The sequence below is a fragment of the Zingiber officinale genome, chromosome 3A (assembly GCF_018446385.1).
Source record: "Zingiber officinale cultivar Zhangliang chromosome 3A, Zo_v1.1, whole genome shotgun sequence".
Taxonomy (NCBI): Eukaryota; Viridiplantae; Streptophyta; class Magnoliopsida; order Zingiberales; family Zingiberaceae; genus Zingiber; species Zingiber officinale.
Genome location: NC_055990.1, coordinates 150336814 through 150408521, shown reverse-complemented (window position 1 = coordinate 150408521; position 71708 = coordinate 150336814). Strand labels below are relative to the sequence as shown.

At 39.2% G+C, this 71708-nt stretch overlaps 5 protein-coding genes across 8 annotated transcripts; 3 read left to right on the top strand and 2 right to left on the bottom strand.

The window, feature by feature from the left end:
• Positions 1 to 21319: 21319 nt before the first annotated feature.
• LOC122052802 (AAA-ATPase At2g46620-like) lies at positions 21320 to 23417 on the top strand. The gene has a single exon (XM_042614511.1). The coding sequence runs from the start codon at positions 21684 to 21686 to the stop codon at positions 23247 to 23249; it is 1566 nt and encodes a 521-aa protein (XP_042470445.1). The 5' UTR covers positions 21320 to 21683; the 3' UTR covers positions 23250 to 23417.
• Positions 23418 to 26145: 2728 nt separating this feature from the next.
• On the bottom strand, positions 26146 to 26640 carry LOC122050773 (pentatricopeptide repeat-containing protein At1g50270-like). The gene has a single exon (XM_042611652.1). It carries the CDS (start codon positions 26638 to 26640, stop codon positions 26146 to 26148), a length of 495 nt encoding a protein of 164 aa, XP_042467586.1.
• A 782-nt stretch (positions 26641 to 27422) lies between these two features.
• On the top strand, positions 27423 to 41728 carry LOC122052800 (bifunctional fucokinase/fucose pyrophosphorylase-like). 4 transcript variants are annotated; one of them, XM_042614510.1, is made up of 8 exons: positions 27442 to 27857; positions 28159 to 28272; positions 30195 to 30454; positions 32051 to 32418; positions 34526 to 34652; positions 38502 to 39518; positions 40450 to 41168; positions 41242 to 41728. In XM_042614510.1, the coding sequence occupies exons 3-8, from the start codon at positions 30400 to 30402 to the stop codon at positions 41635 to 41637; spliced, it is 2682 nt and encodes an 893-aa protein (XP_042470444.1). In that variant the 5' UTR covers positions 27442 to 27857; positions 28159 to 28272; positions 30195 to 30399; the 3' UTR covers positions 41638 to 41728. The 4 variants fall into 4 exon arrangements, with proteins under 4 accessions (XP_042470441.1, XP_042470444.1, XP_042470443.1 ...); XM_042614508.1 differs by having other exon boundaries at positions 27717 to 27857; positions 30195 to 30474; XM_042614507.1 differs by lacking the exon at positions 28159 to 28272 and having other exon boundaries at positions 27423 to 27857; positions 30195 to 30474.
• Positions 41729 to 43705: 1977 nt separating this feature from the next.
• Positions 43706 to 53768, top strand: LOC122052799 (E3 ubiquitin-protein ligase At1g12760-like). Its single transcript, XM_042614506.1, has 5 exons — positions 43706 to 44534; positions 48323 to 48442; positions 48529 to 48661; positions 52393 to 52554; positions 53513 to 53768. The coding sequence occupies exons 1-5, from the start codon at positions 44005 to 44007 to the stop codon at positions 53684 to 53686; spliced, it is 1119 nt and encodes a 372-aa protein (XP_042470440.1). The 5' UTR covers positions 43706 to 44004; the 3' UTR covers positions 53687 to 53768.
• An 8628-nt stretch (positions 53769 to 62396) lies between these two features.
• Positions 62397 to 65137, bottom strand: LOC122052798 (protein IQ-DOMAIN 22-like). The gene is made up of 4 exons (XM_042614505.1): positions 64486 to 65137; positions 63560 to 63754; positions 63406 to 63483; positions 62397 to 63325 (listed from the first exon to the last, which is right to left on the bottom strand). The coding sequence occupies exons 1-4, from the start codon at positions 64921 to 64923 to the stop codon at positions 62579 to 62581; spliced, it is 1458 nt and encodes a 485-aa protein (XP_042470439.1). The 5' UTR covers positions 64924 to 65137; the 3' UTR covers positions 62397 to 62578.
• Positions 65138 to 71708: the final 6571 nt, after the last annotated feature.

Genomic DNA, 71708 nt, shown 5'->3' with positions numbered 1-71708 from the left:
GTGGCAAAAAACAACTTTAGATGAGCAGTGTCCGAGGAGCCTCAGAGGTGCTCGGAGGCACCTCGGATCTGCATGGAAGGGGCCCTCACGTAGATAAACCTTGAGGATAAGGTTTTCACCGTGGGGAGGTACCTTGGAGCACATGGAAGGCGTCTTGGAGCATTGGAGGTGCCCTTAGAGCACTAGAAGGTGCCCTCGTGTGGATAGAAATCGCAGTCCGCACAACTTATCGCGACTGAGGCTTACCGGATGAAGTTTTGCAGCTGGAGGTGTCTTGGATGCAGCTGGAGGCGCCCTCAATTCTTAATAAAAGCCGCGTTCGAGTAACCACTTGTACAGAACTTGAATTCACTTTTTTGCTATAACTTCTTTTTTGCGCGCTACTCCCAAGATGACTCTACGAAGTTGTAATGCTACTCCGATAACTAAAAGCATGGCTATCTGAATTCTTAAATTGTCGGTATAACTTTTGTTTATTGCACTTAGACTATTAACTAATTGTACTTGCCTTTGTAGTTGTAATTTTTGAATTATTAGTGAATTACCTAACAAAAGTTATTATCGATCGCGAGCCTTGGAATAGAAGTCGTCACAGTCTCTAAACAAAGTAAAGTCAAACTATGTCAACTATTTCTTTTTTTTTTTTTAATCTTTCTTTTCCGCTACATTTACTCTGAGTTTTTACGGAAACGTGAAAAAACCACGAGCGTTATTCACTCCTCTAGCGCTTTTGATTCAACAATTAGTATCAGATCGGGGCCGCTCTGAATTAGTGCAACCATCAGAATCAGTGCTATCACCCCTTTCACTCAGAATTTTAATCGAGTTTTTCGTTTCTCAAAGTTTGTACAACACCACTCAAGTTTATTATTTTTTTTCATACTGCATTACTAATCCAAGACCAAGTCTTGAAACAAATTTTCCTTGTTTTTCTTTTTGTGAGACTTCAAATGACCTATTAAGAAGGCTACAATACTGCACGTCTACCATGTTGGGTTACAAAGTTGCAAACAAAATCCCATATTGAAAATATATTGAAAAGATCGTGTGTTTATAAGGGAAAGATATTTCCATTGATATGAGACATTCTGAGTAGAGCCCAAAAATAAAATCATGAGGGTTTAAGCCTAAAGTAGATAATATCATATCATTGTGGAGATATCTAAATTTCTTTTAGTCTTGACAATTGGTATCAGAACTCGGACTACCAGAAGGACTAATCGTCTATTATACACAAGAGTGATGGTCCAATAGAACCATGTGGGTGAAATATTGACCTCGAATGAAAGAAGTGGGGACTCTTATGTCCAGATCAAGAGGACCAGACACCAGACAGGAAGCCCTAGTTGTGGCTAGGCAAGGAAGTCCTAGCTGGTCAGGTGGACCGAGGGGCAAGAAGACCTAGTGGGTCGAGGAGATTATGGGTTTATAAGGGAAAGATATCTCTATTAATATAAGGCATTTTAGGTAAAGCCTAAAAATAAAACTTTGAGGGTTTAGACCCAAAGTGGGGAATATCATGTCATTGTGGAGATATCTAAATTTCTTTTGGTCCTAACACACCCCTCTTCTCCCACGAGGATTTCAGATACTGGAAAGGTCGGATGGAGTATTATCTGAAGACCCAAGTTGAAATGTGATCATCATCCAAATGAGCTTGTCACTACCACTCGACGACATTGGAAAACCGGTAACCTGCGATAACTGGTGATCCGGTGGTAAGAGCCCGGGACCCCCTAACGAGGGGTCAGTGCCACGTGGAGGTCAGAGGGCCAAGTGATCCGTCGGAGAAGGGTGAACCGACCGGACGTATGACAAAAGGGCAGGCCGGTCGGTCTGCCCATACAAGTCTAATAGTGAAAGACGCCCTGACAGGGGTCGGGGTTCCGACGCTCAATGAAGTAATAAATGGCCGAGCAGAAGGGCTAAGAGAGGGCAGGTCATAATGGGCGCGCCGCCCGGCTGGCGGTGGAAATTAGGGCCATCCGGACGACGCTATTCACGCTGGTCGGCCGGACGGACGTCCCGGCCGGGCGGTGGGTGAAGGGTAGGAACATCTTCTGACAGCCGTCAAGTCCTATGGCCCGGCCATACTCTAAGTCTGACAACAAGGTGTTCTGTTGTCCCATCGAAGACATGATTGAATTGTAGCAGTATGGTGTCAGGTAAGCTCTCTGACAGGTACATACCGAGGTATGGGCTGCGGACACGTATGCGCCCCGGGGGACGTGCATTAGTTCTTTCATCGCTCTATATAAAGAGCCTCTTTCTTTGCCAGAGGTACGCATTCTACAAGCTTGGGAGCCACCCTTTTGTTGTCCGTTTACCTGACTTGAGCGTCGGAGGGTTGCCGCCGGGAACCCCTTCCCGGCCCGACTTTTGTGCAGGTTCGCCGGAGATTCGTGCGACCAGACGGAGGCCTACACCATCTACTAGAAGTGCGCCACGTGCCCAGCGTCCTTTGGTTCGGCCATTCGGACAGGATCAATTTGGCGCCGTCTGTGGGAACGCTCCTGCATCCGAACGGGAACAATGGATGAGGCTGGACGACAACACATGGTGACGCTTTCGAACGAGGAATTCGACGCTCTGATCGAGATGAGGGCCGCCAAGCTAGTGGAGCAAAAACAAAAAGCCACAGCCGAGCGGCCGGAGCAACAAGCAACATCAGCGTCGGGTGGCCGAGCGGAAGCACCACCAGCGACAGTGCCATTCCATCGGGCTCTCTTCCGCACTCCTGAAGCTGTAGCAACTAATCGAGAGCGGGGATCATCTTCAGATGAAATACCAAGACGGGACAACAGAAAAGGGAAAGCCCCCCGAGCGGACGCATCTCCCGAGCAGATCAATCGCCAATTTTCGGAGGCCATTCTACAAGACCCTCTGCCCAAGACTACGTGCCTCCAACGATCGGCGAGTATAATGGGACGACCGACCCGGATGATCATCTGGGTAAATTCGATAACACAGCCACTCTCCATCAATACACAGATAGAGTAAAGTGCCGAGTTTTTCTCACCACTCTCTCGGGATCGGCTCAACGGTGGTTCCGGAGGCTGCCAGACGGATCCATCACAAGCTTCAAGGACTTCCGAACGGCCTTCCTCCATCATTTTACAAGCAGTCGGCGCTATCAAAAAGCGAGCGTGAGCCTGTTCGCCATCAAGCAAGAAGCCCGTGAATCGCTTCGAGCTTACATCCGGCGGTTCAACCAAGTGGCGATGGACATTCCAACGGCCACCTCGGAAACCATGATGAATGCCTTCACACAAGGCCTAGTGGATGGGGATTTCTTCCGATCGCTCATCCGAAAGCCGCCCCGAGACTATGATCACATGTTACACCGGGCGAACGAATACATTAACGTGGAAGAAGCACAAGCGGCAAGGAAAAAGGAAACTCCAACCGAGCGGGCTCCTCCAGCCGAGCGGAAACAGTAAGCCGCTCATCAGCCGCCTAGAGGACCAAGGGTCGAAGCTATCCGATCCCCCCACGCCAGGTCTCATGTGCAAGAGGTAGCTGCCGCCCGACCCAAGCCAAAGAAGAAATGGACTCCGATGTTCTGCTCCTTCCACAGGACGGATACGCACAACACAAGGGATTGCCGAAGTCTTCCCTTCGTGGCTCATCCCGTGCCCCGGAATGCCGGGCGACGGTCGCCTTCAGTCGATAGGCGACAGAGAACTCATGAAGCTGATCGGACGCGAGCTAATAGGCCCTAGCAACAGACTCCCGATCGGCATCGTTCCCCAAGGAAGGAGAATCGCCGAGCGTCCAAAGAACGATCTCGGCCATCCGCCCGGGAAGAGGAAAATAGAAGCAATACTTCCCGAGGTGAGATCAACGTTATTGCTGGCGGGCCGACCGGAGGAGACTCCAACCGAGCTAGGAAGGCGAGCGTCCGGCAGCTCCAGATTCACGCGGTCGGCTGTAGCCAAGAAAGAGCGGAAGGACCCGAAATTAGTTTCGGGCCCGGGGACTTGGAAGAAGTTGAAGTACCCCATGACGATGCTCTGCTCATCAAAGCGGTAATAGCCAATGATCCTGTCCGAACCAGGAGTCAACGAACGCTGGGGATGTGGCGCTCCCTGCTGGATCCTCCAGTGCTCCGGCGAACCTGCAACAAAACCGAGCCAGGGGGGGTATCCCGGCGACGGCCCTCCGACGCTCAAGTCAGGCGAGGAATAACAAAGAGGTGGCTTAGAAACAGAAGACTTGCGTACCTCCGGTGAAGAAATGGAGACCTTATATAGACCTCTTGAAGGAGCCTGGGCGCGCCAATCAAAGCAATCACCTGCTTTCGACCATGCCCAGGTATGGGTCTGTCAGAAGGGCATCCATAAGGCCATACCGCTACTGTATCAACCTCTCCATGATGTGACGGCAAGATCCTCTATCGTGAAATCTTGTGTACGGCATAATCATTAGACACGCCTCTGCTGACATCCCATATCCCGAGCCGAACGAATAGGCCGCTCGGCTAACCTTTGTATCCTCGCCCTTATCCTGGCCGAACGGACCACCCGCTCGGCCCTTCGGTTCCAGCCGGGCAGACACTCGCTCGACCCTTCGGTTCCAGCCGGGCAGACACCCGCCTGCCCTTCGGTTCCAGCCGGGCAGACACCTGCCTTGGCGTCGGAAACCCAAGCCGATGGCTGGGTTGTATCTGGCTCCGCTCGGACCTGCCCAACTGCTCGACGCGGCCCTTACCCGCTTAGTCAGCCCTCCATCCGTCCTCAGGCTGGGACCCTTCAGGAAGTGGGTCCCCCATTCTTACCGTCGGATCAGCCAATTATACAATTCACCGCGTATTTGTTGACAAAGGGAGCTCAGTCAACATCATATTCAAGATGGCGTTCGATCAGTTGCAAATTGATCGAGCCGAACTGCTACCCATGACAACTCCGCTCTATGGGTTCACTGGTAACGAAGTTCAGCCGGTCGGACAGATCCGGCTGGCCACCTCGCTGGGAGAAGAGTCGCTCAGGAGGACAAGAACAACAAACTTCGTGGTAGTCGACTCTCCCTCTTCTTATAATGTCATTTTGGGACGACCGGCGCTCAGCGAATTCCGAGCGGTCGTCTCAACCTTCCATCAGAAGATCAAGTTCCCAGTGGAGGACAAAGTGGGAGAAGTGCGGGGAGATCAGCTAGCAGCTCGGCGATGCTACATCGAGATGGTCCGAGCAGAAGCCAATTCTGCTCGGAAGGCGCCTCGGATTGAGGTAAACGCCATCACCGAAAAGCCACCCTCTTTAATTTATGAAAAAAAAGAGGAAGTGCAGATTCACTCGACCCGATCGGGTGCCACGACTTTTATTGCGTCCGATCTGGAGGAGAAACAGAAAGATGAGCTGATCCAATGCCTCCGAAGAAATCATGATGTCTTCATCTGGTCGGCACATGAGCTGCCCGGAATTTCGCCGAGCATAGCGCAACACGAGTTGCATGTCCGACCGGATGCTCGGCCAGTGAAGCAAAGAAAAAGGGACTTCAGCGCCGAGCAGAATGCCATCATCCGGGCGGAGGTGGAAAAGCTTCTGAAAGCCGGCCATATACGCGAGGTGCAGTTCCCGAGCTAGCTGGCTAACGTAGTATTAGTCTCCAAGCCATGCAACAAGTGGAGAGTGTGCATTGATTTTCGGGATCTCAACAAAGCTTGCCCGAAAGATTTTTATCCTCTGCCCCGGATAGATCAGCTGGTGGACTCTACGGCCGGCTGCGAATTAATCTGTATGCTCGACGCCTACCAAGGCTATCACCAAGTGCCGCTCGCCCGTGAAGATCAAGAAAAGGTTAGCTTCGTGACGGCCGACGACACTTATTGCTATAATGTAATGTCGTTCGGATTGAAGAATGCGGGGGCCACATATCAGCGTTTGATGAATAAAGTATTCAGAGAGCATATCGGGCGGAATCTAGAAGTTTATGTGGACGATATTCTCATTAAGTCCCACCGAGCGGACGATCTCTTCAAAGACATGGAGGAAACCTTCCGAACGCTGCGCAAATATGGAGTCAAGCTAAATCCCCAGAAGTGCTTGTTCGGAGCAAAAGGAGGGCACTTTCTGGGGTACATAGTGACCGAGCGGGGAATCGAAGCAAATCCCAGCAAGGTGAAAGCTCTACAAGATATGCCGTCTCCAAGAAATACAAGGGAAGTGCAGCGTTTGACCGGTCGGATCACCGCTCTGTCCAGGTTCATCTCCAAAACCGCCGACCGGAGCCTTCCTTTTTTCAAGATCTTATGCAAGGCTACAAAATTTTACTGGGACGAAGAATGCGACCGGGCGTTCGAAGATTTGAAAGCATTTCTGAACTCTCTCCCGATATTAGCCAAGCCGACTGCGGGTGAGCCACTTCATATGTACTTGTCTTCAACCGAGCATGCAATCGGCTCAGCTTTAGTGAGGTTGAGCGGAGAAGAGCATGTATATTTCCTTAGTCATATTTTAAAAGATGCCGAATCTCGCTATACTGGGCTCGAGAAGCTGGCTTTCGCTCTGGTCCTGGCCGCTCGGCGCCTTCGTCCATACTTCCTAGCGCATACGATCATTGTTAAAACCAATAGCCCGCTCGGACGTGTCCTACTAAATCCAGAAGCATCCGGACGGCTCATCAAATGGACGACGGAATTAAGTGAGTTCGATATCCAATACCAGCCCCGCTCGGCGATCAAAGCGCAATCCTTGGCCGATTTCATGACTGAGGTGCAAAGGCCGGAGCCGGAAGCTAGGTGGAGAATATATGTGGATAGGTCGTCCACTCGGCTCGGAAGCGGGATTGGAATATTGTTGCTCTCCCCTCAAGAAGAAAAGATGCACTTATCCGTCCGGCTGGATTATAAAGCTACCAACAATGAAGTAGAATATGAGACCCTCATAGCTGGCTTGCAGACTGCTCAGCATGTGGGAGCCGGTCGGGTAACGCTTCATTCGGATTCGCAGTTGGCCGCTCAGCAGCTCTCTGGTACCTTCGAGATTAATAATGCTCGCCTCCAGCTCTATGTTGAAGCCTTCGAAAAGCTCAAAGCCGATTTTAGAGAAGTTATTGTTCAGAAGATACCCAGAGCAGAAAATCAAGCGGCCGATGAGTTAGCCAAGCTTGCAAGCTCAATAACGCCGATCATCATTCAGCAGCCAATTGAAAAATTATTGTTGGTGGCGCATGTCGACCGGATGGCAGGCCTCACGATTCCGAGCGACTGGAGAACACCCATCATAGAGTTCCTCCGCTCGGGCGCCACACCATCCAATGAGTATGAAGCTCAGCTGCTAAGGAGAAGAGCCGATCGGTTCACACTCATCGGCGAGCAGCTTTACAAAAAGGCTTTCTCATGCCCATTGTTGAAATGCGTGAGCTCGGAGGACTCGGCTTACATCCTCCAAGAAGTACATCAAGGATCGTGCGGAGGACATCCGGGCGGACGATCGCTGGCTAAGAAGATCCTGTTGGCCGGGTACTTCTGGCCAACCTTACAAGCAGACGCCGCTCGGACCGTGTCGACGTGCCTTTCGTGCCAGAAGTACCATAACTTCTACCACCGACCGGCAGAGGAAATGAAGGCATCTACGGTCTCGTGTCCGTTCGACCAGTGGGGAATGGATATCGTGGATCCATTTCCTATGGCGACCGGACAGCGGAAATTTCTACTAGTGGCGGTAGATTATTTTTCCAAGTGGGTGGAGGCCGAGCCGCTGACAAAGATCACCGAGCAGATGGTCAAAAAATTCATCTGGCAACACATCATCTGTCGGTTCGGCATCCCTCGCCGATTGGTTTCCGATAATGGGCGGCAGTTCACAGGGAAGGTGCTAGAGGAGTGGTGCAAAAGCTACGACATCGAGCAACACTTCACATCCGTGGCTTATCCCCAGAGCAACGGTCAAGCCGAAGTAGCCAATCGGGAAATTCTTCGTATCCTGCGCGCTCGGCTCAACCATTTGGGAGGAAGTTGGCCTGATGAAGTGTCGGGCGTCTTGTGGGCCATCCGGACGACTCCGAAGGAAGGGACGGGTGTCACACCATTCCATTTGGTGTATGGTGGCGAGGCAGTTATCCCGGTTGAAGTCGGCGTCGAGTCCGTTCGGATTCAGAGTTATGATAATGGCAACGCCGAACGGAGGAACATGGAGCTGGATTTGGTCGACGAGGAGCGAGCCAAGGCGTCCGTTCGGCTGATGGCGTACCGGCAACGGATGAAGCAAAATTACAACCGCCGTGTAATCCCCAGATCATTCCAGGTCGGCGATCTTGTCTGGAAGAAAGTTAAGCCGGTCGGCGATGTTGGCAAGTTAGAAGCCCCCTGGGCAGGCCCCTTCAAGGTTATTGAGAAGCTCCGATCGGGAGCATATTATTTGGAGGATGAAGACGGGCGGCAGCTGGATCGACCGTGGAGTGTGAATCATCTCCAGCCTTATCGAGCGGGGTGAAAGGTGCACGAATGTAAATCATTTTTGTATATGTTAGTCGCCCGTGTCCTTGTAATGCAGGAATCAAAACTAATTCAAAGGATGGCCCATGGGTTCGCCGATCGGCAGTATTAAAATTAGCCTGGAAGGTCGTCGAGCTCCGACGTTAAATATCGAGAGACGAGCCGGCGTCTATAAACGTCCGAGCGGAAGGCCGTCGAGCTCCGACGTTAAATATCGAGAGACGAGCCGGCGTCTATAAACGTCCGAGCGGAAGGTCGTCGAGCTCCGACGTTAAATATCGAGAGACGAGCCGGCGTCTATAAACGTCCGAGCGGAAGGCCGTCGAGCTCCGACGTTAAATATCGAGAGACGAGCCGGCGTCTATAAACGTCCGGGCGTTGAGCTCCGACGTTAAATATCGAGACGAGCCGGCGTCTATAAACGTCCGAGCGGAAGGTCGTCGAGCTCCGACGTTAAATATCGAGAGACGAGCCGGCGTCTATAAACGTCCGAGCGGAAGGCCGTCGAGCTCCGACGTTAAATATCGAGAGACGAGCCGGCGTCTATAAACGTCCGAGCCGAAGGTCGTCGAGCTCCGACGTTAAATATCGAGAGACGAGCCGGCGTCTATAAACGTCCGAGCGGATAGCCAGTCACATGATACAATCAACGATAGCCTGGTTATACGGCTGAGCGGCTCGCTCATAAAAAATGTACGGAAAATCCCTTTGGGGTGAAAGCTAGGGATATTAGCATGTAAATGTCGAGCGGTTATGTTCAAAAGCTTAGCGGCTGCGCGGTCGCATGATAGATGTAATTAAGATGATCGAATTGAGCCGAGCGGAAAGGATATAAAGAACACTTTGGCGTGACGAGGGAAAAATGCCTTGCTAAAACAGAAGTGAAAGGAGCAGAAGGTCATCTATTACTCATTGGGTAAATCAAACAAGTCATAAGTTGGGCCGAACGGCGGGAATATAAAAAAGTTCATGAAAACGCTCCTCACGCATCAAAATCAAAAAGAGCGTCGGGGATGGAGTCCATCACGCTCGCGAGGTCCTCGGGGGGGATGGTCAGCTCGGCAGGCAGGTGGCCTTTGGTCTTCAGATAGCCCACCGCCGCCTTGATCGCCTCCTCGAAAGTGAGGGATATCTTGTCGGTAAACTTCTCTCCGAAGTCTTCCGAGCGGAGGAACGCCTTCCTCCCTTCTTCGGAGCGAGCCGACTCCCCCTCTTGATATTCTTTGAGCGCGGCGTGGGCAGCGTCGCTGGCGGCCTGAAGATCCTTCAAATCTCCATCAAATCTTTGGAGGTCGGCCGAGCGGCTCTGTTTCTCAGTGGCTAGCAGGGCGTCCAAATCTTTGATGCGTTGTTCCAGCCCCCTGATCTCCACCTTCATGCGGTCCATATCATTGATAGCCTGTTGCTTCCGAGTGGTCGCCGTTTTGATCTCCTTATCTCGTTGCTTGATCATTGTTTCAAGCCGAACGACCTTGCTCGTCAAATCGGAAGCCCTTTTCCGTTCGGCGTCCAGTAGTTTTTTGGCCTTCTCCAGAGCGGCCGTCGACTGCTCGGTACCCCCCGCAGCTTTTTGTTTCTTAAACTCGTCCTCCAGTTCGGCCAATCGATCGCTAATGGCGATCTGCTCCACCCAGTTCTGCTAGCAAATGTGGATAGGTTAGAAACATAATTTAAATACGCAAACAAAGAAACAGAGCATACTCCGGTGGCCTGTTGTAGATTGCTATCGCCGAGCTGCCCGGGAGTCAGCCTGGCTATTCGACGCCGAGCGTCCACCCAAGCTTGGGCCAGAGGGCCTGTCAAGGTAATCTGCTGCTCGGGGACCACAGGCCGATCAGCAGCAGCCATGTACGCCTCCGAAGGAAGGCGCAGAACGGTTTTAATTAAATTCTGGCCACTCGGCTCGCTCTTGGAAGCGTCGGCCTTACCGGACGGCCCACCGGTGGACGAGGAGGGAAGCTCGCCCAGGCGCCTGATACGGCGCAAAGTTCTTGAAGGGCTGGACGGCGGCACCTCAGAGCTGGCCCTCGGAGAACCATGAGGGGTCGGAGTACTCTCAAGGGAAACCGTCCCGAACAGCACCGGTGTATCCGCGCCTCGCTCGGGCTGTGACTCATCAAGTGTAGTGGAGGCAGATGCGGATTCCGGTCGTCGGCGCTTCCGAGTGCGTAGCGGCACATCATCAGCCGAACGACCCTCCACCTCGGCTTCGGTAGGAGGTTCTATGTCGCCCGCGGCCTCATCATGAGAGGCAGGGGCGTCTGAGGCTTCGGGGACAGTCGGTGTCCCCTCACCTTCTTCACCGGCCGGATCAGCTGGAGAAAGGCCCCGTTCGGCGCCCTCCTTGTTCGTCACCGTCTCGATCTGAGCGGTCTTCAATTTGAGCTTCTCGGTAGCTTTGGCGCGCCACATGATTTCAGCTGCAGAAGCAAAAAATAAATCAGTTAAAACAAAACAAACGGGAAGATAAGAGAACTTACTCATGCTGCAGGGCAGGTCGGCTGTGGTAGAGGACAAGCCGAATATGTGCATTACTCCCGGGAGGAGTAGCTTGTCAATATGATAGCGCTGGCCAACTAGCCGTTCGGCTGCATGAAGGTAGGCCGCGTCGCCTCTAAATTTGCCGAGCTCCGGTTGCGCCGACATCGCCGTCTGCCACTTGGTACGAAAAGTTGGCCGCTCGGGAAAACGTATATAGAAAAAGTGCTCCTTCCAATGTTTGTTGGAGCTCGGCATGCCATCGAAGAGGACGAAACCTATCCTAGATTGAAAAACAAAAGTTCCCCACTCGGCTTGCTTGGGATAGTAAAAGTAGTGGAAGATTTTTGGGTCTAAGGGGATGCCGTTCAGTTTAAACAAAACTATTACTCCGCTCAGCAGCCTAATAGAGTTGGGAACTACCTGGCCGAGCGGAATGCGGAAGTAATTGCAGACTTGCAGGAAAAATTCATGGGGTGGGAAACGTAGTCCGGCCAGAAATTGGTCTCGGAAAAAAAGAACTGTGCCGATCGGCGGTTCATGAGGCCGATCGGCCGGTGTGGCTAATACTATTTGGTGGTCGGAAGGAATGTCGTAAATCCGAGCGAGACGCAACGCGTCCTCCTCGTCAAAACAACTTTCCATGGTCGAGTACCATAGACCCGGAGCACCGCCGGTTGACTACGAAGTACTAGCCATGATCGAAAGACAGGAATGCGGGACAAAGGGGGAAGGTTCAAGCAAGGAATGGAGGAAAACCGAATGAAGGAAACGATTAACAGCAAGAAGAAAACGTTGGGAACGAGAAAGAGGGTCTTACGAGCAAGAAAGATGATCGACGGGGGCCTGGGATTGCCGAAAAGTTGAGGGGCGAGGTCGCCGGAGAAAAAAACGGGCAGAGGAGCGCCAGAGGAGGAGGAACCAACAATGCGGCGGAAAAAAAGTCGTGAGCTTTATATCGCCGCCTGGGAGCAACCTCCACCGTCCGATCCAGGTCGTTGATAACGAGGCCATCATCCAGCCGTTCATTTCAAACGGCGACTGTCCCATCGGAAGTGACGCCACCATCATACGCTGACAAACGCACGATCGCCACGTGTCAGCAGGATATTTGCCGTATTTAATGAACCCCCCTTACTGTGTGCAGCGCACGTGATGGGTAATGGGGGAGAGCATCGGACAAGGATGCCAAGAAAACAAAAGGCATGGATAAGATATAGCCGAACGGATGAGCATCCTTAAGCCTGGCCGATCGGCCCAATGCAGCAATCATTGCTCAGTCAGATCGGCAGTCCAGTCAGTCGGACTTCGCCTCCTTCGACTAGACTCGAGGGGGAGGCAAGTGATCCGGTGGTAAGAGCCCGGGACCCCCTAACGAGGGGTCAGTGTCACGTGGAGGTCAGAGGGCCAAGTGGTCCGTCGGAGAAGGGTGAACCGACCGGACGTATGACAAAAGGGCAAGCCGGTCGGCCTGCCCATACACGTCTGATAGTGAAAGACGCCCTGACAGGGGTCGGGGTTCCGACGCTTAATGAAGTAGTAAATGGCCGAGCAGAAGGGCTAAGAGAGGGCAGGTCATAATGGGCGCGCCGCCCGGCTGGCGCGGGAAATTAGGGCCATTCGGACGACGCTATTCACGCCGGTCGGCCGGGCGGTGGGTGAAGGGTAGGAACATCTTCTGACAGCCGTCAAGTCCTATGGCCCGGCCATACTCTAAGTCTGACAACAAGGTGTTCTGTTGTCCCATCGAAGACATGATTGAACTGTAGCAGTATGGTGTCAGGTAAGCTCTCTGACAGGTACATACCGAGGTATGGGCTGCGGACACGTATGCGCCCCGGGGGATGTGCATTAGTTCTTTCATCGCTCTATATAAAGAGCCTCTTTCTTTGTCAGAGGTACGCATTCTACAAGCTTGGGAGCCACCCTTTTGTTGTCCGTTTACCTGACTTGAGCGTCGGAGGGTCGCCGCCGGGAACCCCTTCCCGGCCCGACTTTTGTGCAGGTTCGCCGGAGATTCGTGCGACCAGACGGAGGCCTACACCATCTACTAGAAGTGCGCCACGTGCCCAGCGTCCTTTGGTTCGGCCATTCGGACAGGATCAACTGGGATCCGCACCTACTAAAGAAGGCCAAAGTCGATGCTAAATCCACTCAAACCCTATAGTGCTGACTAACTAAAGATGAGTTGAATCGAGTCGGTCCATTCACAAGTGCAGAGGATCTATGGGGGAAGTTAATCGAACTGCACGAAGGAACATTCAACACTAAGGTATCAAAAAGATACTTAATTTTTAATAAATTGTATAATATAAAAATATAGGAAGAAGAATCAGCAAGCCAACTTCATGCCATAATCCAAGACCTCCTCAACGGGCTACACATAATCGTCCAGGAAGTAGAGAATCGAGACATAATATACTACGCGCTAAATGCTTTTCCGAGGAATACCTGGTGGACATTGATGGTAGATGCTTATAAAGTATCCAAAGATCTTTCAAATATTAGACTAGACGAAATATTTTCTGAATTTGAATTGCATGAACATACTAATACACTTTCGGTCAAAAAAGGTATTGCTTTGATTGCAAGTACAAGCAAGACAAAGGAAACAAAGAACAAGTACCAAATCGACCCCGAGTCTAAAGGCAAATTGGATTTCGAAGATGAAGATGAGATCACCTCTGAGCTCGTGAACCTAGTTTGAAAGATGTACAAGAAGAAGAAGGGGTTCACCAAATGAGAAGTTAAGAAGGTGATCCAAACGGAGACGGAGCAATCGAGTCCAAGTATGGACACGAAGGCCAAATCGGAAGTCACCTATTACGGATGAAACAAGAAATGACACATTAAGGCAAACTGTCTGAATTTGAAGGAAGCCAAGAAGCAACGAAGGAAGAAAGCGCTACAAGCAATGTGGGACGAGTCTTCATCAGAGGATTCCAATGAAGAACATGAGCAAGCAAGCTTCCTCATGCTTCCGGTCCAAGAACCAGTTGTCAAAATCGAGTCCAAGAACGAATCAGAAGTCAAGTTCAAGCAAAGCCACGGATCTGTATTCGATTCAAACGATTCCACATCCATTGTAAGTCCGTCAATTGTTAGATTGCAAAATTTAATTTCGTACTTATCAAGAAAGTTGGCCAAGTCTAATATCTGGGTCAAGTTACTCCAAAAAGAGGTAACATCTCTTAAGAAAGTGACTAATCTAAGCTCCTTGACTGACCAAGTTCAAAATGGAACCTCAATTCAAGTCTAACAATTTGAGGAAGATAATTCTACTTTAAAAAGTCAAGTCAAGGAACCAAAAACACATTGGAATGGTTCACTTTGGGTTCCAAGAACCTTGATATGATTCTTGGAAAATAAAGGGTCATATACAACTGATCTGGACTTGAATATAAGACTAAACATCATTTTAGATCCAGTCTAAGCATGAGTCCTTAAGTCTGACTTGACTAATCAAGTTGGACTTAATCAATATTGGATTTCCAAAGATCAAATATATTATCTTGATAGACCTTATCAAGGTTATGATATAGGCGAGCCAATAAAAATATCATCTTTATTGCTAAATAGATTTGCTTGATTGATTGATTTACTACTTTCCTTATTTCTGCCTAGATTAGGATGGTTAGATAAGGACTTATGCTTGATCGACATTTGTCTAGTTAGACTGAGGATTTTTAGAAAGAAAGTTAAAGATTCAATTTTCTTAAAAGTCTTTGTTTAGAAGTGGTCGTTGCTCTGATAACCAAAAAGGCTCATGTGTCATGCTATAGCCTAGAAGTCAATTATTGAAATGAATATTTAACTGACTAACTATTAAACCTAAGTATAACTCAAATATAAATCAATATTTAGATTTCAATTTAAAGTACAAATAAAATTAATTATCTCACAAAACTCATAAGGTTTCCTATTTAAAAAATCTAGAAAAGGGTGAGATGAATTTAAGTTAAAAATGATAATTAGTTAAATCAAACATAAATCAAACTTAATTAAACTTAAATCAAACCTAATCAAATTTGAATCAAAACTAATCAAACTTAAATCAAACATAAATCAAACCTAATCAAACTTAAATCTAACTTAAATCAAACCTAATCAAAATTAAATCAAACTTAATCAAACTTAAATCAAATTTAAATCAAACCAAATCTAACTTAAATCAAACCTAATCAAACTTAAATCTAACTTAACTCAAACCTAATCAAATTTGAATCAAACCTAATCAAACTTAAATCAAACATAAATCAAACCTAATCAAACTTAAATCTAACTTAAATCAAACCTAATCAAAATTAAATCAAACCTAATCAAACTTAAATCAAATTTAAATCAAACCAAATCTAACTTAAATCAAACCTAATCAAACTTAAATCTAACTTAACTCAAACCTAACTCAAAGTTAACCCAAACTTCTATAAATCAAAATTAACTTAAACTTAAGTTAAACTAAAATCTAATCAAATCTAGTAACATTGATAACCATCTCACAAAAAAAACATGCATAGGTATAACATGATTGATAATCTAGATTGGGTCAGATGGAAAATAAGGAGTTGAATTCAATTAATCTATTTTATACTTTATTTAAGTTAGATCCAAATTAAATACTTTATGTATAGGAACATAATGATTTTGACCAATAGATGTTGAATAATGAATGCTCCAGACACATGATTGGAGACAGATTAAAGTTCACCAAACTAAAACTGAAAAACTTAGGATCAGTTGTGTTTGACATTATTAGAGTAATCGGAATAGGTAATATTAAACTAAATTCCAATTTCATTATATAAAAGTTTTACTAGCTGATAAATTTAAGTTTAATTACTTAGCATAACTTAATTGTGTGATTCTAGATATCTAGTGACATTCTCAAACTCTAAATGTGTAATTCAAAATATCAAAAATCTTGAAATTACACTTAAAGGAATTAAGAAGAATAATAATTACACAATTAACCTACCAATCTCCTCACTCAATTGTCTATTGACACAACAAGCGAAAAACCAGTGGCACAGAAGACTGAGTCACACTCACATAAGACTCATTTAAAAAATGAGTCAAAATGATTTAGTTAGAGGTCAACCAAAATTAAGAAATTTATAAAATATAATTTATAATACTTGTCAACAAGGAAAAGAACCAAATCTACCCACAAACCTACAAACCTAAAACAAACCAACTCAATACTTGAGCTCCTATACTTAGACCTATTTGATTCACACGGAAGTAAGTCACTAAGCAGAAACTAATACCGAATAGCAATAATTGATGACTATTTGAGATTTACTTGGGTAAAATTTTTAAAACCCAAAGATAAAACCTTTGAAACTTTCAATAATTTTTATAAATTAATAGAAAATGAAAAAATAAAAAAATTAAAAGGATAATAAGTGATTATGGGGGGATTTGAAAAATCATAGGTTGACTGAATTTTACCAAACTAATAGGTATCACTATGAATTTTCATGTCCTAAAACTCCTCAACAAAATGGACTAGTGGAAAAAAATAGGATATTACAAGAAGCCGCTAGAACCTTATTAAATGAATATAATTTAAGTAATCAATTTTAGACTGAAGTAATAAATACTACATGTTATATTCAAAATAGAATTTTACTCAATAAATTTTACAATAAACCCCCTTATGAAATGCATTATAATAAAATACCTAACTTAAATTATCTAAAAGTATGTGGGTATAAAGTACATATATTAAACACTAAAGATTACCTACGTAAATTTACATCTAAATCAACAACTGGTATTTTTCTAGGGTACTCCATAACTAGTAGGGCTTATAGAGTTTACAATAAAAGCACCCTAAAAGTTGAAGAAACAACTAATGTAATCTTTGATGGAGAAAACAATCAACCTAACAATATTAACCATGAACCAAGTGTTAGAAATTTGGAAGATGATGAACCTAGACCTCAATCTAGTATAAGTGAAATAGAAGAACTAGTTATTAATCCTGAAGTGAGAACAACTAGATTAAGATCTAATCACTCAACTAATCAAATTTCAAGTAATCCAACCCTAGGAGTTAGAATTTGATCATCATATAGAAACTTAAGTCAAATAGCTCTAATATCTAAAATTGAACCTAAATCTATAGAAGAAGACTTAACTGATCCCAATTGAATTATAGCAATGTAAAAAGAACTAGCTAAATTTGATAAAAATCAAGTATGAGAGTTAGTATCTAAACCAGATAATAAATCAATTATTGATACAAAATGAGTATTTAGGAATAAATTAGATGATAAATGAGAAATTGTTAGAAATAAAGTCTGATTGATAGCTAAAGGATTTAGTTAAGTTGAATGATTTAACTATGATGAAACCTATCCCCAGTAGCTAGACTTGAATTCATTAAGATGTTGTTACCCTATACAGCACATAAATGTTTTAAATTATATCAAATGGACATCAAGTCAATATTTCTTAACAAATTCACCAAAGAAGAAGTTTATGTAAATCAACCACTAGGATTTGAGGACCTAGAGTATCCAAACCATGTCCTTAGGTTAAATAAAAAATTATATGAATGAAAATAAGCACCTAGGACTTGGTATAAATGATTATCAACATACCTAATATCTAAAGGGTTTAACCAAAGCTAAATTGACTCAACCTTATTTGTTAAACCCCTATAAAAAGATATCTTTACAGTCTAAATCTATGTATATGACATAATTTTTAGCGCAATCAATACAAATTTCTTAAAAGAATTCATTAAATTAATGGAAAATAAATTTGAAATGAGTTTCGTAGGTGAACTTAATTTTTTCTTAGGTTTACAAATAAAACAAATCAAAGAGGGTATTTATGTCTATCAAATAAAATATGCTAAAGAATTAATTAAAAACTTTGGAATAAAAAATTCTAAAAATATTAATACCCCAATAACAACTAATGTAAAAATTGATTCTGACTTACAAGGAAAACTAGGGGACCCAAAGTATTACAGAAGTGCAATAGGGAGTCTATAATACTTAATTGCAAGTCATCCTCATATTTTATTTACACTTGGTATGTGTGCTAGTATCAATCATGTGAAAATAAATCACATTTAATAGATGTAAAAAGAATACTTAGATATATAAAGGGCATACTAAGTGTAGGACTTTGTTATCGTAGGACTAGCACATTTGACTCAGTCAGGTATTTTGACTCGGACTATGCTGGGTGCAAACTAGATAGAAAAAGTACAAGTAAAAGCTATCAATTTCTAGGTCAGTTCCTAGTAAGTTAGTCCAGTAGAAAACAATACTATGTTACATTATCAACTACTGAAGTAGAGTATATAGCATTGGGGGAATGTGTATCTCAACTCTTATGGATGATGCACACTTTAAAAGATTATCAATTAGAATATAAAAATATAAAAAACTCAATTGATAATATAAGTTTAATAAACTTAATAAAAAATGTAATACATCATTCAAGGACTAAACACATGGAAGTCAAACATCACTTTGTAAGGGATCATATAGCTAGAAGTGATATTGTACTTGACTATAGTAAGTCCAAGTCAAACCTAGTAGATATCTTCACTAAACCCTTACATGAACTTGAGTTTAGTATACTTAGAAGACAATTAGATACGTGCACAATAGAATAGGTTGTTTTATAACTTACTTATCTTTGAGTTTATCTTTAAGTTTCTAATTTTTGCTTTAAAAATCTGATTTCAAAATTTTTGGTTTTTAAAATTAATATATGTTTTCAATGTTAAACCCTATCTTTTTAAAACCAATATTTTTAAAAAGACCTATAGACTTAAACTAGGTTTTTACCTTAGACAGCATGATCCTATAGTTTTAGAAAGTCAACATCTCATAAGTAAACTAGGACTACCTTGCTTATGATTGAAAACTCTTAGAAAGGTATGAGATGCTTAGGACCTTACCTGAATTTCAGAATATTTATGTCTGTGCATCAACATAAATCTAGGTGAAAAATATCAATTCAAATTGATCAAGTTAAGTTATCCTTCTTATTCAAACTAACTAGATTACTTGACTTGTCTAGCCAAGTAAACACTACTTTCTTCTAATAGCAAGCTAGTAACTAAAGGTTGGACATTTCTTTTAAGAAAAGTAGATAATTATTTTAAATATCTTTTTAAATTTTTTTTGCATGCTTAGACTCTAGGATTATATTCATGCTATTTTACCTAATTTTGAAGTTAACTTTCTCCTCAAACTTAAATCATTTACTTAAAACAATTACTCATTCAATTTTTAAAGTAATTACGTAAAAAGTTTTTCTTTTAAGGCATTAACCAAGGGGAGGAATTTCAAATCATTGAATTTCTTTTACAAAGAGTTTTTGAAAAACACTCTTAAGTTATTTATAATTTTACAAAGACCACTATTTTTTTTTAATATATGCCAAAGTGGGAGAAAAAAAAAGTTAAATGTTAAATATTTTTCTGAAGCAAAGTAATATTTTTTTAAAAAAGAAGCTAAGTACTCAAGCTAAGTATTTTCAAAAGTAACATATTTTAAAAAATAAAGTATTTTCAAAGCTAAGAATTTAACTAAGTATCTTAAGTATTTAGCTAAGTATTTTTCAAAGAGATTTATTTCAGAAGCTAAGTATTTAGCTTTTCAAGAAAATTAAGTGCTACTTTTTAGGGTGAGCATTTTAAAGCTCCAAAAAACTAAATTTTAAAAGTTATGTACTTTTCAGGGGAGCTTAAAATATTTGTTTTGGAAAACCTTGAAGAGCGAACTGGTTCTACATTTAGAAATTTTAACTTTGAAAAGGCATTTTTTCTATACTTTGCATTTTTAACTTGTGAAAATTATTGGTGTTGAAATATTATTTTTATGCTTTACTTAACTTTAAACTGTATTGCCATAATCAAAAAGGGGGAGATTATTGGTGTAAGAAGCACTAGATGATTGAACATAAGTTTTGATATTGACCAAGTGTTTAAAGTTAAGTCTTATTGTTGTACTAATAAGGTTAATTGAGTGTGCAGGAAAGTTCTAAGTGATCTTAGATAAAGAGAAAGTCCTAGTTGTGGCTGGGCAAGGAAGTCCTGGTCCGCGAGATTGGCTGAAGCCTTGGCAGGTTGAGGATGTCAAGCAAAAACCTTAGGGTCGAGGACGCTAGGTGAAAACCCTAGGGGTCGTGGACATTAGGCGGAAGATTGGACTGATCGGAGTTCATAAGTCCAATGGAAAATCCTAAAGTCTTGAATGCTAAACAAAAGTCCAAATGGTTTGGAGGACCGGTTTAACAAAAAGTAAACTCTCCTGAGAGGAGTAGATGAGGGTCCGCTCCCCGTTGAGGGAATAGTAAGTGTCGGTTTAATCTAGGGTTTCACTGGAAATCTGAAAGTCAGAACCAAACATTTCTATGACTATCAATATACTATGTTTTTATCATGCTAACTTTGTTTTGCAGGGTATCCTTTTGCATTTGACCTAACATGCTTTGCAGGGTTAAAGTGACAAAAATTAGTTTCGGATGAACAGTGTTTGAGGCATCTCAGAGGTACTAGGAGGCACCTTGGATCCGCGTGGAAGTCACCCTAGATAGGGCGAAGGTACCCTCGGCAGATAAACCTTGTGGATAAGGTTTTCGCGCGGGGAGGTGCTTCAGAGCACTGGAAGGCACCTTCACGCTGATAGAAATTGTAGTTCGTGCAACTTATTACGATTGAGGCTTACAGGATGAAGTTTTACAACTGGAGGCGTCTTGAATACAGTTGGAGGCACCCTCAATGATTAATAAAAGAAGTGTTCGAGTAGCCACTTGTATAGAACTTGAATTCACTTTTGCTACAACTTCTTTCATGCGCATTGCACCCAAGATGACTCTACGAAGCTGTAACGCTGCTCCGACAACTAAAAGCGCGACTCTTTGAATCCTTAAGTTGTCAGTATAATTTTTGTTTATTACGCTTAAACTATTAACTCATTGTACTTATCTTTGTAGCTATAATTTTCGAATTGCTAATGAATTGTTCAACAAAAGCGATTGTCGATCACGGACCTTGAAGTAGGAGTTGTCATAAGATTCAAACCAAGTAAAATAAACTATGTCAACTATTTTTTTTTCTTTTACTCTTTCTTTTTGTTACATTTTCTCCGAATTTTTTGAAAACATGAAAACACCACGAATATTATTTATAACGCTTTCGATCCAACATAAGTGACTTAATAGTTTATTAAATCAATGAGTTTTAAATCTAAGATTATTAATAGTTATTTATAAGACTCTTGAAATCCTTATTAATTGGCCCATTTTTTTCCGACTATATTAAAATTCCGATTATTCAATTTAAAGGAAGATGAGAATTAATGGGCATTCTGTGGTGTCTTTTTTAATATAATTAGGTTGCGGTTGAATACGAATAGGTCAAGTAAACCAGCGGCAGTTACAACTTAGAAGAGTCGCCCAATTCTCCACGTTATCGGAGGGATCAATAAATGGACACGCTGCCGCCGCCGCCGCCGGCAATCGCAGAAAATTCGATCCTAAGTCTGATTGACCGACCGACCGACCGCAATGATCTCGACTTAGATCTGAACTGTAAAGCCAACTATCGCCGTGGAAATCCAAATCCAGCAACGTATTTTAATCCGTCTTCCCTTCCCCGTTTCAATTCGATACTTCTCTCCTCTTAATTTTACTCATTTCTCCTTTTTCTCCTACTCTTCTCCTTCTTCTTTGGTTTCATAATCATCCATTGGTTTCTTCGATTTGTCCTCGCTGTTGTGGTGGAGGAGGGAGAGAGATGATTCCGGCGGTTAGTCTCACGTCCTTGGCGATGAGTGTGGTGGGCGGTGTGGTGCTCCTGCGGATCGCCCTGTCGTTGAAGTCGTTGCTGTTCTGGTTGGGGCGGTGGTGGCGATGGGCGGAGCAGCGGACGCAGGCCTACCAAAGCTTCGAGATCCCTAGATACGGCGAGAAAGGGCAGGAGAACCCGCTTTATCGGCGGGTCGCCACCTACGTCGCCGCCCTCCCTACCCTCGAAGACTCCGCGGCCGTCACGCTCTTCTCCTCCGGTCGCAAGCCCAACGACTTCTTTCTTCTCCTCGGCCCCGGTCACTCGGCCGTTGACTCCTTCCTCGGCGCCCGCGTCGCCTGGACCAACGCCCCTGCGGCCGCCAGCGGAGGCGCTCCGCGCTTCGTCCTCCGGCTTCGCCGCCAAGATCGCACCCGCGTCCTCCGCCCTTACCTCCAGCACGTCGAGTCCGTCGCCGATGACCTCGAGCTCCGGCGAAGGGACGTGAGGTTGCATATCTGCTCTGGAGGAAACCCGCGGTGGCGATCGTTGCCCTTCACACACCCCGCCACGATCGATACGATGGCGATGGATGAGGATCTCAAGATGCGTGTCCGTGCCGACATGGAGTCGTTCCTGAAGGGCCGCGACTACTATCACCGTCTCGGCCGGGTGTGGCGGCGGAGTTATCTCCTTTACGGTCCCCCCGGCACCGGGAAATCGACCTTTGTTGCCGCCATGGCCAAATTCCTCTGCTATGACATCTACGACGTCGACCTCTCCCATGTCTCCGCCGCCGGGGATGCGGATGGTGCCGATCTCAAAGGGCTTCTCCTCAGCACGACCCCAAGGTCGATCATACTCGTCGAGGATCTCGATCGGCACCTCAAGGGCAAGGGTGTCGGCGAGGAGGGCGAGTCGCTGCAGCTCACCCGGATTCTCAATTTCATGGACGGCATCTTCTCCTGCTGCGGTGAGGAGCGCGTGATGGTCTTCACCATGAACTCCGATGCCGGCGGGATGGAGCCGGCGGTGCTGCGGCCGGGGCGCCTCGACGTGCATATCCACTTCCCCCTCTGCGACTTCGCCGCCTTCAAGACTCTGGCGAGCAGCTACCTTGGCCTCAAAGACCACAAGCTGTACCAGCAGGTGGAAGAGGTGTTCCAAAGCGGCGTCAGGATCAGTCCGGCGGAAGTGGGCGAGATCATGATCGCCAACCGTGCTTCCCCGAGCCGCGCATTGAAGTCAGTCATCAACACGCTCCAGCAGCAGACGGCCTCTGCCGTAGTGCGCACCAGCTCCGCCGGTCGAAGGCTGAGCGAGAGCGGTTCGGGCAGGCGGTGCGAGGATTCTGCCACCGCAGGCGGCGACCCCAGCAACGTTGGCGTCGGCGGCGCCGCCATGGGGTTCGGAAAGGAGTCCATCAAGGAGTTCAAGAAGCTGTACGGTATGATCAAACTGAGGAGCGGCAGCAAGAAGGACGGAGCGACGACGCTGGAGCTCGCCGCGGCAGCAGCCGGCGCCGACGCCGGCGCTCCGCCTGTCAAAGTAGACAAGGACTATATCCCCAACTAATTTCAGCAAGCCAATTACCAAAAAAAAAACACTTTTTCAGGGATTAATTTGTTTTATTTCCTTGATTTCACTGCTTATTGAATCCGTTAAGATTTGTGAATACGGCAAGGAACACAGTTTTCTATCCTTCCAAACATCTCTGCTCATTGTTCTTGGGTTCGTAATCAACCATGCGATAGAATTACTACTGTTCACGCGCAAAGTTAATGCTTGGAAGTCAAATAAATCAGATTCTTGTTAAGCAAATGCCACGCTACGGCATCAAATTTGTTCAACAAACGGGACCTAACAGTCGATATTGGCCCCTCAACCTTACACTCCTCTTCTCCAACTGGTCCATTGCCGACTTCAACGCTGTTTGATAGAACAAGTTTCATATTGTTCCTCTTTAGACAAAGAATTGGCCCGACACTGATTCCTTGTTCTGATTCGAGTCAACGAGCATGAGGATGTATTTTGGAAGCATGTGGAAAACGTTCACGGTAAATTCTTGGACAGGGACACCTTTTGTCTTCAACTACTTGTGATTTGGGGAAAACAGAGCAGGAGTCATCCATGAGTTTTTATAACAAGAGTTTAATGTTTGTTCTTAACTTGAAAGACATCTTCACTGCAATTATATGTATGGAGTTATCTGGTCTCCCACTTTGGTGTTCTCCATATTTGTTTTTGTTAAGCTGATGACTTCGGTGGATGAAGGTAGTTCAATCATTGAATCGCTTGATTTTAGAGGGGAAAAAACAACCTAATTATTTATTAAAAAAAATTGATGAACTTCTCTTATTTCTTTTTTTTTTTAATTTTGATGGCCGTCATCATTTTTTCACATTAAATTGACATTTGAGAATTTATATATGTTTTAAAACGTTCATTCATCTAAAAGTATATTTATTTTTATGACGAGTCATTTTGATTTCTCTTTCTGTTAACAATCTTAGTATACGCTAGTGTAGATGATGGACAAATATAAATTTATGTAATTCTATCTCTAATTCTAGTTGTGATATGGGTACCTCTGAATTACTTATAATAGGTATTAACATTTTTTTAAATAATTTATAAAATGTAATTGATGGTAGGAACTAACCACATGCTCATTTTGTTATTAAAACTAACAGCCTGTTTGAAATGATATGGAATTCAATTCCTTTTAGAATTGGAATTGAATTCCATATTTTGGAATGATTTTTTAGTTAAGAATTAATATGGAATTCAATTCCAATTCCATCAAACAAGGTAAAAGTAAATCACACATCTTTATGTGTGATTTAGATAGAGAATTCAATTCTCCATATTATATCCATTGTGCCCCCATTCTCTCTTCTTTGTAAAAAAAAGAAAAGAAAAAAAAGAGAAGGATAAAATGGTAAAACATAAGAATTCCATAAATTAAGTTGCAATTCATTCCAAACATGAGAATTTAATTCAATTCCTTATGGAATTCAATTCATAATGGAATTTAATTCAATTCCATGACTTAAGTTATTTCCAAACAGGGTGTAAGGGAATAGCTTATGTACAATAATTCTATAACTTATTTGTTATCTAATTATTTTGGTCAAAGAGTTGGCAATTAGCTGTCTTATTTTGCATTAGGGATAACCATGGTCAAGTTCGAATTTAATTTCATATCATCCATCTCCATATTCATCGGATATTAAATATCCATCTTCATATTCATACATATTAAAGATGATATATCTTTTATACTAATAATTTTTTTTTCAACTATTATTAACCAAAGTATATTAAAATTAATATTATATTAAAAAAATAGATTAAATATCTATATATATAGCCTATTTTTAATGTAGATCCGTTGTATTAGCGGTCTCCTAGTACCGATGCTACGGATATGAAGGGAGGTATATACAGGTACACATGTGTCAGACGTATGGTGAGATAATCTCATATCGTCAGTTCTTGAGAATCAACCCCTGGTCATTACCCCAGAGATATCATGTGCTCACCGTCTATGCTATATCCTAGGGGCAATAGCTTACTTGTAACCTCAACAATAATAGTTAATGAATTATATATATATCCTTATCATGCACATTCCTAAGCGCCTCTTATATATCCGCAGTGGTAGATCCAGACAAAAATTTAAAGGGGTGCTAGATAAAAATTTAAGACAGTGTAAATCCTGAAAACCACATAGTCAGGCACATACCCTTTGGTCTTCACTAGCTCCTTCAACCTCCCAAACCTCTCATATATCTGCTTTGTAGCCTAGTGTGATTGGCGATGTGTTGTGAAAACAAACGTCTTATTTGATACATATATCCAGCTGCATTTAGTCTCCTTCCTTACCCCATTAGGTTGCATTAGTCTCCTGACCTCTTTAGCTTCTTCCAACATTCCATGCGATGCATACATAGTTTCCAAAGTTATGAAGTTTGATCATAAAGAGATTTTGTGCCACTTTGCTACCGAGTTCCAAGTTCCTAAACTTCCTACAAGCTACAAGCAAAGCACCTCACACAGATGAATCAGGATGTATTGGCATTGCATCAACGAATTGCATTGCTTCATCCAAGTGGCCAGCTCATCCAAGCAAGTCTACCATGCAAGTATAGTACTTGAATCCCTGTCCGATAAGCTCATTATGATTGCAAGCTGAAAGAACACTAACAAATGTGATGTAGTTTGGGTCAATCCCCAAATCCATCATTTCATCAAACAATTTGATCACTTTGTATTCATGCCCATGTTGTTAGAAAGCAATTATCATGGATGTCCAAGCGACCATATTTAATTGCTCCTTTGCCTCATCGAAGGTCCGATATGCATCTTCCAAGCAACAACATTTTGCATACATGATGATCAATGAACTCCCAACACATTGGTTTTGGGCACACCCAGTTTTCACTATCAAGTAATGGACTACAGCACCCTAACCCCATGAAGCTAGCATGGCCAAAGCTTGGAGTAAGGTACAAAAGGAGGTTTCATCTAGGAAAACTCCCTCTCCCACCATATGTAGGAAACAACCACAAGCATCTTTGGGGCAATCACTTTCAAACCAACCCATCATCATAACATTCCAAGCCACAACATCTTTGTCGGAGCATCTGTCGAACACCTTCACAGCTTTTTCCAAGCACCCACATTTGCAGTGCATGTCAATGAATGAGTTCCTCACATAGGCCAAAGACGACTCCACTACAAGCTTAACTGCCAAGTCGTGCACCACTCTCCCAAATTCGGTGCTACACACAGTTAAGCATGTACTCAGCACGCTGGACAAGCTCACTTGATTAGGGATCAAGAGCCAATCATCGTTCAACAACGAGCGAAAAGCTTCCATCGCGATTCGCGTCACAGTACAGCTTGTTGCATCCATGCCCACAATCAACACGTTCCAAGAGATGAGGTTCCTCATAGCCATTTTGTCGAACACCTTTCAGAAATCCTAGACACGTTCGCACTTCGCGTACATGTTGGTCAAGGCGCTAGCAACATAGATGGTAGCCACGGTGCTGTTCCGAAGCACGAGGGCGTGGACTTGGCTGTCGAAGCGGTCCGCGTCGACGTCGATGCAAGCGGGAAGGATGGAGGAGAAGGTGTGGGAGTTGGGAGTGGGGGCGACAGAGGCGTGGAGCTGGGGGAAGAGGGAGAGGGAGTCGAGGAGCTGGTAGGAGTGGGAGATGTGGGCGATGATGGACTTCCAAGCGATGACGCTGGAGTGGTAGTAGACATTGGCGAAGATGAGAAGGATACGATGGAGTTGTTCGGAGTTAGCATAGAGGTTGGGTTGATGAGCTGGGCGTGGAGGCAGGGAGTGCTTCTGGGAGTAAGGGGGTGCTTCTGCACACCCCTGCGCCCCCTTGCCTCCGCCACTGTATATCCGGATGCCTGGACATGTGAGGAACACGTAGGAATGTACAGGTAAAAATATACAAGTTAAAATATATCTCTTTATATATATATAATTTAATTAAATATTCGAATAAGATATCAAATATCTATAGTCGTAAACTCAAATGTAAAATTCCAACCTTGTACCGGCCCCCGCACCAACACAAGCAAGATTGTTACTATAAATCCAAAAGCAATAATTCCTATTTTTTTAATTTCTAATTCCAACCTAAACGAGATTATTAGTGCGAACCGAAACAGCAAACTTTCCAGTTAAAAAAAAAATGCTGATATTTGTTAAATACTTGGCAATTGAAAAAGAGAGATTTCCATTTCCGCGACTTATTCTTCCTTTCCTGGTGCGGTCTCGCTCGGTAGCCGAAATCAATGGAGAGAGGACGAGATCAGATTCGGCAGAGGCGTTGGGGCAATAACAGCGCTCGTGGCACCGACGAAATCGCCTCGGTACTCCGGAAATGTTGGTACCGCCTCCGCCTGTCGGTGCGCGACCCGTCGCGCGTCCCCACGTGGGATGCCATCGTCCTCACAGCCGCCAGCCCCGAGCAGGCCGAGCTCTACGACTGGCATCTCCGCCGGGCCAAGCGTCTCGGCCGAATCGCCTCCTCCACAATCATCCTCTCAGTCCCTGACCCTGATGGCGCCCGCATCGGATCCGGCGCCGCCACTCTCCACGCTATCTACGCCCTTGCTCGCCACATCCTCCAATTTGAGCCAATGCCCCCCGAGGTAAGCGTATGTTTCCGCTTCTCCGTCATCATGGATGATTTGTTGGCATTAACTATCAGTTAGGATTCGGGAGGAAGAACAGAACATTTTCCCTCATTGATTGCTAGTTGGTAAAGGAAACGGAGGCAACATCCAAATTGGCGGGTTTGCTAGTTATTCATAATGGAAGAGAAAATGATAGGAATTTATTTTTCTCCTTTCATTCTCTTCAAGTTTTTATACATTCACTGCGGATAATATTTTCGTTACGATTTCTTTTGTGTGACTGCAAGTAATTGGGCCTTTGTTAAATACCTCCCAGGTAAAGTAATTGCATTTTCTTTCTCTTCGTTGGCTGCTATCGCCTCTTTACCAATTAGTGCGGTTCCACCAGGCCATTGACATTTTCAAGCCTAGATTGTCTTTAACAGAGGAGGTAGGCATGGTGACTCGGTTGTGATGGGATAGTTTCTCTTCATAAACTGTATAAACTCCTGTAAATCAAATTTTGTCACCATATTAGTTGTTTAACTGAAGATTTGTCCCATGTTTTATAATGATCTACTTTTGCATGCCGAGCAATCTAGAACTGACTTGTTTACAATTAAATGGCAGTCTTGAATTTACACAAAGAACTCAGTATACAGATACAGGAAATTTATAGATTCAAAAGCTTACTTAATCATGGTCTTGTTGGTTTGTCAATTATCAAATTTATATAGATTCTCCAACTTGACTTGTCATAGACTAGCCTAGATCCTTCACTATGAGGCTAAATATTTGAATAAGGGCTTGACTTACTAATCTCTTAAAATGGGCCTTCGCTTAACATGTTTGAAGTTTTGGAACCTCAGAAAATTTAAGATTTCATTCAAGCAATGTTCATGAGTCGGAGATCCACTTAATTTTTCTCCATTGAAATTCTCTTATTTAATTGTCTATTTGTATATAAGGTAGTGGATTAATTCTTCTCTCATCATGCAACCCAACAATGCAATGTCTTGTTTTTGATGAGCCAGTTGATTAGTTCTTCGTTATTGTAGTTTGTTTAACAACCCAGTCTGATATTGAGAGGAGAGTTTGACCAAAAGCATACAAATTAATACTTTCCTATCAACTTTAGTATTTTAGGGAATTAGTTTGGGAATCATAACCTAGTATTAGAGAACAACTGTGCTTGTGCTCGAACTGTTTTATCCTTTCTTATTCCAAGCATTTATGTTGTTTACCCTCCATTTTGATCCCAGTCATGCAAAATGCCGTTGAGAGTTGGCCTGCATTCTATCACAACCTTGTCATTGCTGGAGCTCAATTGAGCATGGCCTTGATAAAGGATTAATTTGATTTGTTGATTATCTTGGTTTACATTTGGGGTTTTTGTCAAGTATTTATGTTATCTATTTGTTTTTGGTTTCTATTTTTATATTAATCGAGAACATGGTTTAAAGTGTCGTGCCGAGACGATCGAAAAAGGCGAAACATCTCGTTCCGCTCGGCAACTGACACGACCTCTGCACTAGACCCGCAACGTGTTGCACGACCCCATGACCGCAACGGAGGGGTCGCTTGACCCCGCAACAGTAGTGAAGGGGTTGCAAAACCCTTTCGTTGCCGCCGCGGAGGCGCCACGCGACCCTGCAACCACTACAAAGGGGTTGCATGACCACCGCGATCGCGTCGGAGGAGTCACGTGCTCCCCGTGGCCATGACTGAGGGGTCGCGCAACCCCGCAGCGGTGCCAAAGTCACGTAAGCTCGCGAGTGGTGTCGGATTTTAGATTTTTTTAATTAAACTTAGGTTAATTATTTTAATCAACTTCTAGCTATGATGGAGATAATCTAAATGACTTTATTAAACCCTAATAAAATCATCTAATTAATTTTATATTTCATTTATTTTAATTTAAAAATTATAATAAAATTTCTATTTATTTATTTATCTATTTCCATATCTCTTCCTTTTTTTAAAGATTATTTTTTAAATATTTATGTTAAATATTTTATTTTTTAATTAATATATTTTATATTTAAAAAATACCAAAATTATATCGGCACAACACGATATGGTACTGAAATTGTATCGTTATGCTCCAGGACCGAAACCTCGGCACAAGTCGAAATTTTAAACCTTGATAGAGAAAATAGCATGTTCTTAATTGAAATAAGATATTGAAAAAAATATTATTTAACAAAAAATTGACAACTAATGTATTAGCACATTCTATCACATGCTTTTGGTAGTCATTCATGTTGAGAAATACTGGTCGAGTTTTAGTTTTATTCTTCTCTATTATACTAACGATTCTGTCATAATCTGAAAATGATATTTTAGTTCAATTAAATGTGTGATCTTATGCAGGTTACTGAAGACAAGAAAGAGAATGTGTCATATGTAGCAAATAGATGGTCAGATGCTGACATTTCATCCTTATCAACTGTCAACTTTATGTTTAAAAGACACATACTATTGCTCCATGCTGGAGGGGATTCCAAAAGGGTCCCATGGGCAAATCCAATGGGAAAGGTGTTCCTGCCGCTACCATATTTGACAGCAGATAACCCTGATGGTCCTGTTCCATTACTTTTTGACCACATACTTGCAATTTCCTCTAGTGCAAGGCAAGCTTTTAAGGATGAAGGTTACTATTCTGGTTATCCTTTTATCAAAACCAAGTTCTGGCTCAAGTGTTTTATTATATATATTTGCTGCTGACACTAACATAGAGTTGAAACTTGGAATGGTTACCTTGGTCCTCATTTCAATTATGTGCTTGGGGTGTGCTTGGGGTACATTTTAGAATGCTTCTCTCAGCACATTCATATTGATAGATTTAGAAAACAAAAAAATAATTCTTTTAGACCATGCCATCAAAGCATTTGATTCTAATTAAATTATCTGTGGAATTTGGAAAAAGGGGAGAAAAAGAAGCAAGATCGCAAGGTGTTACAATGTGTATAACAAATGCCCTAGGCACATATGATAGTCTATATTGTGATCCAGACTTTAAATCTTATGGTCTTACAATCCTAAGTGATCTCAATAATTCAAATGCCTCGTAGGATCCACATCCAATCCTGGATTTGCATTTGTTCCTACATTGGTACATTTAGTTGACATTTTAAATTGATATTTACTATTGAAAATATATGTATATATATATTTTTTTTAATCGTAGCATTTAAGAAGTTTTTTGATCATATAAGCTTCCCTTTAACTCCTAAGGAGAGGAATCCAACTATGATTTATCTTATAGAATTTGCTATATAAAGATGGAGCACTTTAAGAAATGTATTTTTTAAATTTTTTTTCATATATTTATTATTTAATTTAATTTGTAATTTATGACATTGAAATGATAGTGTTTATTGTTTATTGCAATCCTATATATTATGATAAATTATAAATGGAAAATATAGTTCTAAAATATTCTAATTAAATATTAGGATCGTACTATCCTACCTTTGGAACCTACGATCTAAACAAGAAACCTTTTTTGCTTAGTTCCAAAATATTTTGATTGAATTGTTGGATCTTATGATCCTATGCTCCAATCCTACAATTGAAACCAACGAAACTTTTTTCTTTCCTAGGTAGGGTCTTGATATGCATTGTTAAAAAAAAAAATAGTTTATGTTCATGATAACTTTAGGATACGGCATTAAGGTACTAAATGATATAGACATCTAAGAGTTGACTACTGGTTATGCTTCTTTTGTTCAAATGAATATCCATTGCAGTTGCATCCAAGCTACATTTGACTTAGCAAAGGACTGATTAGTAGCAATGCATAAGTTGGTATTTTGTTTGTGAACATTCTGTTGATTTTGGTGATTGATAACTTCTTTGCTTCCTGGAAACATCCTCTTGCAAAAAGCAGGGTAAGGTTGCGCACAATGGATCCTTCCTCGGGACCCCGCATGGCAGGAGCTTCGTGCACCGGATTGTCCTTTTTTTATAACTTCTTTGCTTATTTCTGTCTTTTTTTAATATATTTTTTAGAATTTAATTTTCGTTCTTCTTTGCAAGTGAGATCTTGAAATACCTGTTTTTCTTTTTGCAATTTTTTTTACATATACAAATACTAATAGTTGATTTTGAAGTTATCAAGTTATTTACTGGTTGGATACTTATAATTTGAAACTTTAATCGTCTTAAAGCTACTTAGTGTCAGCTTTTTAGTTCTTAATGTTAACTGGAAGCAATTTCATTGATAGGTGGGATTTTCATAATGACTGGAGATGTTCTCCCTTGTTTTGATGCCTCAACCATGATCCTTCCTGATAATTCAGGGTGCATTATAACAGTTCCTATTACCCTGGATGTTGCTGCTAACCATGGTGTTGTAGTGGCTTCGAATGAAGGAACTATTGGTGACAACTACTCCCTATGCTATGTTGAGAACCTTCTGCAGAAGCCAACCTTGGAAGTGCTCAAAAAGGGTAATGCTATATTACCCGATGGTAGGACACTGTTGGATACTGGTATAATAGCAGCAAAGGGAAAGGCATGGGCTGAGCTTGTTAAGATTGCCTGCTCTTCAAGTCAAACAATGATATGTGAGCTTGTTAATTCCCAAAATGAGGCAAGCAATAGAACTTCAACTTGTTCCTAATCTTTTGTTATCAATTTAGAACACTTGAAGCTGATATTTGTCTTTCCACTTTTTAACATTATTCACATCACATATAAGTCAATATTAAAAAATATATTTTTGCATTAATATTCTTAAATATATAACTTAAAAACTGAACAATGTAATCCCAATAAAAGTTCCTGCCATATGTTTCACCTAGCTCATAATGGTTAATAAAAAAACAAATGAGATCCAATCTCATATCGCACCAGTAAACAAAACATGTCATGTTTCTCCAAGTCTTCAAATAATTGATATTTTGTCTAGTTTCTTGTCATTATCTTCTGTTTAATTGTACAAAGTTGTGATTCACTGTTTCCATTATTTTCTTGGTTCAGAAAGGTCTGTTTGAAGTTTTTGCCAACTGAATCTCACATCAATTTTGATCATTTTGTGATCTCATTATGTTGCTCTGTCAAAACCATAGACAATCATTTCATTACAGTTATGGAAAATATTTTCCTTTCTTATTTTGTTTTTTTCTTTATTTTTTTATTAAATTAGGGATTAACTAGACCTGTCATCTTCTTGTCTAGATTATAATTGAACATATAGGTTTGTTGAACTAATAAATTAACTTAATATTATTGAACTACTTGAGAGAGAGAGACCAGAGAAACTCTAGCTTATGAATAAAAAGTGATTTAGTTGATTTGATATTACTAGTCATGTAGTTTGCATAGAGTTAAGGGCCATGTTGCTGAACTCAAATAGTTGGGCATATGTAGCATATCCAGTGCAGGGAACGATAGTTATGGTAGTTGACCTAGAATGCATTACATAATATGGTTTTCTAATACATATTTACTAGACTCTTTAACTGGCTGTGTTATATGTTTCCAACAATTTAATTACCGTCTTTGAAAAAAGATACAAGTATAAGCTCACAGTCAAATACACTGGTACTTTAGGTCTGTTACTCTTAAAAGCAGATGTCTCTTAATGCAGCCAGATTCTGAGCATCCTCCTAAGTATCTTGGTCATTCTTGGGATTTAGTGATAGTATACCCTTTGTTTATTTCCTTTTGCTACTATAGTCATTTAGTCACATTAAATGGGGCCCAGAACAATGTTTGTGAACTCGTTCCTATTGAAAGTTTGGTTCCCCCTATAGTAGCTCGGTTTATTTGTGCTGGGAGGTGGTTGGATTCTTAAATGTGGAGTTATTGTGACCTAGTGGCTTTCTTCAGGAGACAAATGTGTGAGGTATTTGTATCTATATGATACCTTGTACATACTGTAGGCAATCCACTCAAGTATCTGTAATTGGTCATGGTCTCTTTTTCCTGCTTGTTACAACCTCCTGTATATTTCTTGGTTCATTAACATGTAATTATGTAATCACCTTCTGGATCCTGCACGTGCAAAACCTGAAAATTAGACTCGTCACCTGCTGTACGACCATGCAATTATCTATCTGTCAGTGTTCGCCGACTGGAATGCTTAGAGGAGCTTCCGTATCAATTACTTCCATTCCTCTCGTCAATCCATTTGTAGCACTCATAGCTACAGCTCTAACTCGATTATTTCCTAATAATTGTTGTACTTCACAAGTCACATTAATTTGCTAACCCACAGTATCTCAACCCTTAACTACTAAAGCGTTATAAATATTAGGCATCTTGCTTGGAGGAAAAACAACATCTAGTACTGGGCCAATAATTTGAGTGATATGCCCTAGGTTTTGTGTGGAAACCGTAGAACTAGAAGGGGTAGGATTGATTCTCATAATTATAAGTAAAGTGAATATGTCAAAATTTTTTTTCTGAATAGTGCCATGCCAAGGGGAAAATAAATGTCCAATAGTAGATTGATTGGTTAATTCAATACAATAAAAAATAAATGGGAGTTAGCATTCGATTTAGTTGGTGTCACCCAATTGAATCTGTATACTCATTGAATGAGTAAAGAGTAAATTTTCAAGTTCAGGCAATCCCTTTTTTTTCAAAAGAATTTCTTTCCTCAATTTTTATGTGGTTCTATTGTCAGTTCTATGCTGCTCGTAGATGGGACTTTGTTATGCTTTCAGGTTTCCGGCTAATTCATTCTCTTGCAGATGAGCTTATATGAAGAATTGGTATCAGCATGGGTACCTGCTAAACATGAATGGTTGAGGTCACGCCCTTTAGGAGAAAAACTTATCAGCGCTTTGGGTAAACAAAGGATGTTCAGTTTTTGCGCATGTATGTATCACTTCTCTCTTTGCTAGAGTCTTGTACTTGTTGATTTTAACCAATCTATTCAATGCATTCTGTGATTGTCTATACCACTAATGATACAATGAAATAAGTTGGCTCTTCACTGTTCCCTCTCTCTGCCACCTCTTCAACACCCTCTCTCTCTCTCTCTCTCTATATATATATATATATATATCAACTGTAGCTTTTGTGCTGTATATTAATCTTCTCGTGGTCTTAGAGAAATGATCCTATTAGTTTCTGCAGTCTTTTGTCGAAGTAGCAACAACTTCCGTTTCTTTCTTGTCATCTTTCAGTTTCTGCAAGTTTTTGTATCAGTTCAAGCTTTAAAACATTTTGAGATTAACTTAAATGAGTTCTAATACTATAATTTCTTCCACTTATTTTGTTTACCACCAAATATAAGTCTAGCAATTATAAAGTTTATCGAACAAAATTTAGGAGCAAAAATTTAAAAAATATAACGACTTTCTCAACTAATGATTGTGCCTTCCTACTACCAAAATGAATGTTGTGCATTGAATAGGCACATTAGTTCTTATATATTCTACTGAGATTAATTGCAGATTTCATCATACTAAATAGTCCTCCTAAGATATCTAATGTTTCAATAATTGTTTTCTACATAATTATAATTACATTTAGTATTGAGAGGTTGATTTGGATTGACACAATTAAAAGTAGGACATACAAGAATATAGATACCAAGGTTTAAAATTTCGACTCGTGCCGAGGTTTCGGTTCTGGACCAGAACGATACAATTTCAGTACCGTATCGTGTTGTGCCGATATAATTTCGGTATTTTTTAAATATAAAATATATTAATTTAAAAAAAAATATTTAACATAAATATTTAAAAAATAAACAATATAAAAAATAATCTTTAAAAAAAGGAAAAGATATGGAAATAGATAAATAAATAAATACAAATTTTATTATAATTTTTAAATTAAAATAAATAAAATATAAAATTAATTAGATGATTTTATTAGGGTTTAATAAAGTCTCTTTAGATTATCTCCATCATAGCTAGGAGTTGATTAAAATAATTAACCTAAGTTTAATTAAAAAAAATCTAAAATCCGACACTACTCGCGAGCTTACGCGACTTTGGCACCGTTGCAGGGTTGCGCGACCGCTTAGCCATGGCCACGGGGAGTGCGTGACTCCTTCGACGCGATCGCGGTGGTTGTGCAACTCCTTTGTAGCGGCCGTAGGGTCGTGTGGCACCTCCGCGGCAGCAGTGGAAGGATTATGCGACCCCTCCACTGCTGTTGTGGAGTCGAGCGACCCCTCCGTTGCTATTGGGTCGCGCAACACGTCGCAACCGTTGCGGGTCTGGTGCCGAGGTCGTGCCGGTGCCGATCGCTGAGCGGAACGAGATGTTTCGCCTGTTTCGATCGTCTCGGCACTGTACCTTAAACCATGATAGATACATCTATGTTTCTCTGACTGTAACATTATATCTCTTTGTTGTTGATGATCTTCTGATTGGGGCATCTCTTCTTCTTGTCTCCTCTCTTTTAATGTTTCATCTATTCCTCGTGATCAACAAATTGAAGTATGAAACCATGAAAAATTATCTTTCTATTTTAGTCAATGTTGTGCATTGGTGCTTCTCCTCCTCTCTCTCTTTCCTCTTCTTCCGTTCACATTTTTTAATGTTCATGTCTCCATGCTAATAGTTGTAAAAAAAAGATGTCATACTGGAAGAGAATCTTCTTAGCCTTGTCAGTTCTGGATAATATCGGCCTGGCAAGCCTTGTCTTGATTGATACCACTGGAATTGCATTATCACAAGTGACAATTATATTTACTTTTGCCTACATAATATCAGTATTGGTTAGCATAAACGTGGTATGTTTCAGTCGTGTTGACCAAAACTAATCAACATCTGAGACCATGTTGGTAATTATTACCTTGGTCATTTAGATTTTGGATTCACTCTTAATATTGTTACTTCAAGTTAGTTTTTTTTTTTTACTTCTATGTCTATCCCTAACACCTTCAACACAACTTAATCCAACTTGTTTGAGATCACTTTTAATTGTTGGTGTAAGGAGCACCAGATGATCGAACCTGAGTTTTGATATTGACAAAGAGTTCAAAGTTAAGTCTTACCGATAAGTTTGACTAAGTGTGCAGGAAAATCCTAAGTAATCTTAGGCAAGGTGAAAATCCTAATTGATGCTAGGCAAAAAGTCCTAATGGATACTAGGTAGGTGGAAAATCTTAGTTGCGACTATTCAAGGAAGTTCTGGTCCGCGGGATGAGGCAAAGTCTTGGCAGGTCAAGGACGTTGGGCAAAAATCATAGGATCGAGGACACTAGGTGAAAGTGGGTCACGGACACCAAGCGGAAGATTGTACGGGTCGGAGTTCGGACGTCCAGTGGAAAATCTTAAGGTCTCAGATCATGAGCAAAAGTTCAAACGGTCTGGAGAACCGGTTTGACAAAAGGTAAACTTTCCTGATAGGAGTAAGTGAGGACGCGTTCTCTGTATAGGGAACAGTGGGCATCAGTCCGACTTAGAGTTTCAGCGAAACTCAAAGTCAGGATCGGACAGTCCGGAGACTATCAAATGTTACTCTTCTTTACATATTATTGTTTGTCGGCCTAACTTTATGATGCAGGAAAGCAAAAGAAAAAACAAAGGGCTCTAGGTGCTTGGACCTTATCTAGGTGTCCGGAGTTGCTCCAGGCGCCTGAATAGGTGGATAGGCACCCGGACAACAAGCTGCAGTGGCACACTTCGACTGACCAACCCATGTCAGCGGTTAGGGAGCCCTAATTGGTTCGGGCATTCGAAGGTGGATAAAGTTTGCGGGATAAACTTTCGACGAGGTACAACCACATTAGCACACTCCAGGCGTCCTGGGGTGGTTCCAGGCGCTCGGGAAGGTGCTATAAAAAGGCTTCAAACTAGCAACTTCAAAATTCAAACAATCTTCTCTCTTGCACGCTGCTCAAAAGATGACTCTACGACGTTGAAACGCTGCTCCGACGACCGAAGCTCGAGTTATCCGATCAATATAGTCGTTGGTATAATAGTTTATTTTTACTGCACTTATTTGTAATACATTTTTGTAATATTTGTTATCACGAGCCTTGGAGTAGGAGTCGTCATAGGCTCCGAACCAAGTAAAACCGTGTCAGCTTTTTTTTTCTTCCTTTACTTCCACTGCGTATTCTGTGTTTTACGAAAAACATGAAAAAACCATGAGCTCTATTCATCCCCCTCTAGCACTTTCAATCCAACATTAGTCATATGAATTTTTTGATACTTCTATCCCTAACACTTTCAACACTAAATAATCCAACCTGTCTAAGTGATCTATCACTCATGTTTGAAAATATTTATGATCTTTACCGAGTTTCTCTTATTTATTTTTGTTGGTTTTATGCATAATTGCTCACTGCTAGTAGAATCTTTTAATTTGTTTCTCCTACTAACTTCACACATTCATCTTTGAATTTTTATTTTTAAATGCTGGTTAGTGATATTATTTTATTTTTACTTTTTTTGAACAACTGTGTTTTCTAATCTTTTTTGCATATGTAACTAAGAAATGAGTTATATGACATTATGACTAATTGCTATGATCCTGATAGAATGCTATCTAGTAGCACATCTCTGCCAGGCATGGTTGATGGTTCTACTCAAATATCACATGCTATTTGTTCTTTGTGGTTGATTCCTGGAAGATTCCTTTCCCATCATTTCCTGTCTTGTTTTATTGTGTTTTTTTTTTCTTTCTAAACTGGAATGAGTTAATACATGCAACTTGCTGGAATGTAGTTTGTATGACTTGCTGTTGTGGTTGGTTTTGCAGTTGAGTTGTCATTCTTACACTTTGGTACATCATCTGAAGTACTTGATCACTTAGGTGGTCATAACTCAGCATTAGTAGCTCGCAGACACTTGTGTTCTATGTCAGAAACAACTTCTTGTGATATTGCTGCATCTGCTGTTATTCTTTCCAGCAAAATTGCACCCGGAGTTTGTATTGGAGAAGACTGTTTAGTTTATAACTCAACACTTTCTGGTCGTGTACTTATTGGATCACAATCCATTGTTGTTGGGTTGGATATAACATGCAAAAAAAAACAGGCAGAAGTTGATAATCCGTTCCTGTTTGCTTTGCCTGACCGTCATTGTCTATGGGAAATTCCCTTGATTGGATCTTTGGGAAAAATTGTTGTGTATTGTGGTCTTCATGATAATCCTAAGGTTTCTGTTGAAAATGGTGGTACTTTCGGTGGAAAACCATGGAAAAAGGTCCTTCATTGTCTACACATTCAAGAAAATGACTTGTGGAGTTCTGTGGGCAACCAAGAGAAATGCTTGTGGAATGCAAAACTGTTTCCAATTTTGTCTTTATCTGATATGCTTAATATAAGCATGTGGCTTACTTGCTCAACTACTCCCAACTGTGAAAATATCCTGTCTCTATGGAGGAGTTCACATCGCAGCAGTTTGGAGGACTTACACAGATTGATAGATTTTTCACTGCTTTGCAACCAATCTAGTAACCACCAAGCAGATCTTGCAACTGAAATTGCTAGAGCTTGCCTTACTTATGGTTTGCTAGGTCGTAACTTGTCCCAACTATGTGAAGAAATTTTACAGAAGGGTACCTCTGGAAAGGAGATATGTAAGGAATTTCTTGCAATCTGTCCAGTTCGTCAGGACCAGACGCATGGTATTCTTCCTCAAAGCAGAGCATACCAGATGCAAGCTGATCTTCTTAGGGCTTGTGGGGATGACTCAAATTCTTGTATATTGGAGCAAAAGGTTTTGACTGCAGTTGCAACTGAAACTGCATCAGCAGTAAACTATGGGGTTGAAGGTGAAGATGCATTTGTTTTTTTGCTTAAGGAAATCTATTTCAAGCACCAATTTATATGCAAGGCTTAAGCTGCTTAATACTTAATTTAATTGTATCTTGTGCTGTTGTGCCTCTCTTTTTTTTTTCCCATATCATATATACTCTTGGAGGAATCAATCACTTATCTGGTCCTTTTCACATGGAACCAGCCTTTCAAAAATATGTTGCATATATATTGTTGTAAAATTTAATCTGCATGTATATGCTTCTAAATTTATAAATCTTCACAAATATCATTATTTCATTAAAATTTTTATCAATGATTGGTTAAAATTACATGAGCAAAATGTCATTCCTATAATATTGACAATTTTGAATCGTCTTCTTTTCTTTTCTGTTCTTCTTTATTTGCTTACATTTTATTCTTTGGATCATTTTATTTTCTTTGCATTCAAATCTCATTCCAAAATGTTAAATAAAGCCACATCAAAAATCAATAATAATATTGATAAGTGACTAAATTCAAAGTTACTTGGTATAATGTTGAAATTTAAAGAATAATATTGAAAACTATGATCATTAGATTGTTAACTTTAAAAGAGATAAACTTCATTAATGACATATATGCAAGATTAGAATTTTAGAATGATATAATTGTAAAATTAAATTTTAAGCGGCAAATATGAAAAATAGATATATGTGCTATTTGATTTCATGTTAAAGTATGTCATGTCGGTATATTCTGCACATATGCTGTGTCAACCTAGTTTTGCATTTTATATGATCTTCCATATAAGAATTATAATTGTTTAGTATCACATCATTTTGTAGTCTGAATTTCTAACTTTTTGTTCATAAGCAAATGAAATAATGCAGTGGCACCTGTCTTTATCTGCTTATATCCTTTTTGTCATTAAAGTCATGTTAACTTGTGCACAATTTCTTTTCCTAGGTGATTCTTCTGGTTTCCAACAGATTCGTTCATTGTCGGAACAAAGAATGAATCCTAAAAGTAATTTCCACCCTAAAAGAGCACACATAGAATTACCAGTTCGTGTTGACTTTGTGGGGGGCTGGAGTGATACGCCTCCTTGGAGCTTGGAGCGTCAAGGTTGCGTTCTGAATATGGCAATAAATCTAGAAGATTCCCTTCCAATTGGAACTGTAATAGAAACCACCAAAAGTCTTGGGGTTCTGATTATGGATGACTGTGAGAAACAAATTTTCATTGAAGATGTTCTCTCTATCTCAGCACCATTTGATAAAGATGATCAGTTTCGACTTGTAAAAGCCGCACTACTTGTCACTGGAATTGTTCATCATGAAATATTGTCCAACTCAGGCCTAAAAATTCAGACATGGGCCAGAGTTCCTCGTGGGAGTGGGCTTGGAACGTCTAGTATTTTGGCTGCGGCTGTTGTCAAGGGACTATTGCATCTCATAGAAGGAGATGAAAGCAATGAAAATGTTGCCAAAACTGTTTTGGTACTTGAGCAAGTAATGGGAACAGGAGGTGGTTGGCAGGACCAAATAGGAGGTTTGTATCCTGGGATTAAGTGTACCTACAGTTTTCCTGTACAACCATTGCGCTTGCAAGTTATTCCTCTTGTTGCTTCACCTGAGTTAGTATTGGAGTTGGAGCAGCGTCTAGTGGTGGTGTTTACTGGCAAAGTATGCCCATTTACTTGGTTCAATTGTCTTTTTTTTTCTTGTGGGAAGTCTTATGGTGTTGACAATTTGGCAGGTACGGCTTGCTAACCAAGTTCTGCAGAAGGTAGTAACTCGGTATCTCCGCCATGATAACCTTCTGATAGAAAGCATCAAGCGCCTTGCTACGTTGGCAAAGCTTGGGAGGGAAACCCTGATGAATGGTGACATTGATGAGCTGGGTGACATCATGCTGGAAGCCTGGCAACTACACCAGGAATTGGATCCATTTTGTAGTAATAAACTCGTTGATAGGCTTTTTGCTTTTGCTGAAGCCTACTGCTGCGGCTACAAACTGGTCGGTGCAGGAGGTGGTGGCTTCGCTTTGCTGCTTGCAAAGGACGCAGTTTATGCCCAAAATCTAAAGCAGGCACTTAAGGAATTCTCTGATCCTGATGTGAAGGTGTACAATTGGAAAATTTGTCTCTCCTAGTTACTTTTGACTTCGTCCTTTATATATTGGTAAATGTGCACATTGAAATTTTTGTATATATGCTATTAATAAATTTTAGTTACTTTATATTTTTGGATGGTGTGAGAGCAAATCTCATTAGCAACGGCAGATGCAGATTAAACAAGCAACTGAACCTGGTCAGGCTAGCATTTCATTTTATCAAAGTTGTAACTGAGCAGTTCTGTTTTTCAAGGGCCATACATCTGAATTTCTTCTTGATAATCTGTTTTGCTCTTGTCAACAGTTCAGATTATCCAGTTAATCATTTTTCTGAAGAAGTGGTTCTTTTTTTTCTCTCACATCTGGTAAATGGTGCAATCTACAGAGCCACCATATAGTTACCGATGAGTATAACAGACAGGTGCAAATGGAAGTCTGCGCAGTAGGTAACAGGTATTATATATTTATATTAATGCTTCTCTTTGGTCATGGGAATCACGGTTTCAGCTAAAGTTTGAAATTGTGATTCATCAATTTCTATGCAAATTAAGGGTTTTTTTTTTTCAAATTTTATAACGTGACAATTTTGTAGCAACCTCTACTCTTGCCACTTTCAGTTGTCAAGCATAACCTGATCTATGTTGTTTCCTTGGTCTCTTAAGCTCCAGTTGAAGGTTCCCAGAGTTGTATTGCAGGTGAACAGTGTTACTTCCATTACAAGATCAATATATTGGCAGCTTCTGCAATTCCATCAGTCCTGTACGTAATGTCAGTGAGCTTGATGCCTCTGCAATCAGCGACGGTGGGATAGCCAGTATCATGGACGCTTCCCACAGACAATTGTTGCTCATCACTCGCTTCTGTTGATCCTCGAGTTATGTTGGTTCTATTTCTCGGCTACCTTGCTCCTTTGCTGTGTCTATTTCTACTATCAAAGAAATGTTTTCGTTGCTTAATTAAATAATCCTTCAAAACATCTTTTGTTTACTCGTGTGATAGATGAAGTCAATCAAGGTGCTTTACTCTCAAATCTTCGTTGATCTTACTCTACTCAGTAGTACAAATTTGGCAGTACCGATGGGTTTTTTCAAACTATAAGAATTATGGGTAAAAATTAAAAATATATCCATCATTACATTTTAGGCGTCTTGAAAAAGAAATAAGTAAATAAATAAATGAGCCCCCTTCATGCTCCTTTTAAAGTGATATTTTAAAATATTTTTATATTATTTGACCATTCCATCCTATAAAAATTAGCAATTGACTTTTATAATTGTAGAAGCTAATATCTAATTTTACAATGTATAAATGTTAATTATTATATCATCTGTGATCATTTGATTGTGTAGAAATTAATAACTAACTTCTATAATATAAATTAATTTCTAGCTTCTACAATATGTAGAAGGTAGCAATTAGTTTTTACAAAGTGTAGAATTACTAGCATCTAGTTTCTACTATGATGATTTATATTATTTTGATTTTTTAAGTAATAATTTGATTAAAATAATATCAAATAATTATAACTTTTATAATGTGTAATAATTATGGACTAACTTTTATACGTCCTACAAGTTGACTAATAGCATTGAATTTAGGAGTTTGTTTTAAAATAAGAAGAGTTTATTTTTTTAGAGGGATCTTATTTGACCCTTTTTTTTTCAGAAAAATGAACGTTCATCTCACAAAAATGTATATGAGGGGGCCCTTATAATTATTGGCCCAGAATTATCATGAGGTGTTTTTGAATTTTTAACATACAATTAAATTCTTCTCAAATTTATTATTATATAAAGAACAATAATATGTTCAAGGAAAAAAATATAAGAAAAAATTTAAAGATAGACACATAAAATTATGATCCATCATTTTATTTTTTATGGATCTCATTATTTTATATATCTATCCTTAAATTTTTCCTTAAATTTTTTTTTTGAACATATTATTTTTCTTATATAAAATATAAAACGATCCATATCATTTATGATTGAATAAGACAATACGTTTTTTCCCTTAAATTGCAATCAGAAGTCATCGCACTATTAACATATCATTTATCATTTAAATTAGAATATATACTTTTCATTTATCATTTTATCGCACTATTCTACCACCCGATTCCATGTCAATGTTAGTTGGCCACGCGTGCTAGGTCATCGCCACTGCAATTTCGTCTCGCTGCTGTTCCTGTTTGTGACGAGCAACCGACGAGAGCCAGGAAAATTCTACTCCAAATCTACTTTCGATTTTTGTTCCTTCCAAATCCTTGTCTCTTTCCCTGATCGACGGCTTCTTGATTTCGATTGGTGATATCTCCATGAGTGGAAGCGACCGGATCAATCTGTGATAGGGTTAGGGCAAGACTTCGATCTTCCTTGTTTGATTTTTTCCTCTACGATCTTGTGGATGGCGACCACGGGCCCTCTGAGCCCCGGAGGCACTGGAAGCGTCGACCCTGCTCCGCTCCTCAGCACCCGGAATGTCGGTAACCGCTCCAGAAGGGGCCGGGGTGTCCTCCGAGCCTCTCGGTTCCTCCGCCGGGCGAGCAGCCGGCATATGATAACGGAACCATCGATGATGGTGCGGGAGACGGCAGCGGAGCATCTGGAGGAGAGGCAGAGCGACTGGGCCTACTCCAAGCCCGTGGTGTTCCTCGATATCATGTGGAACCTGGCATTTGTGGGCGCGGGTGCTGGGGTTCTGATCATGAGCCGGTATGAGACACCGTCGATGCCTCTTCGGTTGTGGATAGTCGGGTATGCGCTACAGTGCTTTCTGCATATGGTCTGTGTTTGTATTGAGTACCGACGTAGGCAGACGACCCAGAGAGCTGTTCTGGATGAGGAAGAAGAAGGGGGGAATGGAAGGAGATCCGGATCAAATTCACCGAGGGCGACAGGAGAAGCTGTGGGGGATGAGCAGAACGATAGCACTAGGTAAGGAGCTTAAATGGTATTTATTTTAAAAGCTAACAACTGATTATCATCGCTCCCCATCTAAATATCCATACGCAGTGTAATCTCCATTCATCACTTTTTTTCTCATGGCTTTTTCCATTTCATGCTAGTTATACCTTGTCTATGTTATTTGGTGAATGACGCAACTTATTTTGTTTGAGATACTAACGCAATAGCAACTTGAGTCCAGAGTGATCATTCAAGTTATGAACAGTAACATAAAGTTTAGAGGAGAACTAGATAAGCGTTAGGAACTGTCCTAAAGATTGTCTCAAGGTGAAATTTTGATCCTTCATGATAGGTGCCATTGGAATGATTAAAGTTGAGATGTGAAATTGTGAATGCTATCATAGAAATTTAAATTATCATGCTATCATAGAAATTTAAATTATAATGCTATCATTACAGATTTAAATTATAATGCTATCATTAGAAATTTAAATTATGATGGGTGCTCATCTGTTTAGTTTTGGAAGGAAGCATTTGAGATGATAAGAGTGCTTGTACGCTTCCTTGATTCATTTGAATTATTTAATCATTTATTCAGACACTGGAAGAATTTTCCTTTCTTTCTTCTCCCCTCTACTTTAATTCCTATCTCGCAAAGTAAAACAACCTAGAGGCAGAAAAAGGGTAGACATCTTAGATGTGCTTGCCTCCATTCAACATTTTGGAAGAAACACAAGCTGCCTTGAAATTGTGAGTCATCAGGCCTAGAGTAGTAAAGTTTGGCCTGTGATTTCTCCTTTTCTGAGATTTTCCTCTTGATCATCGTATTTTCTCATGACTGCTTTAATTCTGTAGACAAAGGCTTGACCCAGCCTCTTTAAGAATCAAGTTCCTGGGAGCAATAATTGACATATATTGGGCTTAGGAGAGCATGCACGATCTGTTAATAGAAGACGATCCAATCTTTTGAGGAAAGAGAATGAAAAGAGAAGATAAAAGGGAAAGGAACTTTTTGCAATTAAACTTGGTTTATTATTTATGTAAAAAGGTTGCATACATATATAGCCAACTCTTATGTCTCGCTCCTATTAGCTTTGTCTAAAAGGGACTTTATTTTGGATCACCGAATGGAAATAAATTCAGTATGCTCATTCTAATACCTTGGTCCACAGTGGAGCGATTTTATATTAAGGTTAATCAGTAGTCACAATTGTAAAGATAACATCTTATAGCGAAACTTGAAACATAAATTTAATACCACACAAATTTATTGCTGCTATTTTTTTGCTAATGGGTCATCAATCATTAACCTGGTAAAAAAAGTGCATAATATATCTTGAATGTACGGTGTACCAATGTGATTGAAGTAATTACAATTACAGCTGATTATGATCTAGATCTTTGACCATCATGTGTCAACACCATCACACTCTACCAGAAGAAGTCTGATTATCTAAAGCAGATAATCAATCACAAATTTAGCTCTACAGAATAGTTATGGGTGCCTGGAAGTAACCTCAGGCAAAAGAAAATTATCTTCTTTGAGAATGTGAGCTTTGACAAAGTTCGTCTTGTCTACTTGCATTTGGGTTCATACAAATTGATCAATCAGAGTTAATGATGGCAATCTAAAATTGAGCATACGTGTGTCAGACCACATTTACATATCCATGTTTGAAGATCATCTGAGCGACACCATAGGGCATGTGAGAACACTTCTATACAATAAGTGTGCAAGATCCTACAAGACAGTCATAGCATGTGGAAAACATAGGATGGAAAGTGGGCCAGATGTCTGCCATAGTGGACTAGAAAACAGTGCATCAATGCTCTTCCAGCATCAGCCTAATATATGAAAGGGCAATACACCATGACTTTCTTGAGCTCGTGATCAACAAGCTGAGTGGCCATTGACCATTACAAGTAATTTTAGTTTGTTGATTTGATTGTGGTAGGAACAATTGTACTGGGATGGTGGGAAAAAAGCACTTTATGACTCTATTCTTATTTTAGCAATTAAACAATTGTGATACACTAGCAGGTGATAATGACACAACTATGGTGTGAATATTCAATGGGACAGTAAACAGTTTACATGGCTGTGATGTAACTGGAACAACTACAAGAGCTGGTAATAGGACTGCTGAACGGAGAAAAATTAAGTTGTTGGCAAGAATGGATTAGCTGGTAAACAATTAGCAGAAAAAACAAAGAACTGCTGAGACTATAGACATGCCTGAAAACTATACACAATTATTAAACACAAGATAAGGTGTTGTAATTATTGTGGAAACCTCTACTATATGCAACTACAAGTGTCTTTCCTCTAGTACTGTTCTCTCATTTGAACCTCCCTTCCATCAGAATCATCATAATCAATCTACACAGGTGACACAGCTTGTGAATATTTTACCTTCTTCTAGGAATACATGACATCTATTTGAAAATGGAACTGAAGCCCACAACCTTAATTGATCCATAGATCTTTCAATTTGTTGAGGAGAAAAACTAGTTCAGTTTTGAATTGATTTGTGGATAATAATCACTTGATTCAATTGCTAGACACTACAGAATAATACTTAAACCTTGAGTCAAAGGGAAATTCAAAGTGATGATTACATGAAATTTAAAATAATTTATTGTTCATCTAACTCAATGAATACACTGGAGATGGACATTTTGGTTCAAGGTCGTTGCTTTCTCTGATACTATAAAACAGGTGTTCAAGATTTGAAGTTTCATTTGTGCCATTGTTTTGGTCCCTGGCTGGTATGAGATGGTGCATATGGATGTGGTGGAAGAAGATTTGAATGTGTCGAGGAGGAATAGGTAGATCCTTAGCTAAAACAAGTAAGAATTGAATGTGTGACAATTCTTTAGAAAAGGTTTAGCCGTTTAAGTGTTTAGCTTGTGCTGGTTTCAGTCAGCCAATGGAATGAGCTATTTCAGGTTTCATCTATGCCAGCCAATATGAAAGGAATTTTTTCCTTAATATAATTATTATAGAGAAGAAATTAGGTTTGATTGGTTAACCAGTCATTATGCTATAATAATTAGACTAACACCTAAACTCCTAACCTTTTGTTTTCATGTTACATCCTTTATTTAAAGGTAGCCCCTTAACAGGAGGTGAATTCTCCTGTAATTGTGCCCATGCTGAGGAATTTTCTGATTATTAAATCTTTGGCCTTCTGAGTGTTCTGATTTTGTTTTACTGTCTAAAAAGTGTTCTAAAATACCAAACTTCATGTGATTCTTAATCATGGTTTGGCTTAACAATCTTTGATTTGTTTGGATATTGGCATAAGTTTCACACTTCATTAAGGATTTCTTTACTGATTCACTATTTTATTTTAATATTTATCTTGTGCCACCTAGCACCAACTATGTGTAAGATTTTTGTTACATTGATTAACCTTCTTTACTGATTCACTTTTATTTTAATTTTAATCTTGTGCCATCTAGCACCAACTATGTGTAAGATTTTGGTTACATTGATTAGCCTCAATCAAAATTTGACACTTGACTGAAGGTTTGTAGTTGAGAATTCCCTTTCAAAATGTAATAACTGTATCTTCATCAGACTTTAAAAAATTCCAGAACTGATGGATAATGATATTTTATGTTTTCTTCTTATTTTTTCAAAGAAGTTACAAAATTCCCATTTTCTTGATATAACAACAACAACCATGCCTTATCCCACTAGGAGGGGTTGGCTATCCCCTTTTCTTGATCCCATTATTAAATCCCTATTCTTCTTAAAATGTGTAAGTTGCTTTTTCAGTTTTTCTTGATCCTCTATGATCTCACTTGGACAGTGTGGTGAAACACTTGGAGTCTGCAAACACTATGTTCTCATTCATATGGTGGATTGTTGGTTTTTACTGGGTATCTGTTGGAGGCCAAGAGCTGACCCGTGATGCTCCCCAACTTTACTGGTTCTTCTATGACATAGATTGGCTGTCATTTTAGTTCTACATCTGAAGATTTAGTATTGAATAGGTTGTTTTATCTTTGTTTGCAGGTTGTGCATAGTTTTTCTGGCATTTGATGTATTCTTTGTTGTTTTCTGTGTTGCTTTGGCGTGTGTAATTGGTATAGCTGTTTGTTGTTGTCTGCCTTGTATCATAGCAATTTTGTATGCTGTTGCTGATCAGGTATGCCACCTTGACTACTAGTACCAATTTTCTTGCTATTATGCATTTACATCTTTTCTGTTGATGAATTTTATTGTCAATTTGGAGTAATTTTTTTTGTTAGACTTAGATTCTGTGAAATTTCCAGATTGATTGCATGCTTGGTTAACTTGAGGACTAAAAAAAGGTATTATGATATGCAATATCATATACAGCCTTACCCATCGAACTAAATTTGCATGTGATCTGTATTCTCAACTATGATGTGAAGGCCATAATGGTGTAGACTTTAGTGGGCGCTCGTTAATATTTTGCAGTTCTTCTCTTGCTAGACTGCTGTATCATTATCTATTTTAGTGTTCTTTGGTTTTACTAAATTTCATGTTCAAAGAAAATTCCAGTTGAATGATCATTTTTGTTGTATAGTTGAGTGACTTCCAACATACATCAATCTGCCTTGCTGTGGCAGCCATATTCCTTTTTAAAACTGGTAGATATAACATCCAAGTTGAAGTTGTTGGTTGCTATGCGGAATATCATACCGGTTCCCCTGTACAAAAATTTAATATCATACCGGTTCCCCTGTACAAAAATTTTGTACAAGTCCTGAACCTTTACTAACAACCTATTGTGTTCTTTAAAAATTAAATTCGGAATCGCAAACGGAACTTAACATTATTGATTCTAAATTTAACTTATTTGTTCTTAGTGGTTTAGACTTGGATCGCAAACGATGCTTAACATTATTGATCCAAATTCACTAATGTTACAAATTCAATTAAATATTAATTTCAGAAATCGGCTTCCAGGTTAAACATGGCGAGGCACTAGGCCTTCTTGGGTATGAGAGCATCCACCACTTCCTAGACAAAGCCTTTTAATGAAATCTAATATTTAATTTCCTTATATAACCATAGGTTTAACAAAAAGGAACAATCGAATCACAAATTCGAAAAATAAAAAAAACACAAACTTGAATCACAAATTCGAAACCTAGAATCATATGCCTCTTGTGTTTGGTATTTCAAAAACTATACAAAGAAAACTAGTATGATGCGGAATAGAAATTACTAGTTATACCTTTCTTTGTAAACAACAACCTCTTGATCTTCTACCGTATTCCTCTACTTATCTCGGACGTCGTGTGGGCGACGATTTATCGAGACGAGAACCACCCAAGCTTCCTTCTTCTTCTTGTGAGTTTCGGCCACCACAAGTATTCCAAGAATAGGTGAGGTTCGGCCACACCACCAAGCTCCAAGGGATGCTAGAAACAAAACCTCCTTTCTCTCCTTCTCCAAACAAAATCCGTTCACCAACAAGCTCCATGAGAGTTGATGCTGTCGACCACCAATGAAGAAGAAAAGGAGGAGAGGAAGAGGATGAGAAGGGTCGACCACCAACCAAAGAAAAAGAAGAGAGGAAAACTAGAACATAAGTTGTGAGGTGAGGCACCTCTATTTTCTCTTTTATATTCCTTGGTCTTGGCAAATAAGGAAAGTTTTATAAAAACTTCTTTATTCTCTTAGCCAATGAAAGGAAAGTTTAATAAAAAATTTCCCTTTCAAACTTAATGTGGCCGACCACCTCTTAATCATCCAAGCAAGGAAAGTTTTAAACACAAAATTAAAACTTCATAATTTGTTTCCGGAAATTTTTTAATAAAAAATTTCTCTATTAATTTTCCCTTCATGGTTGGTTATAAAAGGAAATTTTATAAATTAAAATCTCTCTATTAAAACATGTGGATAATTTCCAAAAAGGAAAGTTATCTTTAAAATTAAAATCTTCCTCTCAATCTACAAATAAGGAAAGATATCAAATCTTTTCTTAATCTTTTGTAGAAACTATAAAAAGAAAGATTTAATTTTAAAACTCTCTTTTAAATTATGACAATAGTTTCATAAAAGGAAAGTTTTATCAAAAATTAAAATCTTCCTTTTAACTACAAATAAGAAAAGATATCAAACCTTTCTCTTAATCTTTTGTAGAAAACTATAAAAGGAAAGATTTATAATTTTTGAAACTCTCCTTTAAAACCATGAGGATTGTTACAAAAAAGGAAAGTTTTATCAAAAATTAAAATCTTCCTTTTAACTACAAATAAGGAAAGATATCAAACCTTTCACTTAATCTTTTGTAGAAAGCTATAAAAGGAAAGATTTAAATTTTAAACTCTCTTTTAAAACCATGGCTTCCACATAAGAAAGATTTAAAAAAAATAAAAACCTTTTAATTTTATTGTGGTCGGCCACCTAAGCTTGGACTCAAGCTAGGGCCGGTCACACTTCAACCCATCCAAGCCATGTCTTGGCCGACCCTTGCTTGGGCTCCAAGCTTGGCTTGGCCGACCACATAAGGATGGGTAAGAAAGTAGGTATAGGTGGGTATAATACTTTATAAATAAGAGGCTACGATAGGGACTGAGAGGAAGAATTGGTTTTGGTCTCCCGATGAAATTAAGCTTCCCGTGTTCGCCCCGAACACCCAACTTAATTTCATCAATAATAATTCATACCACTAAAGAATTATTATTGAACTACCGCACCAATCCCAAATTACATTTTGGGCTCCTTATTATGAGTTTATTAGTCTCCCTGTGTTTAAGATATAAAATGTCCACTAATTAAATGAGTTACTGACAACTCACTTAATTAATATCTAGCTCCAAGAGTAGTATCACTCAACTTCATTATCATGTCGGACTAAGTCCACCTGCAGGGTTTACATGACAGTCCTTATGAGCTCCTCTTGGGGACATCATCAACCTAGATAACTAGGACACAGTTTCCTTCTATAATCAACAACACACACTATAAATAATATCATTTCTCAACTTATCGGGCCTTTTGATTTATCGAACTAAATCTCACTCATTGATAAGTCAAAAAATAAAATACTAGATATATGTGTTTGTTATTATATCAGGATTAAGAGCATACACTTCCATAATAACAAAGGTATTGTTCTTTTATTCAGTCAGTATAAAAAGAACTTACCTTAAATGGTCATGCTCAATACACTCAGAGTGTACTAGTGTAATTTTATAGTTAAGATAAATTAATACCAAATTACACTACGACTATTACAATGGTTTGTTCCTTTCCATTTTAATCGTGAGCTACTGTTTATAATTTATAAGGAATTGATAACATAATCTTCTGTGTGTGACACCACACACCATGTTATCTACAATATAAATTAATTGAACAACTACACTTAATATATAAATGTAGACATTTGACCAGTGAGATTCTTATATGTTTATACAAAAAGTTAGACTTTTAGTATACACTCTAACACAAGTTTTATATAAGCTTTTTGTACTTTTCCCCAAATTGTCTGTTATGATTTCATATCAATGCTTTAATAGGAATCTTCAGCTACACATTTTACATAGATTGTGTAAATATGATTATTTGATGGAGTTGAAATTAATTGGTCGGATGACCTTTTTTATTAGTTTTAGAAGTAATTCGCTCGATGGGAATTTGTTGAGATATTTAGAAGTAATTCTCCACTGTTATATTGGGAATTTATGAAGACATTGATTATTCTAGATCCACATCAACCCATGAGAATGACCTTTATCAAAGATTAATATTCCCCATTTTGTGCTTGCTTAGCCACGGACCATAGGGCACTGTTGCCATGCTTAGTACTGGCATATTTCTTACTTCGGATAATTGGTGCGTTTGGTATTTGTGGCAATTGAGTAGTATAAAGTATTTGATGCATTTATTGTAAAACAGGAAGGAGCATCTGAAGAAGATATATGCCAACTACCAAAATACAAATTTCGGAGGGTTGGAGATCCTGAAAAACTTGATGAGATATCAGGGCCTTTTAGTGGAATCATGATCGAGTGTGGAAGTGATTCACCTGCAGAGCATGTCCTTTCAGCAGAGGATGCTGTAAGTTCTGAAGCTTCACTATTTTCAAACATTACTTTTCTCTTTACTGTATTTCACTTTCTTGCTGATTGCATGTTATTATATTATGTATGAAATAAAAACTAGGCACACTACCAACCAAAAACACACTCTATGTTGTTTAGGAAAATAGTCCTCTTTTGTTTTTTTTTTCCATATTTCTTGATTTTTTATTGTAATTTTTTTCTTCTTTTCATACAGATCGAGCATCTTTTATGTGAAAATAAATTTTATTATCCAATGGCATCAAAATATTTACAATTATTATTTTTTATTTAAAATTTATTTATTTTTTCTTGAAAATGGAAACTGAAAGAGAGTTTTCACGAACTGAATAAAGAAGCATCGTGAAAATTGCCAGTGCTGCAGTATATTATTCTTTATATTTTATTAGAACTTGGATTACATTTCCATTTTGTGAAAATTTTAGAAGCTGCACAACGCTTGTTTACACTGCAATAAATTTAAGCTATCTTGTATATTGAAGTTATGTTGAATCTTTTAATATTATTTTTGCATAGTCTATTATTTTTACACACGAACTTGTCTCAGACTAAAATGGAGTTCTCTGTAGATGTGCATGTTAGATTTAGTGGAAATTTCTTACCTTAAGAGGAAAGCGACGTTTGAGAGGGTAAGATTTGAAACCTTTTTGTAACATCATAAAAAGAAAATATATGTTTCCGATTTTGCTTTTTGTTCCCATCTCAGACCAGTGCCCATTCTCCTAGAGATCCTAGCCTTCTCGCCCATGATATGAAGTGGCCTTAAATGGTCTGGATCTAGGAGCCCTCCATAAGAAATCTTATGCAAGGCCGCTCCATAAACCTGTGTTTGCATATTTGTTTACTTTGAACCAATAGTGACACCGCGAGGGCCATCTGTTCTGTGAATAATGCAAACTGCTGTTGAGTTTCGTTCTGTTTTCTTCCACCTGCAGGAATGCTGCATTTGCCTCTCACCTTATGAAGATGGCGCGGAGCTACGTGAACTTCCATGCAGCCACCATTTTCATTGTGGTTGCATAGATAAATGGCTGCACATAAATGCCGTTTGCCCCCTCTGCAAGTTCCACATTATAGAATCTAACAACCACGGAAGGGAGGAGGTTTAGATGATGATGCTGCATGATTGTGTACTGGAAATTCGACGTCCAATTGCCTTGTAACTATGAGTGGCTTGTATCAACTTGTGTGGTTCAAAGAGCGAAGTCATAACTTATTTTACCATATACCTTAATTGTAGCTACTGTCCAATAGAAGAAAAAAAAGATTGTTGTGGAACGTATGCTGAGGTACTGGCGTTAGATAGGTCTGCATTTCCCTTTGTTGAATCTTTTATTTAGAACTTAAGGTGGTTAGGTTTAAGGATGATTTTAGTTTTAAGATTTTACCTACCCCATTCTAGTTTTAAGACTTTTCCCGGGGTTGCTTTACATATACGAGTTTAGTGAAGAAGATTGGAAGGTAACATGAACTACCTCATTAAACGAACACTCTGTTACACTAACTTGAGCTTAATTCGCCCGTTGTTTTTAGGTATGAGAAAATACAAATGCAATGAGATGAGATGTTTGGCGCCGTTGCAGTGCCATGAGGAAAACATTATTTCGGTAGTTGTCTTAAAAAAATTTAGTGAATGAACGAACTGAAAGAATAACCAAATAAAAGTCAATTTGAGATCGTACATCTCTTTTCCGGCAAAATACTGGCTTGCTCATCTCAAAATGGCCCTCACTGTAGATTTCATAATTAGAGGTGTAAATCAATGGAATAAAGTCTAATATGAAGAAAATTCTAAGACTCGAATTAGTTATATTCGAGCTTGGTTTGAAATTCGAAAAGTTTAAAATTTTTAACTCGGATTTGGTTTGAATCAGACCTCTGATTCCAATTTGGCTCAAAAGATTCGAATATGCTCGTGAGCTCTAAAAAAAATGTTCTCGAAAGATTTAAAATTTATTTATTTAATATATAATTATATTATATTAATAAAATATTAAGACTGAAGTAGTTCGTGAACTATCAAATTAAATAATTTGAGCTCGAATTTGATTTAAAAAAAATTTAAACATTTTCAAATTCGACTTGAATTCAATAAGTTTAAATACGAATTAAATATTTATTGAACCGACTTTTTTTTTTTTAAAAAAAAAACTTATGAACCGGCTCACTGGCTTCATGTATACCCCTATTCACAGTTCATTTTAATTCTCATGAGAAAGAATTTCACATGAATTGATCTTGTCCAATCCAATAATTCTACCATATAAATATCAACTCAATTGAGGCGGTGGAGTCAACATCTCTTTGTATTTTATGTAGTGGTCATTGAATGCGACATTAAAATTGGGTTGACTAAAAATAGAATCTTTTATTAAATTTCTTTGTTTAGTTCAATAATAGAATAATATAATTTAAGAAATATTTTAATTTATATTTATTTATTTTAAAACGTTTATTTTTTTTCGTCGGTTAATATTATCCAATTTACATGGCTTATAGAACTTAAATAACTACCTTATCTATTTTTATTTATTTACATTGCTTAATCTCTATGGGATGTCCAATTAATTATAATTAAAGAGTGACAAAATTATTATAATGAGATATGAATCAATTTCTAATGAGAGTGTGTCCTTGAAGAAAAACTCTGTGTACTCCTTAGTCATTAGACGTTCGATTATAAATTAATTTCATGATTTTTTTTTCATATAATCTAACAAGATGTATAAGATGAATATAATCATATTTTATTATAATATATCTACTTAATTAAATTTTATTTATTCTTTAGCCTCTCTATATATATCTTGTTGATTGATTTGATGCTGACCGCATGAGTCCACTTATTTTGTAAAATGCTCACTAAGCTCAATATGGTCGTTCTACTCGGTTCATTCCATTCCCTTAATTTATTTAGATTGATTGACCAGTTTACTCATCAATTAGTCTGCTTTATTTATTTGATTTACTTGACTCGACTAATCCACCTAGGAATACTGAAGGGAAGTAGCTAGGACAACTTTAATTCTAAGTAAAACAAATTAATGAAGGTGAGTGGGAGAACTTTTATTAAATAGGAACAATTATCGTACGTTGAAATGACCAAATCTAAACAATATAGGAAGTGTAATGCTTTAAGGTAAATTGACTTCGAATTAGCCCATAATCTGAAAAGATACTCAATAGTCATTAATGAATAAGTTTTGTTAAGAAAGAGGTCACGAATTATGTCAAAATAATGTCTAATTTAATCCACTCATTGCTCACAATAATGAAGCAAGAAAAAAAAAAGAAAGTTTGTCCCGGGGTAAGGTTGAGTTGGATAGTGTGGAGTAGAGTTGTTACTATAGAATAAGGGTTCGAATCTTTGTATTGGTCAATTACAGTTTCTTGATTTACCTCTTCACAAATGATCATGAGGTTGATCGTGTGGAGACGCTGGGATGATGAATTCCATCTTTGTTTGTTACCATAATGAAGCAAGAAAAAGAGGTGCAAAAAATTGGGTGATGGTGGGAAGAATGAGGAAGATAATAGGGGACATTCGCATTGTCGTCGAGTAGGGAAAAAACAAGAAAGAGAGAGAGAGAGAGGCATTAAAAAGAAGAGAGACTGGTATAAAAAATTCACTAAAAATTGAAACTGCATTAATTTTTTTAATCTAGAAATCCAAAAATAGTTCCATTATCATACAAAGAAAGCATTAATGTAATCTTTATTAAGACACGAATGCATTCAAAGTTCACATGTCCTTGTTATTTGGTCATGTTCATGGATGCGCAATGTTGCCTTAGAAAGTATGGCCTGTCACAATCCAAATGGCTCTCGGAATTCACCTATCTGACGGAACACAATTAGATCTGGATGCGGCTAAAAGAGATATAACAGAATTATCCAAATTGACCGGATCAAATTACCAAATCAAATCATATTAGTATTTGGATTAATTATTCTAATAATTCTGTTATAATTATTCTCAGAATTATTCTAATAATTCTGTTATAATTATTCTCAGAATTATTCTTAGAATAATTCTGTTATTTATTAATTAGTTATTTGACCAAGTACTTTTGAACATTATATATTGTATTGTCCTTAGGGCAAATATCAATGAACAATAGATTTTATTATTCTCATCTTATTCCTTCCTCTCTCTCTATTCTTCTTCTTACATGGTATCAGAGCCATCTCTCTTTTTTATCTTCCCTCAACTTCTTGAGGCGGAGATCGTATAAACGGCGAATTTTTAAATTTTTCCCTCAAGCCTCTTATTTTCTCCTACGTGTTTTAGTTTTCTTATTCTTCCCTATTTTTCAGAACAAACGAAAAATACTTATTTTCTTCCGCTGCCAACCCCTTTGCTTCTCTTTCCTCTTCCTTAATCTCTTTTTTTTTCCACTACCACCGGACAAGTTATTTTTTACTTTAGATGTCAAATACTCGACGACATCAAAGAGGACAAAAGCAAAGTCCATACCGATGTCAAATTTGTCACATCGTCGGTCATACTGGAAATATATGCCCTAAAAGACTTGATTGGTCTAGGGTAAAATGTCAAATTTGTCTTGGAATTGGACATTTTGGTATTCAATGTCCTAGTCCATTTGATTCAAATTTCATTGGTGGTCCTACAGCCTCAAGACAACCATCTATTTCACAAGTATATCCTAAAGTTCTTTCGTCTGTGCCTACTTGTGGTAAAAACCCAGAGTTCTCATCTACTGATTGGTATATTGACACTGGAGCTACTCATCATGTCACATCAGATTATAATATCCTTACAGACGTAATGCCATATTATGGCTCAGATACGGTGCAAGTAGGCGATGGTTCAGGTTTGCAAATTGCTAATCTTGGAAACACATATGTTCATTTATCTAATCGAACTTTTCACATGCGCAATGTCTTTCATGTTCCATCTATCACTAAAAATTTACTTTCTACACGCCAGTTTTGTCTTGATAACAATGTCATTTTTGAATTTCATCATAATCATTATCTTATAAAGGATAGAGGAACAAATGCTATTATGTTTTATGGGAGAATCAAAAATGGCCTCTATTGTCTTCAGAGTTCTTCAATCAAAGCTTTTGTTGGTGAACGCACAAATAAACCAGCTTGGCATGCTCGACTTGGTCATCCTTCCCTTCGTATTGTTCAGTCAATCATCAATAGGTATGGTTTACCTACTTCTATTACCTCCTCTCCATCTTATTCATGTAGGGCCTGCATGGAATCTAAAAGTCATAAGCTACCTTTCTCTTTATCTGATCATGTTTCTAATTTTCCACTTGAGATAATCCATTCTAATGTTTGGGGTCCTGCACCTATTTTGTCTAATCAAGGTTTCCAATATTATGTTACATTCATTGATCATTTTAGTAAATATACTTGGCTTTATCCTATGAGAAGGAAATCTGATTTATTTGATATATTTTGTAATTTTCAAATTCAAGTTGAACAATCTTTTAATCGTAAAATACTCTCTTTTCATTCTGATTGGGGAGGCGAATATCAAGCTCTCCATCGTCATTTTGTCTCTTGTAGAATTGTTCATCGAGTTTCTTGTCCTCACACTCCAGAATAAAATGGCTCTGCTGAGAGAAAACATAGACATATAATTGAAACTGCCTTAGCTCTTCTTCATCATGCATCAGTTCCGCGCAAATTTTGGGATGAAGCTGTTAGCACTGCAGTATATCTGATAAATCGACTTCCTACACCATTGCTCAATCATAAATGTCCTTTTGAAAAACTTTATAATCAAACCCCTGATTACACTTTCCTTCGAATTTTTGGTTGCGCATGTTATCCATGGTTACGCCCCTATTCCAAACACAAACTTGACTCTCGTTCACTACAATGTGTTTTTCTTGGTTATAGCAATTTGCACCATGGTTATCGTTGCTTGCATATACCAACAGGACGAATTTATATTTCACGACATGTTACTTTTGATGAGTCTTTATTCCCTTTTTCGGTAGCTTCTTCAATCTCTCCTCCAGATACAAGTGGCACCTTCTTAATGCCACCTAATATTATCAGAAGTGATGGAATTCTAGGTCCTGCTCCGGAGCTCTCTAATAACTCTCCTATACCATCAGAATCACCTCCGGTTGCTGCTCCAATCTTAGAAGTCTCGTCGATCGAAGATAATATGCTCTCTGGTTCCTCGGATATTGCAAGTCCGTCATCTACATCACCATGTCAGTCTACTTCCTCGTCGTCATCAACAAGTGATTCGGATGATAATGCTCCTCGTCGCATGCTTCCCATTAGTGATATTTATGAGCGTTGCCCACCAAATGCAACTCGATATCCCCTTCCACGAGCTCTAGTGGTTTCTTCCAAATCTATTGAACCAACCTGTTTTACACAAGCAAACAAGGATCCAAACTGGCGTAGTGCAATGGCTACAGAATTTGATGCACTTCTTCGCAATGGAACATGGACTCTAGTTCCGCGCACTCCCTCAATGAATGTTGTGGGCTCTAAATGGGTATTCCGTCTTAAGCATCGAGCTGATGGTTCTCTTGAAAGATACAAAGCTCGACTTGTAGCTAAAGGATTTAGTCAACAGCCAGGTATTGACTTTAATGACACTTTCAGCCCAGTCATCAAAATTACATCTGTCAGACTATTATTATCAATAGCTGTTAGTTCTAATTGGCTTGTACGGCAATTGGATATTTCAAATGCATTTCTCCATGGTCATCTTGAGGAAACTATATTTATGGAGCAACCACCTGGTTTTATTCATCCACAATTTCCATCTCATGTTTGTCAACTCAAAAAATCCTTATATGGTCTTCGACAAGCTCCTCGTGCATGGTTTCATCGACTATCTAAATGGTTACAAGCTCAAGGATTTTCTAGATCAAAGACTGACTCGTCTCTATTTCACAAATATAATGACGAAAATATGATATTTTTTCTTATTTATGTGGATGACATTCTGATAACCGGCAATGATCACAAGGGTATCACAACTTTATTAAGTCTTCTCAATCAAGAATTTCCTACTAGAGATTTGGGTATTGCTCGTTTTTTTCTTGGTATTGAGCTTATTCCACATGAGGATGGCTATCTTCTCTCTCAGAGCAAATACATTACTGGACTTCTTCAAAAAGCCAAAATGGATGGAGCACGTCCGGTCTCTACACCAATTGCTATAAACAACTCTCCAACTTCATCCTCTCCTGCTCTATCTGATCCACAAATTTATCGAAGTATTGTTGGGGCCTTACAATATGTCACTATCACACGCCCTGATATTACTTTTGTGGTAAATCGTGCTTGTCAATTCGTGCATGCTCCAACTGAACAAAATTGGGATAATGTAAAAAGAATACTTCGCTATCTCAAAGGTACTATTCTACATGGTCTTCTTTTATATCGCCAATCGTCTCGAGATTTACATGCATATAGTGATGCGGATTGGGCAAGTTCTCCTGAAGATAGACGCTCTACTAGTGGATATGCAATATTTCTTGGACGAAATCTTATCTCATGGAATTCGAAAAAGCAACCTACGGTATCTCGTTCAAGCACTGAGGCAGAATATAAAGCTATAGCAAATACAACGTCAGAAATTATTTGGCTTCAATCACTTCTCTCCGAACTTCATCTTGCATCAAATATTGCACCAAAAATTTGGTGCGACAATATTGGAGCAACATATCTCACAGCAAATCCAGTCTTTCATGCCCGTACAAAACATGTGGAAATTGATTTTCATTTTGTTCGTGAACGTGTGGCAACTCAGCAGTTATCCGTCTCTTATATTTCTACTGAAGATCAAATCGCTGATATCTTTACCAAGCCACTATCCAGACAACGCTTCAACAAGTTAGCAAGCAAACTCAACGTCAGAGATCTCCCGTTGAGTTTGTCGGGGGGTAAAAGAGATATAACAGAATTATCCAAATTGACCGGATCAAATTACCAAATCAAATCATATTAGTATTTGGATTAATTATTCTAATAATTCTGTTATAATTATTCTCAGAATTATTCTAATAATTCTGTTATAATTATTCTCAGAATTATTCTTAGAATAATTCTGTTATTTATTAATTAGTTATTTGACCAAGTACTTTTGAACATTATATATTGTATTGTCCTTAGGGCAAATATCAATGAACAATAGATTTTATTATTCTCATCTTATTCCTTCCTCTCTCTCTATTCTTCTTCTTACAGCGGCCACATGATAACACCAAGTATAATAAACATAATTTAATAAATGAAAAATTATTTTGATTTATGTTTGAAATTAAGAAGTCGATGGAGTGGCAGAAAAATGATAGTTGGAACCTTTTCTTCAAGGAACAAGAAGCTGAAACAATTGATATAAACCATGAGGTTGCTCTTGTCGCTTAGGGGCACATATATATATAATAAACATCCCTTTTGATCAAGATTCTTCTATCTAATTAATAAAGAAATAAATCTTAGCACAAACGACCTTGGAACCTCAATACACTCCACAAACTACAGATATTCACTCTTTACCCTTTCCATCCGTTAGAAATTAGAGAGAGCAGTTTTGATATCTACTTTCAAATCTCTACTTTCTCCCACTTTCCGATCGATGGGAGTTCCAACTATAGTCACTAAGCACTCATCAGCTAAAAAAGCAAATATTTCGAACGGAAAAAGAAATCATACTTCATAACTGCAAATTTTAATGGCACCTCTTTTTTACTTTTAATAAAAAAAAAACATCTTACTCCATTAACCTCTCATGTAAAATAATACAATTGTCCTCCAGTACACTGTGCATATATTATTATTTTCTATCATTCAGTTTCGCATTATAATAATTATGAAATTATAGTTACTATAATATTATAATAGCTATAAAATCATAACTGCTATAATAATTATAACAATTATAGTTCAAAGTTATTATAATTTGAATGTTGTTGAACAAAATAAATAGATGTTGTAGCAATTATAAAATCATAATTGTTACAATATAAATATTATTGTATTAAGATAAATATGTTATAATATAAATATTATTAAACAAGTTAAATCTATAATACAATATTTGATGTCCTGTCAATTTGGTAGGGTAGCATGTTTTTTTATTAAAAATAAAAGAGATACCATCTTGATATTATATATAAAAACAAGCTCTTCATTTAATTTTGACCCATTTTTAATTACATATATTTGCCTTTGGTGCGGATTTTATAATACTACTTGTAGGATGATTGGTCCTAGAGCTAGTGGCCTTAAGGTTAAGGGGAGAGGAGAGGAGAGTAGAGAGAAGATTATTAAGGAGATTTTTCTATAGAGAGTTAGTAATTAAAAAATAAAAAAAAAACTGACAGTGCCCTTTTGAAAATTCTGTTAAAAAATTTTAATCTTACCTTAAATTTAACAAAACTTTTAATAAATAAATAAATTAGACTTATCAATTAGGTTCCAGTAGGCTTTTAAAACGTTGGCCAGTTTACAGTCCTCCTTGTAATGTGTGAAACAAACCCTCGGGAAGACTCTACAGTGCTGTACCTACCGGCGAGAACATCCGAGCTGTCAGGGACAAGCCGGGGAACGTGAGGGCGAGTCAAGAGCTTTCTTCGATGGGGCCGTTGGATCCACGCGATTGGACTTGGTAAATCTTGTTCCATTACCGAGAAGCAAAATTCTGGGAGAACTGAAGGCTCTGTATCGGACCGTCCCAAGCAGGGAGCATCGATTTACCGTAAATTAATATGCCTCGCTCATGAACACGACGTAGCATACACGGCACTCCCCACCGACAACATTCATTTCCCCAACTAAACCCCAACCTGTTTTGGCACGCCATTTAATTCATCAACTCTGGGATTGAAGCCTACTTAACATGAACAAAGCATTAAGATACATGACAGTCTGTTCCAGTTACCAGACGTTGTTAATTCGATTCGTCGTTCAAAGAAATGAGTGGAAATTTAAGAACTAAAAAAAAAACATCCATACTCTATGAAACAGCAACACCTACTATTCCTTCAAATTTTCAACGGCATGCCTAACCTATCCAACCTCCCTGAACCCGGGTAGGCCTTGTTTGCGAACTTGGCATGCAGGGAAGACGATCTCTGAGCTAATGCCCCTTCCACGGGCTGTCCGTATCCATGAGCCGATGACCTCTTGGTTGAACCAGTTTTTTCGAGCTCAGGACGCTGCTTTGGCGCGCTCTGTGACCGTACTTTGGCCTTGGAAGACTCTGTGTTTGACATGTAGTTCGGGTAGTCTGAGTAACCACTGAACAAGCTCCGCGCGCACTCGCTCTTTGAAGGAGTGAAGGGGCCCTTCCTCGCATTGCCGTGCCTAGATGAGGCGGAGAAGAACTGCGGGCTTTCGCCGTAGTCCATGACCTCGACAGGGAACATCAAGGAGCCGAGGCATTGGTGTATGTCCACGGAGGCTGGGCTGGGGACGGAGTGTTGGACGCTGGAGTGCTTAGATGGCGACTCCGCTGCCGTGGTGAAGCTATGGCTGTTGTGATCTGGAGTTAAGTTGGAGAATTGGTGCTGATGCTTCTTGTGGCCGGAGTGTTGTGGCTTACCGGTGTCTACTTCCAGGATCTTGGCATTTTTCTCATCGTCCGTCGACACGAAGCTTCCTGCCTTCCGGACAGCTTCTCGGCTGTCCCAATACCTCTCCTCCATCCATCGGTCCAGCCAGTTCCACGCGGCAGCGCTTGCTCTGTCAGAATCAACCGTTTCCATTCGAGTGGACTTGGAGGAACTCCTCTGCATGTGCATCAAACAAGCATGAACTGAAATCTGTGTTACCTCCATTAAATGATTAATGAGTAGGATTCAAAATTTACCTTCAGAGTGCAAGGATTATCAGATTTGGTACCATTTGCTCGAACAGCTTGGTCATACGGATCGACAGTTGGAAGGCCCTATTAAAAATGAAGTGTCGGCAATGAGTCCCTCTTTATGCATGCTTCGCGGTCGGAGAGAAACAAATTAACTTACGGCATGAGTCCGAGGGCGTTTGTCACTTGCACTAGTCTCAGAGCCGATGGCTCGGGATGCCCGTGCTCGGGCTTGAACCCGCACCAGTGCCTGCATGCATCGCAGAGTTTCAGCCGCCTGTTTCCTAACAATGTTGCCTCTGACCAATGCCTGAAGCTTCACCAGCCCCCTCAACGCTCTCAGCGCCCTTCTTGCCTTCACGAAATGCCAGTTAGTCAATCACCGGTAAAAGGAGTAATGATATAAAGCTTTTGGGAACCAATTCTCGAGCTAGCTAGTTTCTATATCTTAGGCTGTGGTCCGTAGAATTCACGGAGTGAAGCTTTTTTTGTGGGCGTTTCACTAGCAACAAATGAGAGCAAAAGGACAAGCTAGAAAAGGAATGAGAAGGAAGCAGAGAGGAAGCTTGTGGATCTATGACCAGAGATACGTCCATTAATGCCGCATCATCACTGCGTCTCGTCTTCTAACTTCTTAGTTAGAATGTAGAGGTGTACGCTGCGTCGTGGAATTGATTCGAGCAAGGTAATTGATAATGATGCAAACGGAAATGAAGGGGAGACGGCAAAGAAGGAAGGTAAAGGGAAGCGGTAGTATAGGGCCTACAATATGCAAAAGATGGCAAATTTGAGATGACAGGGGTGATTGGAACCACGCTGCTTCAACGGGTGTGGCACAGAAACTTCCAAATGCTTGATTGTTGTGTTTCACCCACTTAAATCTGGTAAAAAGTTGAATCTGAATGTTCATCATGGCCAATCCATGTTTCATATCAAACTTGGCAGATAAGAAACTAAAGAATATAAACTGAAGAAAAAAATTGGTTATGTTTCTAGCTTGAATTTGGAGCTCTTTTCACTGTTTTTTTTTTTTTAACTCTTCGAGATGATACTTGATGCTGGTGGGAGATAAAGGAAGAAGCTAACCAGATAACCGCGAAATGCGGACTGGATCTTGATCGCCGCCGCCTCCTGCTTCCCAGCGGCGATACCGGCCGCCGGGCGTCCGCTGCTGGTCAGCCTCACTACCACGGCGGCCGCCTGCGCAGCGGCCACCGCGGCTTCCGCCACCACCGCCGTGGCCGCCGCGACGGCAATCGCCCGCTTGCTCTGATTCTCCTCGTCCATTACCGCCCGTTCGTACGGCAGCCGCATCTCCCTGTGCGATCCTTTCCGTTCCTCGGATACCGCCGGCGACGGAGGCTCTCCCCGTTTCTGCTGCTGCAGCAGCTGCGGCCGCTCCTTCTCCCGGAAGGACTTGCCGAACCCCCATCTGCGCTTTTCCTTGTGCTCCGCCGGGAGCTCGCCGACTCCGGTCTTCTTCCCGCGGAGAAGTCCCCGCAACCACCTGGCGGCGCGCCCCATCCGCTCACTGCTCCGTCGGCCGCGGTGACTCCCCCATTCCTCACGCAAATCCGCAACTAAGGCCGCCAAAGAGCGGGAAACCAGCTCCAAAGGCAGAGCAGGAAAAGGAAGAAAGCTAGCAAAGAGAAGATCAGAATAGATTGGAAGAGAAAACGCGTAGCAAATACGGAGTCAAAGAGAATGGACTCCTGCAGTGCTGCTGCTCCAAGGGGCCATCGCTCCGTCCTATTTATACAGTAATACGTAATTACAGCTGATTCCCTCGATTATTCACATCCGCTATTTTGTTTATTTTATTTTTAACTTCGAATTCGTACCGCTCAATTAATCCGGAAGCGATTGGTCTACTCGATACAAATTTTTCATCCGTATTCAAGATAAATTACGTTAGCCCTACATCAAGTACTAAAATGTGACGAAATATATTTCTACGGATATCTCTGATAGAATTTTATTTCAGCAAGAGTTCTCCGACAAAAGTTGGATTCCGTGGTAAAATTTTAATTTGACGATTCTTATTTGAGGATATTGATAGAAATATAATTTCGTTGGAATGAGATTCTCTACGGATTATTATTTCCGTCGGTAAAGAAGAATCCATGGATGGAAATGATCTTCTGTTCGAAGGAAGGTTACCGACTAATTGTTATTGTCTTCCATAACCCTTCCACATGACACCGATTTTCACTCACACGTGAGTCTTCCCCAATCTCCCGAGCCTTGCCAACTCTCCAGTCACATGAGCAATCTCCAGTAAGATTTTTCTGCCCCAATCTGTCCCTTTTCTCGATTCTGACAATGGCTGGTGACTTTGCCGACAGTCAACACACGATTTTTTTGCTTTGTTGGCCGCCAGTCGTGGCTTTGCCAGTGCGGGCGCGACTGGCGGCTAGCACCTTAGTCGACCGCCATAACGCACCCAGCCTCTTGGCCGACCGTAGGTTGGACGACCACTAGCTGTTGGTCGCGGCTGACAGTGTATTCGGTCGTCAGAATGCGGCCGATGGCTTGACCGTCTGCCATCTCATGGTTGGCATCTTGGCGGGGCACTGCTTAGGTGGTGGGCAGTTGTTGGCTGCGGCTAGTAACTTGGTCACCGTTGGCAGCTAGGCAGCAGTTGCTAGCAAGGTCGGTCGCGTTCAACATCTTAGCTGACCACTAGCTCGCAACTGGAAGCATGGGCGGCCGCAGCTTGGTTGGCCACTAGTCATTAGCCTCGAGCTTGGCCGCAACTGGCAGGTTAGCCATGCCTAACAGTGTGGTCGCTCGCCAATACGCGATCGACAATTTATCCGAGCGCCAACTTGGTCATGTCATGAATTTGTCCTAGTTTGTCATTCTTTGTGATTAAATTTAGCCAATTTTTTTGTTTTGTAGGTTACTATATTTGCTGCTCTTCTCTGGCTAGACTGCTTATTTTCAGGTATAATTTATTAAATATTACCTATGTTAAGTTAGTATTTAGATCTATAACATGATATAGTTATTTTGTTATTTTAGTGTTGGTATATTTACATCTTAGATAATTTTAAACTTCATTACCTTTGGTTGGAACATTAAACATAGTATATTTTCTTATTTTATGAAACTCATATATTTTGTAACAAATTATATGAATTTGTATTCTCATTAGGTGACAATATATATAAACAAATTTTGGATATACAATCGATTAGAAAATTAATTTATTAGAGATAATTTTATTACTGAAGTTGAATAGTTTATGAACTTTGCTAAGAGTCATGAATGGTGTTGAGTTACAATGTCTGTGTAATCATTCTAAATGTAGAAATAGAGTCTTCCGTGATGAGAATACTGTGAAAATTCATATATGTAAAAATGGTTTATGTCAAATTACTACAATTGGTACTGTCAAGGAGAGCCAAGGCTAGTGAAAAAGAAGTGTTGGAAGACATTCATTCTAGTTATTCTCAACTATTAGCTACTGCAAGATTATTAAATATAAAAGCATAATATTATTTTTCAAAAAATGTTATGATGACATATCTCAATTGATGTTAGAGTTATTCTATGTTAATAACATAATGACTAATAGCTCCTACAGTACAAAGAAATTAGTTAGAGGTTTAGGTTTGTCTGTAAAGAAGATTGATTATTGTATAAACAACTACATGATATTTTAGAATGAAGATATCAAACTAAGTAAATAAAAAATTTGTACTCGCCCTCGTTATAAGTGTCGTACTCACATACCCAGGGAAGAAGAAAAATATTACTTGAAAAGTGATGTATTACTTTCCCTTAACTGTTAGACTTCAACGCTTATATTCATCTGCCGCTACAGCTTGCCACATGATGTGACATCATGAGCATGAGCACGAAGGAGGTATTATGTGTCATCCTTGTGATTCCCCTTCATAGAAACATCTTGATATTGTATTTTTCTTATTTACAATGGAACCACGTAATGTGAGATTGACATTTCATAGATGAATTTTAGTTATTTGGTCAGTCGGAATAATAATATTCATCTTAGTTAGTTATATTATCATCGTACAATTTACTATCATAGATGTGCATGAAAGATGAATTTATGCTCTTTACTATGCTTATTTATGGTTCAACTAATTCCAAAGAGAAGATAGATATTTTTTTACAACATCTGATTGCCGAGTTGAATGAATTATAGAATGTAGGATCGGCCACTTATGATATTGTAAGTAAAACTAATTTAGATTGCATGCTGCATTAATATGGACGATTAGTAATTTACCAGTATACTCAATGTTATCGGGATGGAGCACGACTGATAAATTAGTATGCTCACACTACATGACAGAGTCTGATGCATTTTCATTACCTTACAGTGGAAATGTATCTTGGTTTGATAATCATTGTAAATTTTTACCAGTTGATCACCCTTTCAAGTGAAATAAAATTTTTTTAAAGAATGTTGTAGTCAGAAAACCTCCTCTAATAGTCCATACTTCAGATGAATAAATCATTGAATAAATAAATAATTATATATTTCTACCAGTATCTCAACATGGTTCCAATGAAATAAATAAATATATTGTTAGAATGTGCAAGTGTGGTTGGAAGAAAAGGAGTATTTTTTGGGAGCTGTCGTATTGGAAGTATCTACTGATTCGACATAATTTAGATGTCATGCATATTGAGAAAATTTTCTTCGATAATATCTCTAATACTATGATGAGCATGCCTGGAAGAACTAAAGACACTGGAAAATCATGTGAGGAATTAAAAGAACTAGTCAACAGATCAAAGTTGCATCAGAATGAAGTAACCAATAGATTTTAAAAGGCTTGTTATACATTGGACAAAGATGGTAAACAAATTTTATATAGTTAGTCGAAAGAAATAAAATTCCTATATGGGTATGCCTTAAATATAGCTCGATGCATGGATATGAATAGGTTAAAAATGTTTGGAATGAAGAGTCATGACTGCCATATATTCATACAAAGACTTATTCCAATAGTTTTTCATGACTTATTTTCTCAACATGTTTGACAAATACTCACAAAATTGAGTTTATTTTTTAGATATTTAACAGCGAGGTGTATTATGTGGATGTCACACTTTGGCTAAAACAAGCATTCCTCTCATACTATATAAGCTGGAGCGTATATTTTCACTAGTCTTTTTGACTCAATGGAACATTTACCAATACATTTATCAAACGAGGCACAAATAACTAGTCTTGTGCGGTACAGATAGATATATCCATGTGAACAATTTTTAAGGAAATAAAAAAATAATGTTCATAACAAAATAAGAGTTAAGGGGTCAATATGTAATGCTTATCTAGTTGAAGAAGCATCTTTTTCCGCTCCTATTATTTTACTGATAATGTGAAAAATATACATCGCAAGTATCCTACAAATTCTGATGATGCTCAGCCGATAGATCCATCGATACTTTCTATTTTTAAGTTTCCTGGTAAGCCAATGGGTGGATCTTTTTCTAGATGGTTAACTCAAAAAGAATATGATGTTTCAAGAATATACATACTCTTAAACTGTGATGAAGTCAAATCATATATAAAGTAAGTTAACTTCTTTAATCAAACATTTATTTACCATTTAATTTGTTTGCTTGATATCCATATTGTCTTAAAATTACATTCTTTCCTAGCTTGTACGAATAACAATTATATATACAAAATTCATTAATAAGTGCAAATGAGGTAACTACAAAGTTAGAGGCCAGATTTACATTATGGTTTCAAACATATGTAAGTTAAAGAATTTGTGAACTTTTTTAGTTCATGTGTATTAAGAAGTGTCCTAATTTATATCATAACCATTTTTATAGGTGAAAGATCGTAAAATATCAAATGTGAAAGATGATATGATAATGAATATTACATCAGAATCTCTTTGTAAAATAAAGATGTACTCTGGTTACTATGTTAATGATCTCAAATTCCACATGACACAACGAGATTCACAGAGATTAATCTATAATTCCAGTGTTTGCGTCAAAGGATCTATGGATAACAATAACACTAAGTTTGATTACTATTATAAATTTGACAAAATCATAGAGATTTAATATCCTACATTACATATAAAAAGGTGTGTGTTGTTCAAATTGTTCATGATATGATCCGACCCCAAGAATAGATATCAGAATACATTTAAATTATAATTTAATTGAAGTTAGTACAAATAAAAGGTTCAACAAGTTTAAACCTTTTATTTTTGGGGTATAAACGAGTCAAGTTTTCTATCTTGATATTCTACAATGAGAAGATCTAGTGAATGGTTGTCTATTTGTTGAATGAAGCATCGCTCGATCATAGAAAGGCTGAACATCATCACTGCTCAAAACCATGATGTATTTTAGAATAATGAAGTAGAGAAACATTCAGTTGATTCACAATTCCAATTCATATCTCAATTTCTTATAGATATTAATGTTACTTATGAGGATTAGATGATGGAGAAATGTCCAGTAGTGAAGATCTTGTTGAACTAACAGAGTTTAGCGATGAGGACTTAAAAACTGCTAATGTTGATAAGTTAAATATTAATGATGATTAAATATTAGCATTATTATTCATCAAGTAAGTTATGCTTCTATATTATTTTGTATTTATATTATTATATTAGTAAACTTTATTATGATGTGTTGTAATGTTATTTTGCAGACATTATTATGGAAGAGGAACATTAGGTTGTAGCACTCCGTGGCTACAAGGTGCTACGAGTTGTTGGAGACTCGTAAGTATTTTTTGGTATTAATAATTTAAGTTTATATATAACTTTATTTATAATATATTTCTCATATCTTAATATTTTTTCATACATGTTTACTCTTTATGGCCACCGAGTTGCCACCTATATCACCAAAATTTTCAAAGAATGAGTATGTACATCTGGTACTACATGGAGACATGTAAACTAGGAGATAAAGATGTTTTATTATAATGAATTTGTAGTAAATAGATTTAATATAATTTATATTCTATAATATATTTATCTTTTAATATCCTAAATTTTTTATTCAACGTATAATTACAGAAAAAATATACATGGGAGGAAGGTCACGAGGAACAATTTAAAGATACTTGGAATAGTTATTGTTCTAAATTTTATATAGACCTTCTTTATTATATGAGAAATAAGGACATCAAGTCGGCGTATGTGTCAGCCAAGATATGGATTGCATGGATAACCACCTGAGCTCCAAAATGGTGGCAAGCAAATGCTGAAAACGCACGAGCAAAGAGGAATACAGAGCCATGTGGCGTGAGTATCGAAACCGCTATGCATACGTCAAGATCTAGATCTATTGTTGAGCATGCCATGGATCTAATGAGTTTAATTTAATGTTATATAAGCAAATTTTATATTTATTATCAAACTTGTATAATTTTATTTCAAATTATTTGTGTATGCAAGAACGTGAACTAGCCCATGACTCACTTGTCTGGAGGTCTTTCTCAATACCCACAAGAAGAAGGATGACACATTTGTTGACGGAAAAAGTGTTTCAGTCAGTAATCCCATTTTGACATTACTGATGGAAACAGTATTTTCATCGGTGTTTACCGACAGAAACAGTGTTACCTACGGAATTTAATTTTTTATTGAAAATTTTACCAACAGAATTTGGATTTTGTCAGTGTATACCGACGAAATTTAAGTTTTATCGGTAAAATCGTTTGCAATGAATTATCTTCTGACAAATGATTTTCTGTCGGAATTCTATCACTAAATCATTGCACCGATAGAATTACGGTGAAATATTTTGTAGGTAATCTCGGTTTTGTTAGTGAAGTCTTAGATAGTGATCCTGTCTGAGAGTCGAGTCGACGGATGCTGAGGACGTGACGCTCGCTGCTGTCTTTGGGTGAGCTCCGAGGTGAAGTGGACCTCTGGTGAACCTGCAACAAAGCCGAGCCGGCAAGGGGTTCCCAGCGACGACCCTCCGACGCTCAAGTCAGGCAACGACGTGATAAAACAAAAACAGAGTAGCGAGACTGTAGCTACAGTGAAGAATATTGCATACCTCCGTCGAAGTTTGGGGAGTCTTATATAGGATCCCAGGGAGGTGCGTGCACGCTTCCCAAAGCATACTTCAGAATGGCTGTGTCAGAAAAGTGTGTCTGACGTCATACCGTAACCGTCCGAGCATATCTCTGACATGACAGTGGAAACTTCCACCGTACAATTTTCTGTCCGGTCCAACCGCCGACCATCCTGTCCGTCGACGACACTTGGCACGAGAAGGATATCACCAGCTGTCTGCCTCCTTTGTCCTCTTTTACGTCTTTTGTCTGTTTCCGGGCCGAG

What these genes read in the sequence shown, in the direction of transcription:
- LOC122052799 (XM_042614506.1), top strand. Translation starts at nt 44,005, where the DNA reads ATGGCGACCACGGGCCCTCTGAGCCCCGGAGGCACTGGAAGCGTCGAC. An exon ending in GAGCAGAACGATAGCACTAG is followed by an intron (nt 44,535 to 48,322) that starts GTAAGGAGCTTA and finishes TCACTTGGACAG; the next exon opens with TGTGGTGAAACACTTGGAGT. An exon ending in TCCTTTCAGCAGAGGATGCT is followed by an intron (nt 52,555 to 53,512) that starts GTAAGTTCTGAA and finishes TTCCACCTGCAG; the next exon opens with GAATGCTGCATTTGCCTCTC.
- LOC122052798 (XM_042614505.1), bottom strand. Translation starts at nt 64,923, where the DNA reads ATGGGGCGCGCCGCCAGGTGGTTGCGGGGACTTCTCCGCGGGAAGAAG. An exon ending in CCGCATTTCGCGGTTATCTG is followed by an intron (nt 63,755 to 64,485) that starts GTTAGCTTCTTC and finishes CATTTCGTGAAG; the next exon opens with GCAAGAAGGGCGCTGAGAGC. An exon ending in ATAATCCTTGCACTCTGAAG is followed by an intron (nt 63,326 to 63,405) that starts GTAAATTTTGAA and finishes ATGCACATGCAG; the next exon opens with AGGAGTTCCTCCAAGTCCAC.
- LOC122050773 (XM_042611652.1), bottom strand. Translation starts at nt 26,640, where the DNA reads ATGGCTATGAGGAACCTCATCTCTTGGAACGTGTTGATTGTGGGCATG.
- LOC122052802 (XM_042614511.1), top strand. Translation starts at nt 21,684, where the DNA reads ATGATTCCGGCGGTTAGTCTCACGTCCTTGGCGATGAGTGTGGTGGGC.
- LOC122052800 (XM_042614507.1), top strand. Translation starts at nt 27,498, where the DNA reads ATGGAGAGAGGACGAGATCAGATTCGGCAGAGGCGTTGGGGCAATAAC. An exon ending in GCAAGCTTTTAAGGATGAAG is followed by an intron (nt 30,475 to 32,050) that starts GTTACTATTCTG and finishes TTTCATTGATAG; the next exon opens with GTGGGATTTTCATAATGACT. An exon ending in AGTAAACTATGGGGTTGAAG is followed by an intron (nt 39,519 to 40,449) that starts GTGAAGATGCAT and finishes TTCTTTTCCTAG; the next exon opens with GTGATTCTTCTGGTTTCCAA.